The sequence below is a fragment of the Agelaius phoeniceus genome, chromosome 6 (genome assembly GCF_051311805.1).
Source record: "Agelaius phoeniceus isolate bAgePho1 chromosome 6, bAgePho1.hap1, whole genome shotgun sequence".
NCBI classification, from domain to species: domain Eukaryota; kingdom Metazoa; phylum Chordata; class Aves; order Passeriformes; family Icteridae; genus Agelaius; species Agelaius phoeniceus.
Window position 1 is genome coordinate 8,600,193 of NC_135270.1, and position 70,280 is coordinate 8,670,472.

General features: G+C 44.7%; 3 protein-coding genes across 7 annotated transcripts; 1 reads left to right on the plus strand and 2 right to left on the minus strand.

Annotated features, from left to right (window-relative positions):
- Window positions 1-16,966: 16,966 nt before the first annotated feature.
- Window positions 16,967-33,721, plus strand: CCND1 (cyclin D1). Of its 2 annotated transcripts, none has more exons than XM_054634859.2 (5): window positions 16,967-17,358; window positions 19,077-19,292; window positions 19,726-19,885; window positions 24,949-25,097; window positions 30,192-33,721. In XM_054634859.2, the coding sequence occupies exons 1-5, from the start codon at window positions 17,161-17,163 to the stop codon at window positions 30,345-30,347; spliced, it is 879 nt and encodes a 292-aa protein (XP_054490834.1). In that variant the 5' UTR covers window positions 16,967-17,160; the 3' UTR covers window positions 30,348-33,721. The 2 variants fall into 2 exon arrangements, with proteins under 2 accessions (XP_054490834.1, XP_077035695.1); XM_077179580.1 differs by lacking the exon at window positions 16,967-17,358 and adding an exon at window positions 18,756-18,986.
- On the minus strand, window positions 20,692-46,190 carry LTO1 (LTO1 maturation factor of ABCE1). 4 transcript variants are annotated; one of them, XR_013182666.1, is made up of 6 exons: window positions 46,071-46,190; window positions 44,270-44,375; window positions 43,392-43,462; window positions 42,830-42,947; window positions 29,576-29,877; window positions 20,692-21,680 (listed from the first exon to the last, which is right to left on the minus strand). XR_013182666.1 is itself a non-coding variant. In XM_077179582.1 (5 exons), exons 1-5 carry the CDS (start codon window positions 46,163-46,165, stop codon window positions 21,603-21,605), a joined length of 468 nt encoding a protein of 155 aa, XP_077035697.1. In that variant the 5' UTR covers window positions 46,166-46,190; the 3' UTR covers window positions 20,692-21,602. The 4 variants fall into 4 exon arrangements, 3 of the variants coding, with proteins under 3 accessions (XP_077035697.1, XP_077035696.1, XP_054490545.2); XM_077179582.1 differs by lacking the exon at window positions 29,576-29,877; XM_077179581.1 differs by lacking the exon at window positions 20,692-21,680 and having other exon boundaries at window positions 28,982-29,877.
- Window positions 46,191-48,560: 2,370 nt separating this feature from the next.
- Window positions 48,561-54,302, minus strand: FGF19 (fibroblast growth factor 19). Its single transcript, XM_054634495.2, has 3 exons — window positions 53,537-54,302; window positions 53,334-53,437; window positions 48,561-50,415 (listed from the first exon to the last, which is right to left on the minus strand). Exons 1-3 carry the CDS (start codon window positions 53,868-53,870, stop codon window positions 50,083-50,085), a joined length of 771 nt encoding a protein of 256 aa, XP_054490470.2. The 5' UTR covers window positions 53,871-54,302; the 3' UTR covers window positions 48,561-50,082.
- Between the last annotated feature and the right edge of the window lie 15,978 nt (window positions 54,303-70,280).

Consider the following 70,280-nt stretch of genomic DNA (forward strand, 5'->3'; position numbering starts at 1 on the left):
ATCTGGGAAAAAAGATATTGTCTGATGCACTGTTCTGTAATTTGTCATTTGGGCCTTTCCTAGAACTTTCAGGCTGGCAAAGAGGCAGAAAATAATTTTAATGGCCAGGAAGATGGCACGGACATTGACTTGTTGAAGTTCCAGATGGACTCAATGATTCACATGAAGTCATATTTTATAGCTAAACTGTTGGAAACAGAACTCTTCATTACAGAATCACTACAAATACCTCCACAATTAAGATTACAAGAAGAACAGACTATTTATTTCAAGCCAACTTTTCAAACCTCCTCAGACCCGAACGACAATTGATTGACTGCAAAATGAATCTACCAAAGTCTGGAACACAAATCTGAGGTTAAAGAATAGTACTTTTGAAACCTCAGATTTTCAGCTTTCTTCTCATGTTTGTTCTCTGCAGAAAAAGGGGTAAAGAAACTTTGAGAACCATGCACTGCTTTTCTAGAGAAGAAGATGAAATTCTATATTAAATTAAAGCCATCACCATTTTATCATTGATTTTGAAAGAACCAAGGTTGAGAGACAGTAGAGGGAGAAAGGCCAAAGGTGTGTAACACTTGAAGACGCCACTATAAGGTTTACAAGACATATTTGCTACCCTTGCAGTGAAATTTGCCAAGATTTCTCTACAGAGCTGATTTCCAAATGTACACAAAGGAGGCAAAGATGGACCCCTGGGTTTAAGGAAGAATATGCAGGAGCTCTTGAACCAAGTGAAAGCAGTCAGCAGAGATGTGGCAGACCATGGATTTGTGCATTTGTGGCCTTGAAATTTTCATGAAGAAACCTAATTTTAATAGGGACCAGAGGCGTGTTTTGCTCTGGTGAGGTTGACAGGACACAGGCTCATCAAAGACTTCAGAAACCAAAAGCTCCTGTTGTGCTTGAGAAGAGTAGTAATGGAATGTAAAGAAACAAGAGTCCAGAACTGTCTTATGCCTGAGCAGCCTCCTGGATAAAAAATAAAAAAAGAGTTTGTGCCAGAGAAAGGGTGGGCAGACCCGTGAAGTGGATACTGATGTTCCCCATTTGCTTCTCATTCCTGCCAAATAATTCTTATACAGTGTTGGGCAAGACAATTCAATTTTTCTGGGCCAGTTTTTCTGACATGGAGGCAATAAAGAATGATTTCTGTCCCCAGTCCTTTGTTCCTTTTGTCTATATGAGCAGAAAGCTGTTCAGGACCAGGGCTGTATGTGACTGGATGTATTTTCAATGCTTAGCATAGATGTCTCTCAGTCTCAGATGTGACCTCTAGGCACCATGGTACTACAAAATTAATTACCTGAGCTTGTGTGTTTATGTAGCTAATTGAAATAACTTCCATGGGGATACAGGGTCTAATTTTAGCTCAGTGTAAATCAGTTCATATCCATTGATTGGCCTGTCTCTCCAAGCCTATTGCTTGTGAAAATATTGGTTCACAAGCAGGATGTCAACATACTCAGGGACCTTTCTATTGTTTGGGGCTTTTGTTTTTTTTTTTTCCCCCTGTGAAATGAGCAGGTGAGGATGCCTTACTGCCTGAAAGTTAATAGACTTAGGACATATTTCAAATGTACCTGATGCTAGTCAATTTGTGAAGATGCAGAAGGGTACAACACAACTAAACAACTTCAGGAAGAATGCCTGAATTGCTGGAAGGTATGTTGGATGTGTGCTGAATCACCTCCATAGAGGCAGCCTCCTGTGCCTTACCTCACTGTCCCTCTGTCTGCCCTACTGGCACAAAACCACACTTTATTATTCCGGAGAAAATCGGGTCAAAGTGTAAAGCATTCAGCACCCAGTGAGGCCAAGCAGAATTATTTCCTTGATGACAAGAAGCACAAGGATTTTGAAGACCTCTCCTGTGGCTGCTGAGCACTTTCTCTGGAGTCCTGAGCATCATCAGACTCAGTTGTGGTTTTCTGCCTTAATGTGTGCTTAGCACTGCGCAGTTCTCCCTCCTGACGTGCATCGAACGTTTCTGTCTAGTTCATAAGGATCACTGAAATGTTTAATCAGAGACTTCTTGATATCAGCACTGTTGTTATCAGCACTGTTGTCCAGAATGCTGCCTGTGAAGCTGAAAGAATATAGAAGCTCATCATCTTTCAGAGCAAATTATCGCCATGATTAACAGTAGATTTATCACACCGTTGATTCCTCACAGTGTTCCAATTCGATGTTGAATCAGACTTGATCCTTTTTTGGGAAAAAAAACCCAAAATCCAATGGATTTTCCTCTCCAACATTGTTCAGCAACCTACAAGTTCCACAGAGACATCAGAAGTCTTTAATGCAGGGTAAATGAAACCTTTTTTCGGTGTGGTTGCCTTTGTAATAACAGTCTTCTTATTTGTTGGATACTTATGTAACATAAGATGAAAAGACATTTTATAGCCTTCTGGCAAGAGGACTGAAAATTAACAGCATACCTGTGGCTGCCCTAAGCCAGGGAGGGAGTCATTTTCAGGCCATGGGAAAACTGCAGGTTTGCATCCTTCCCTTCTCCTGGCTTACCGGTGTTCAGTGTTTCCGTGGACTCGTTCCCCATGAAAGCATCACTTTTGTCACGCACAAAAAGAGAAATTAAGTAATTTTTTTAGGTTTTGATGCAGGATACCAAGGTGGCAAGAGACAAGTGTCACCCATCAGCGCTCTCCCGAAGAATGTGGTGCTTTAACTCATGTTTTGTCTCCGGGCTGGGCTCTCGGTTAACTCCGATCTCCCCTGGCAGCAAAGCCCAGCAGATGCAGCCCATGCAGAGGGAGGAATCCTCGCCATCCCGGTGCCTTTATGGGCCATATCCTGTAAGCAGGCAGACCCCCCTGCATCCAAGGGATGCTTTACAAAACAATCAATGGCTTTTCGCACCGACTGCCTCTCAGCGTGCGGAAAGGAAAACCACAAAAAGATAATGATCTGGGGTTTGATCTCACCCAAACCGGGCTGACAGTAGGGTAATCCCATTGACTCCAGCTGATTTATTCCAAATGACTTTCACAGGCTTTGGGCTGGGCCTTTAAACAAATGTAAACTTGATCAGAACCAAGCCCAATCAAATCACATTCATGCCCATTCTTGCTTTGAACATTTGTCTTCCATAGCACGTTTTCACCTGGAACCCGAATGGCCTCAGCGCAAAGCTTCCTTATTCAACATTAAGTTGACAACTATTTTCAAACAAGTTAATTACTCTCATTATGAACAGCGAGGCGCTTTTAATCCTCAAAGCAGCGATGCTGGGAGATACACTTTGCTGTACATCCCCATAGATTACCAACACAGAGATCCCAAAGGTGTGGGTGGGGCAGACTGTGGCCAGCAAAACCAGCCAGGCTCCTGGAAAAATCCTTGGGATCCTGGCATGTCCCGAGCTCTGGGGATGCTGCTGTTGAGCCCTGTGCTGGCATTTGGGAGGCCCTCACCTCCGGGCAGATAAAGACAGGGATCAGAAGAGTGGCTGAAGGTGACTTTCGGCTTCATCCCAGGGCTTCCACTGCTCCTGGGGATGGCAGAGCAAGGATTGTGCTCTTCCTGCCCAAAACTCCGGAGGTGAGGGATGCTGCAGCCAGCAGAGCATGGACAGAGCATCAGGAGGAGGCTGTGATCCTGCCTGGAAAACCAGCTCTGCTCCCACCAAAGCCTCGTGAGAGCTGTGAGGACCCCAGGAGGCCAAGCCCCCGGCATTCCCAGCTCGGGGAATGTCGCCTGGCATCTCCTGGGCATGGGGATCGTACTCAGACAGGCCAGCACTGCCGGCTCTGCAGCCCTGGGGCTGCTGGAACTCCTCCTCTGGGCAGCACCATTGCCCAGAGCCCCCGGGATGGCAGCACCATTAGATCAGAAAGTGACTCACTGTGGAGCGAGCCCTGTCAAGCAAGACAAATACAATTTTGGTTGTTAGCTAATCTATTTTTGTTTGTGTTCCCAATGCATCCAAGGCACTGCTTGCATTGCAGTCTGCCATGCTGGCAGTAGGCATGTGCTGCCACAATGCTCTTTGCTCTGTAAGGAGAGCATTTGTGAATACAATTGCTGTATTTGTCTGTCAATATTACATCACTGCTGACGTACCCAGCGCCAGCTCTCTGGGAGGAATCATATTTTTGGGTTTCCAGGAGTTAAGTTATGGAAAGGCAATATTTAAGCTGAGGAGCGTTTAAGTAACTAGAATTCTCATGTAAGAAGCACTTCTACTATCTGTCACCTTCATCTGCCAGCCCTTCCTTCCTGCATCTCTGTGACTAAAGTTTTGTGGCTTGATAAAGTGAAGCTTTGGACTTTGATCTAAGAAAGCAGGCTTGACAGGGGCTGTTTTAAAGAGGCCTTGTAGGATGCTTCTGCACCTCCACTGCTGAACTTTATCAATGCAAGCAGCTCTCAGGGGTGCTCAGCACCTCCTGAAAGAACACAAGCTATGCATTTGGGTTATTTCTGCACATTGCACTTCCTCTCTGTTTGGTTTTTAGTTTTGTAGTTTTGTTTAAGCATTCACTTAGACTTCAGGATGGCTACTTATGGAAATTTAAAATTTTCATGATTTGCAATTAGAATGAGAAGAAACCAGTGGTTTTAAGAACAGACAGGGAAACTTTCTAGCTTGCATGGTTGGCATATCCATTACCAACTGCCAAACTTTGCAAAGGAGTAAACAGGCAAAGGTGTATGGCAAAAAAGAGGTGAAAAGCATCATAAAACCAACATTCTGTCTTTCTCCAGGTGGTCTTAATGCAAAGTAAGTTGGCATACCAGGTAAGGCATTATTTGTCACATTTTATAGAAGTCTTTTCAGACTCAAGTAAAAGACCTCGCTGCAATCACTTCATGATCAAGCCTTTTTCTGAGAATCACAGAGAGATAACTGATTATTTGTGGAAAGAGAAAAAACTGTGGCTTTGCAAAGCTATACACATAATAGGACTTCAATGATCAAGATTTCTGCTGCTTTTCCTAAGCCTGGCTGCAATATATGTGGAAAGGATTGAAACTAAAATGTTAGCAATGAATTTACAGCACTTTGGAACCCAGATAGCTGTGGGTACTTTTCAGGAGAGGCATGAGCATGCACTGAGGGTCCATCCTTGTGTTTGCCCTCCACTGTGGTCCTTCAGGCCTTCTGCTGCATTTTTACTGATTGTGGGAAATTCCTGTAGAGCCTGCTGGTTAATCATGATAGGTTAAACAAGCTGTTAAGTGATGTGGGAAACCATTGCAAAGATCCTCAGCTGAGGCTGCAAGGCTACACCAGGCTGTGTATCACCCCTTTCCATCTGATAGTGCTATCCTGGTGTGGGCTGTGTGGGAGCCTGCAGCTCCTATCAGCCCAGCCCGGTGCTTCATGCCACATTTCTCATGCAGATGGTTCTGTCTCCCGGATTTAAGCCCTAGGCTGGGATGAAAATGAGTGAGGTAACTTGTGTTCTCCCCCCTGAGTACGTAACACTGCATTGTGCTGCTTGTCAGCTGCCTTCTGAGACAATAGCTAATTTTCCTCACATATGGCATAAGATATTATCATCATTATCGTTACTATTATTGTGTGATATCATTTAAACTAGTCCAAAATTGCATACCTGGGTGTAATTGCATCTTTCTCCTGATCAGCTGAGCCAGCCATGAGATAACCACACCATGAATGGAGCCAGGGCCCTGAGCTGGTTGGGCTCCCTCAGCTTGGGAGCAAAGGTGGCAGAGAGGGTTTCTAAACACTGCTCTGTCAGAAGAGCAGGAAAGAAGACCCAGCCTGAGCTGAGAATCTGGTTTTCCTGCTAAGAAGATGCACTGGAGCAGAAGAGAGCTGTTTCTGACCAAGATTCTAGCCAGCTCCACTGGAGTGAGCACTGGAAGTTTGGCAGTGCTGTCTGAAACAGCCCCACAAAATGCTGAGCTCAGAGAGGGTGACAGAGCTGGGCCCTGATCCTTGCCCTCCTCCAACTCCTGCCTTTCCAGTGGGTGAATCTCAGCAGTGACTTTTGCCCAGGGTGACTTGGTGACTTGTAAAAGGGTGAATGTCTCAGGGGCTGCCTGCAAGACAAGCAGTGAAACCAACATCTGTCTTGTCCTCCTTATCTTCAGGCTGATACCATCAAAGGTCTCAGTCTGTCCTGGCTGGGGACTGATTGTCCCTCTAGGCAGTGAATGACTTGTGAGAGTGGGTGAAGTTTGGGTTTTTAGGCGGCTTGAGGCACTGTGATGGCACCCAGTCCCTTTCCATCTCCCTGTCCCATGGCCATTCCCAACTGAGCCCAGCCACCAAATCCTCCCCAGGACAAGAGCAGCTGAGGCTCCCTGCAGCTCTCTGAGGAGCCCTCCTGAAGCACAGCACACACCTTTCCTTTGCTTACCATGTTCAGAGCTAAACTTCTCCCTTTGCCATTCTGTGCATTGATCTTCCAAGGACATGTCTCACCAGAGGTGGAACTGGCTCCTGTGGCTCAGGATGAAACTGTCCTGATCCACCATGCAGCCTGAGGTGGTGTTTTTGGTGAGTTTGTGAGGTGCAGGGGGATCCTGTGTGAGGAAATTTACCATAAACTGCCTGGGCTGTAGCTCCTTAGACTCAGCAGTTTTCTGTGGAAGAAAACCCCAAGATTTCAAACCAACACATTTTTTCACCTACATTTTTGCTTTCCATTGAGGTCATTCCAACTGTGGAAGCATCAGCAGGGAGTAATATGACTTAAATTCCTGGGAAGTCTTACAGTAAGGAGAAATCACTGCAAGACCTTTTTTAACACTTGGACTTGATGATTTTTCCAGCCTAAATGATCCTATGGTTCTATAAAATCACACCAGCAGAGCCACGGTCAGGAGATAGCAAAGTCCCCACTCTTCAACAGTTACAAGCTTAATTAAAGGGTAATGTAATCAAGCCAGTGATGAATCATAAACTTTTTATCAATGCAAAATGAAAGATTTTCCCCACCAGAGACTGCAGCTCTCAATTTGCTATCACTGTAACTTCATCAAGTCCATGCACTGAATAATTTCCCACCTGAGTCAGAAGCAGCTTCGTGGAATTATATCAGGGCAAAACCAGCCCAAGGAGATAATGGCAAGGCAACAGGATCCCTTCTTTAAACCCCAATACCTACAGAGAGCCAAACAGATGGACCTGAATCCATATTCCTAGCGGGTGATAAGGGATTTTTATGGCACAAGCAGTGCATTGCTTTGTAGATAAACTGCATGTTCCTTAAGGACACTGAATTCATAATCCCTGAGGCAAGGCAGTGCATTATCCTTGTTCCCAAAAGCACAGAGAGTGGCATGAAAGACACGGGGAACCTCATTCTGCTGAATAATGCTGTTGCTATAATAGGAGGGAAACAGAGGGGGGATACTTTGCCACAGCCAGCAAGGATGAAATGGCCAGCAGTTTACATATTCAGCTTCCCATGAAAGGAAAATAACGGCCTGCCCAATCCCTTCCTACAGCTCTGCTTGTGCCACTGCAGCAACCCCACTGCCAAGCTAAGCCAGCCCCCGTGTAGGAACATAAACACAGCCAGAAATCAGACTTGGCAGCAAATAAAGCCTGGGGTGGGAAATACCTCTCACTTAAAGTATCTGCTGCTCTAAGAGGGTCTCTTTGTAACAAACTCCCACGCTGTAGCCTTAAAGCTTAATGGTCTGTGAAAGTTATTATGCAACATTTTTAGCATTTGATTCCGTTCTGACGGGACTTTATGATCTGTATTACAGGAGAACACTGTTAAGCCAATCATGCCCATAATGAATCTTTGTAATAGAATAGCTTCTAACATTTTGACTTTTCAGAAACACAGAAACACAAAACTGTCACTGATGTTATTTTCCCCCCTGCTTCCCCAAGTCCATCTGTTAGAGCTGCTAAAGATCAAGGGCCATCATTTCTTCTGCAGACTGAATGGTGGAAAAGGCACTTGGCTTCCAAGGGCCTAATTCTGCACTTTTTTATTCCCAGGCACAGACTCTTCAGGCACTATCAATTTGCCTTTTTCTTTTTAAAGCATGCCTGGTATAAGTCATGTCTGAAATATAATTCCTTATTTCTGCTACTGATGACAGCTTAAATGATTAAAAGGAATTTTTTAAGTTCTTTGTAGGTTTCTCATTTTCATATTATTGTTATTTTCCTTTCTGCATTTCATTCAGTTCTGGTAGCAGAAGGAACCTTACTGGAGTCACTTTTTCCTTCTGTTCATTAAAACTAATTCTATGCCGTTTGCTTTTGATGAGCAGTTAAAAGAAAAGGAAATAAAAATACAGGTACTAAATAGTCTAAAACACTCACCAACTGCATATACTTGCATCCTACAATGCAAGAAGGGCCCTTTAAACTTGAAACAGGAGCAGATTCTTTAAAACTTTCCCAGAGAATAGCAGTGACCTTGCAGATCAGATAACCCATGGTCTCCAAGAGTTCAAACATGTCATCAAGACTTTATTTTACTGCTTGATGTTTCTTGGCCTAGTTGCTTCAACCAGGCTAATTGCACCACTCCCCCACCCAAAAAAACCCCTACAACAGGACTGCACAACCAGAACCAACGTCAGCAGAGCAGAGCTGGGCACATGGCAGGGACAAGGATAAATGGGACACTGTGTGGAAGGCTGGAGCTCTGCTGAGTGACCCTAATCTGATGGGTACAACATATTAAAGCCAATGGAAACATTTGATTAAAAACCTGCTAGATCTTTGCTCGGGGTCTTATCACAAAGCCCTCACAGGCAGGCAGCCAAGTGCTGAGCAGCAGCACAGATGGTCCATGGTGGAAATCCACAGGCCCCCGAGTCCTTCCACAGAAAACCTGCCTGAAGGATACCTGGGCTTCTCAGACCTCTGCTTCCTTTCAGTGTCTGCAGTGAGAGACTGAGATTTGCTCTCACCACCCTTTAGAACACAGACAGCTCTGTGAGCACCATCTGCCCCCATCTACCCATGACCTCTTGGGCTGGGTCCAGGAAGCCTCAGCCTCTCCAAGAGGCCACGTGTCTTTGTGTCAGGCCGACATCCTTCAGCCTCTGTGGTTTTATTCCAGAAAAATTCCAGTCAGGAACTTCAGGAGACAGGGGTGAGCATCCCAAAAGTCCAGCACCTCCTGCATCCCACTGAGAGGAGTGAGCATCCCAAGACTCCAGCATCTCCTGCATCCCACCAAGAGGGGTGAGCATCCCAAAACCCCAGCACCTCCTGCATCCCACCAAGAGGAGTGAGCATCCCAAAACTCCAGCACCTCCTGCATCCCACCAAGAGGAGTGAGCATCCCAAAACCCCAGCACCTCCTGCATCCCACCGAAAGGGGTGAGCATCCCAAAACTCCAGCACCTCCTGCATCCCACCGAGAGGGGTGAGCATCCCAAAACCCCAGCACCTCCTGCATCCCACCGAAAGGGGTGAGCATCCCAAAACTCCAGCACCTCCTGCATCCCACCAAGAGGAGTGAGCATCCCAAAACCCCAGCACCTCCTGCATCCCACTGAGAGAAGTGAGCATCCCAAAACTCCAGCATCTCCTGCATCCCACCAAGAGGGGTGAGCATCCCAAAACTCCAGCACCTCCTGCATCCCACCAAGAGGGGTGAGCATCCCAAAACTCCAGCACCTCCTGCATCCCACCGAGAGGAGTGAGCATCCCAAAACCCCAGCACCTCCTGCATCCCACCGAGAGGAGTGAGCATCCCAAAACCCCAGCACCTCCTGCATCCCACCAAAAGGGGTGAGCATCCCAAAACTCCAGCACCTCCTGCATCCCACTGAGAGAAGTGAGCATCCCAAGACTCCAGCACCTCCTGCATCCCACTGAGAGGGGTGAGGATCCCAAAACTCCAGCACCTCCTCCATCCCACTGAGAGGGGTGAGCATCCCAAAACCCCAGCACCTCCTGCATCCCACCGAAAGGGGTGAGCATCCCAAGACTCCAGCACCTCCTGCATCCCACCGAGAGGAGTGAGCATCCCAAAACTCCAGCACCTCCTGCATCCCACCGAGAGGGGTGAGCATCCCAAAACTCCAGCACCTCCTGCATCCCACTGAGAGAAGTGAGCATCCCAAAACTCCAGCATCTCCTGCATCCCACCGAGAGGAGTGAGCATCCCAAAACTCCAGCATCTCCTGCATCCCACCAAGAGGAGTGAGCATCCCAAAACTCCAGCATCTCCTGCATCCCACCAAGAGGGGTGAGCATCCCAAAACCCCCACACCTCCTGCATCCCACCGAGAGGGGTGAGCATCCCAAAACTCCAGCACCTCCTGCATCCCACCAAGAGGAGTGAGCATCCCAAGACTCCAGCACCTCCTGTATCCCACCGAAAGGGGTGAGCATCCCAAGACTCCAGCATCTCCTGCATCCCACTGAGAGGGGTGAGCATCCCAAAACCCCAGCACCTCCTGCATCCCACCGAGAGGGGTGAGCATCCCAAAACCCCCACACCTCCTGCATCCCACTGAGAGGAGTGAGCATCCCAAAACTCCAGCATCTCCTGCATCCCACTGAGAGGGGTGAGCATCCCAAAACTCCAGCATCCCCTGCATCCTGCTGAGAGGGGTGAGCATCTCAAAGCACCCTGTCTCCTCTCACTTGCTTTGCAGCCACCTTGGTTTCACTGACACATTTTCCCTGCTGTTCTCTTCCCCCTGGATATCCCTGGCAGGACAGAGGAGCCCAGGAGCACAGGAAATAAAAGCATCCCAGTCAGCGTGAGAACTGCTCCCCTCTGTTCTGTCTCCAACAGGCTGGAGCTTGTGAAATCAAACAGGGACTGCATGTTAGCACAAAAGCTGACTCCAGCCCATCTCCATAGATTTTAGCATTAACTGAGACTTTTAGTTTCATTTTAATGAGAAATGGATGCTTTTCAAAGCCATTGAGGAAGTAGCTGTTATTGTCAACAAGCTGTATTGGTTTTACTCCAGGATGGGCATTTCAGAGAAATCAGCCAGGAGAAGAATAATCACTTTCAGCAGCAGCTACTGTCTAGACTAGTTTAGACTTAACTTTAAACCATACCCTTAGGCTTCAGTTTAGCAATGTATTTAAACATCTATTTAATTTTTAGGCACATGTAAATTCCAGTGTACTTACTTATTTAAATTTAGGCACATGTTTCAGTCTTTTCCTGAATTAGCTTCTAAAACATTCACAATTTAGCCTCACTTCCATCAGTGCAAATCATTGTGCTACATCATTTGATTACTGCAGAAGTAGGAAAAAATATTCTCTGTAATTTCTTGAGAAAAATTTCCTGCTTTTATACCAATATTCTGCTGGGGGGTTCAGCTTTTTTAACCAGTTTCCTTCTCCAGCCTGAATTCAAAAGTAAAGCTGGGATTTGATGAAATACTTTGGCTGTGAAGGGAATATGCTCCAACTATACACAGATATTGAAGAGGAGAGATAAAGTGGGGGCATGGCTTTATCAAGCATTTCAAGCAAAAATGCAGCCACTCCCCTTTTCCAGATCCTCCTTTTTCCCAGATCAGCATTCTGGGACATTACCTGTTCATTTCAAGGCATGCTGGTGGTCAGCACTCACACCATGACACCACCAGCTCGTGGCTGGAGAGGACCTCTGTGTGTATTTTGGGTTGATGTAGTTGTTGAACCAAACTGAAATTCATATTTTATTTTGATTTTTTTTTTACTTTAATCTCTCTGAAATGGAATGCACAATCAGAAAGACTATTCTTCTTTTTATTTTTCTTCTCTGAAAAGAGAAGTATTCACAGTCCAAGGTTGCAAATCTGAGCAATTTGGTCAATGATGTAAACACAAATGAAAATTAGCCAACAAAAGAAATTCACTTGAGTTAAATAGGAGGTTATTCTCATACCTTGCATCCTCTTCTGTGACTAAATGGAGAGTGAGTCAGGTTAAGAACCAACCAGAGGGGACAAAGCAGCTACTGCTGACACTGTGTAGTGTTCCAGACACAGCAAAAAGGATATAAAATAAATAGGATACAAAGATATAATTCTAGGATTATGTGTTTCCCCCCAAAATATGCTATTCCATACTCATTTTTAACCAAATCAGACTGCACCTCAAGTAAATAGAAAATACCAGTTGCCACAAACAGCTCAAATTAAGTATAAATATTTCTGAAGGCTTCACTAAGACTATAATCTCATCCCTCAAGGTTCTCTATTCTTCACTTCCTTTACTGATTTCTGGAAACAAGTGGACCAGATTCCCCAAATCTTGTCACCCTGCACCATTATTTGTATTTTCACCAATCTAGCACGGGTGCCACAGATTTGAAATGGCAGCACCCCGAGTCCACTCCTTTGGCACACACAGAAAATGAGGCTAAAGGTGGTAGAAAGCCCAGACAAAGTGAGTTTATTTGATTGTAGTCATTAGTGCTATACATTAAGGGTTCAATCCTGCTCCCTTTGAAGTTGGTGGTATTGCTCTCACTGAATTCATGTGCTCTGAAAAATGCCTGAGTTTTGCAAATTTATCATTTTGTCATCTATGCTTCAGGTCAAAACTATAACCCAGTGTTTTAGACTTGGTTCTGAGCCAAATGCTTTTTACTAAAGGTTCTAAGAACGCATACTTGTCCTTCAGAGAGATGCCAATCCACTTTGCAGCCAAGGAGCAGAGTGGCTGAGGATCTCAGAATGCTCTGAGGGATGCAAACACCTTGCAGTGACCACAGCAACCCCAGCTCCCAGGCTCTGCCCAACAACAGCACCTCACTTTAACTCAGCAGAAAGGATGAGAGACCATCCTTTCTGAGAGAGCACTTCTGCAGTGGATGTGATGATCCATACTGATTTACTGCCATTTATGGGGAATTACACCTAAAATCGCTACACAGCATCTCCCCGTGGTTTTGTTGCTGTTTCTTTTTGTTTGTTTGTTGTTTTTGAAGAAAATAATAACATTATGCTTCGAAACCTTCTAAATAAGCAATTCAACAACAAATTTCCAACGGTATTTATTTATTTATGTGCCTTTGGGATGACAAGGAGCGAGTGCCAGTTTGGGGAATAGAGAAAATGTTTCTTTACATTGCAAATCAAATGTAAATGCTCTGTGTGGTCAAGATGTGCTTTTTCCTACCTCACATATCCATATCAAACCCCAGTGTCTGCACTGGCCATTTTCATGCTGATCTATTACCAAAACATACTGTCAGCTGAGCAAAACAGAAACTGTAGCTGCTGGGTACAAAATCAAAATATTCTTCACTAAAACACTTTCGCTTTAAGGATGCTGGTGCTTAAATACATTGTTTATTTCACCTTGTTACTGTCTGCCAGGCTTCCTCTGGCGCCTCTCCCTCCACTGGCTCACTTCTGGCACGGCCTAACAGGAGGCTTTCCTTGATGAAGAAGAAACAAAACCTTGCTCCCTGCTTCTTTTTTCCCCCCTTTTGCATTTTCTTACCCCCCAGGATAAATCTGCGCTGAATTCCATTAGCTCTGGGTCTGTCCCTGCTTTTTTGGTGCAATCAGTGACAGCTTCTCATCTCAGGACCCCCCCCAGCCATCCCAATCTTCCCTTCCATCCAGACCCATGGTGGTAATGGTTCCCCTACAGAAAACCTCTGTGAGCTTTGCTCCATCAAATTCCTCATTTCACGGGCCCCCCACGGCTGCCCTGGGGGTTTGAGCACCGCAGGTGACACTGAACACCTCCAGGAGGGTTTGGGATGTCTCTAGAGGGACACTGAACACCTCCAGGTGGGTTTGGGATGTCTCTAGGGAGACACTGAACCCCTCCAGGTGGGTTTGGGATGTCTCTAGGGAGACACTGAACCCTTCCAGGTGGGTTTGGGATGTCCCCAGAGTGACACTGAACACCTCCAGGAGGGTTTGGGATGTCTCCAGAGTGACACTGAACGCCTCCAGGTGGGTTTGGGATGTCTCCAGAGAGACACTGAACACCTCCAGGAGGGTTTGGGATGTCTCCAGAGTGACACTGAACGCCTCCAGGTGGGTTTGGGATGTCTCTAGGGAGACACTGAACACCTCCAGGTGGGTTTGGGATGTCTCCAGAGAGACGCTGAACCCTTCCAGGTGGGTTTGGGATGTCCCCAGAGAGGGAGACCCCTGCCCTCCTTGGGCAGCTGTCCCAGAGCTCTGTCACCCTCGCTGTGAAGTTCTTCCTCCCCTTGAGGTGACACTTCTCGTGTTTTGTGCTTAGGGCCATTGCTCCTCATCCTGCTGCTGGGCACCCACTGAAGAGGGTGGCACCTTCCTCCTGGCACCCCTTGGAGGTTTTTATAGTCACCGATGAGATGCCCTCGCATCCTCCCCAGACCGACCCCAGCTCTCAGCCTCCCCTCTCAGGAGAGCTGCTCAGATCCGTCACCATCTGCCGGACCCTGTCCATCCGCTCCTTCTCTTTCTTGTCCAGAGGAGTCCGGAGCAGGAGCGGGTATTTTTGGGGGGAAGGTGTTCCCTGTGGCGGCCGCCCTCCCTCCGCGGCGTTCCGGGGGCAGCGGCGGCACGCCAGGAATGCGCGCTCCCGCGGCGGGGCGCGGCGGCGCGCAGCGGCGGGGGCGGGATGACATCATGAGAAAGTGGCGGCCGGGCCCAGCGCCGCGGGGAGGGGAGCGCCGGGCAGGGAGGGCGAGAGCCGGGGAGGGAGAGCGGGCAGGAAGGAAGCGCCGTCGGAAGCCCCCGGGGGCGAGAGCGGCGGAAGCGCCCGCATCGTCCCGCATCCAAGGATGGGCGGCAGGGAGCGCGCCCCGGGGCTCCGGGCACGCAGCACCGGGCGGTGCCGGCGGCTCGGGGACCGCCCGGTGCTGCCCGCACCGGGGCGAGCGGGGGCGGCCCGGCGGCGGCTCTGGCTCTGGCTCTGGCGCTGCCGCCCGGCCCGTCCCCTTTGTGTCGGCGGGAGCGGGCGAGATCTGCCCGTCCCGCCCGGTAACAGCCCCGCGCCTCCATTGGCTCCCGCGCCGCCGCTTCCTGCGGCCGCGCCGCCCCCCGGGGGCTCCCCGGGCCCCGCGCCAGCCCCGCCCGCCGCCGCCGCCGGCACCGCCCGCCCGCCGCGCTGCCCCGCGCCCCGCCGCGCCGCTTTTATGAATGGAGCGGCGGCCGCGTGCTCCGAGCGGCGAAAGGCTCCTCGGAGAGCCCGCTCCGAGCGGCACGCACCGGGAGCATGGGACCCGTGTGCCTGCGCAGCGTGGCCGGGAAGAAGTGCTCAGGAGGAAAGAGCTGGCGCGGTCCAGGGGAGTGCAGCCCTGCTTCCCCTAAAGGTGTTGGGGGTGCAGGGTTGGTAATTAAACGGGGTCACCCTGGATGCGCATGGAGGCACGTCCCATTCCGACCCAAGAGCGCGGGGTCGTGCGAGCTTCTTCATTTAATATTAAAACCTTCCCGGCCAACTAAAGTTGTGGAGACAGAAGTGGAGGTCCTGTGCGTGAGGCACAATAGACAGGCAGAGGGACAGGGGACAGCTTCCTTGTTAGGGACCCTCTGGAGTCGCCCCATGGGCTGTGGCGTGCAAGGGGAACTGAGAGCACGGGGCCTCCAACATCCTCCTCCTCCTCCTCCTGACAGACGGACACAAAATGGAGACAAATGGTCAAGCAAACGAGTAAATGAGAAAAGATGGGCAGACAGTCCGTGCAAAGAGATTACATAAACACACAACTGTGCAACAACATGCCCTGTGATCTTTGGCACTGCTCTCCCTGCGGGTCATGGAGGAGAGATGCTGTGTCCTCCATGGCCAGCAGCTCCTGCCACCCGCTGGAGTTTCTGCCATCAGTGTGGTATCCTGGCAGGTATTCAGCACCCAGGTGATGCTAAAGCACCGAGGCTGAGGTTAATCCCTGCACCCCAATTTACAGCCTTCCTGCTTCTCCCTAGGCCACTTTGGGGCAGGACAAGTCACTTCTCCCAGGCATCAGCCTCACCTCCAGTGTTCCCCAGCAGGCCTCAAGCTGTGCTGGCAGCCCCTGGCAAAGTGAGGCTTTCAGAAATGCCCTTTTTTAACAGAAACAGCACCGAGCAGAGCACGCTCAGGTACAGGAGGCTTGGCCGGGCAGCGGGAGTTATTTACAGCAGGGCCCCATCACGCATGGACAGAATGTCCTGGAGACGCGGATGAGGCCCCTGCAGGCTCCAGCACCTCCCTCCCTCCCTCCCTCCCTCCCCACCAGCTCGTGTCCCCAGAGGTGCTGGAGGGAGCCCTGGCCTCCATTGTGCTGCTCCACAGGGATATTTTCCCTGGGTGGGGTGCCGAGTGTGGCCTTCCCCGGTGCGCAGGATTAGCTCTTCCTCCTGTCCCCTGCCACCTCCGTGCCCCTCTAGGAAGGTGAAACCTTTAAAGTGAAAGGAAAGATCTTAAAGGAAAAAAAAAAAAAAAAAAAAGAAAGGTTGGAAAAATAACCATCTTGGGAGAGGGGTGGGCACCCCAATTGTTTAAAAAATTTGGTGTGCGGTAAAACCATCCTGGCTGGGAAAAAAACAGGACTGAGGAAATGGGAGAAAGGTTTTCCCTTGGGATCAGCTACAAAGAGGAGTAGGTGTTCAGGTTGGGAGTGTGCCTTTTTAAAGGACAGCATGGCAGCTTCGTGCCAGTGACAGCACTAATAATAATAATAATAATAATAATAATAATAATAATAATGATAGCAAACAGCGAGGCACTGCTGCTGCTCCACTCCGCTCCCCTCCCTGGCGCCCCCGTAAAATAATACAAAGTCTCCTTGCATTTCTCTCCCTGGTGTCTGTGTGTGGCCTTAGCCCCATTCATCGTTTGGCTCCCAGTGCAGAACTTGCTCCATTTTTAAAATTATGCATGATCCACTGAAGAGACAATTTGGGTTTCCCCCACTTCTGCCTTGCCCTTGAAGAAAGCGAGCCCTTGTCTCATTTGCATTAAAACCCTGCTCTCTATAAGCTAAGCAAAGGGGAAGGACTTGAAGCCTATGGGATGGCTTTAGGGCTCTGCCCCTTGCTTTTGGCTCTCTCTCTCTTTCTCATTCTCTCTCGTGCTTTGATCTCTGCTTAACAACAGTAACGTCACAGAGACTACACCAGGAGAGTTTTGTTGGAAGTTAGAAAGTTTTTCAGCCTCCAGAGGGCTGTAGCGGCAGTAGCAGAAGCAGCATCCAAGGGACTCCTGGAAGGGGAAGAGAGAGAGAGCGAGCGAGCGACTGACTCAGTCCTGCTGCAGAGAACTGACTCGAGGCGACGAAGGCAGACATGGAACATCAGCTGCTGTGCTGCGAGGTGGAGACCATCCGACGAGCCTACCTGGATGCCAACCTCCTCAATGACAGGGTGCTGCAGACAATGCTCAAGGCGGAGGAGACCTGCTCGCCCTCCGTCTCCTACTTCAAGTGCGTGCAGAAAGAAATCTTGCCATATATGAGGAAAATAGTTGCCACTTGGATGCTGGAGGTTTGTATCTTTCGGCGACTTTTTTTCCCTGCAAGCTCCGGCCACCGAAACGAATTAATGCGGGGGAGCCGCTGCCCCATCTCCCGCCCCCCCTGCCTTTCCCCCGGGATCGCTTCCCCGGCTCGGCACACGTTGCCTGCCCTCGGAGACGCCCGCGTGGAGCGAGGGGACGCGGCCCGAGGTGGCGGCGGCCGCCGGCTCCGTGTCCCCGCTGCCGCCGCCGGGTCCCGGCGCCGAGGGGCGGCGGACGAGACCCCCCCCCAGCCCCATCCCCGCCCGGTGCCCCCGGGGCTCGGGGGGTGCCCGGCACCTTTTCCGGCCGTCGGGGCTCGGCGGTGCCGGGGCAGAGCCGGCTCGGGGCTCCCCCGGCCCGGCGGGGAGCGGCTCCGGCCCGGCCGCCGAGCCCTCGGCCGCGCCGCCAGCCCCTGCTGCCAGCCCGTGTTTTCTGGGGGATTTTTTATTTTAAATTAATATCCTTGTACACGTATGCAAGCGGCTGCCCGTGCCAGTATTATGCGCCATCTTTGTTCTTTTATTTGCAAAGCAAAAGTGTTTATTAATCGGGAGAAAAACGAAGAAAGTCCCGGGGAGCAAAGCCAAGGGTGTGTGTGTGTGTGTGTGTGTGTGCGTGTGTGTGTGGCGGGGGGGAGCGGGGGAAGGGGCCGGGGGAGGAAGGTCGGGGGCCGGGGGACCCCGCTGGGGCTGCGGGCAGGGGGACCGGCCCGAGGGGCTCCGGCGTTTCTGGGGGGAGCTGCAGGGTGAAAGTTTCTTTGTTCAGCGTGAAGAGAGGCTGGAGCTGCGGTCACCCCTCAAAGGCACGCTTGTGCTGCGGCAGCGAGCGGCAAGGTCGCTGGGAAAAACCAGTTGGAAAGGGCCTGGTCCCTGGCGAGACACGTCTGGGGGGGATCCCAGAGGGAGCCCCAGGAGCTGGGCTACATTTTCATGCCTTTTCGGAAGCCCTGGGTGCCCGCGATGTATTTTTAATTAATTTTTGAAACCGCAGCGCCCTGCCTTGCTGTGGGAAATGTCGCGCCCGGCTGTGCTGCAGGGCGAGAGAGGGAGGCGGTGGATTTCACTTCGGGGGATCCTCCTGGAGCCCCCCAGCAGCACCAGAGGCACGGGGCTCGGTAAAGGACCCCCGCCGCTTCATTTTCAGCCTTTTTTGAGAGCTCCAATTATTTTTTAAATATTTTTAAATATTTTTTGAAAAGATGACGTCTGGGGAAATGAGGCTGGACGCCACCTTTGTGTCTCGACCGGAGGGGAATCGGCAGCACAACGGCGAATTAGATGAAAAAATAAAAGCGAAATAAATAAATCCGGGGCCGAGCCCGGCTCTGCACCCCGTTACCGACCACGGGGGTTAGCATTTTCCTCCGCTTTCTGTCTTCTTCCCTTTTTAAAAATTTGTTCTTAGGGGCTGAAAAACTGGGCACAGACCTCTTCTTCGATTACCCTCCTCCCCTTTTGCCATGAATCGCCTGCGGGTTTCTAACGCAATATTTCCCCCCACTTTGTCACTCGTGACTTTCATTTTCTTTGATGCCGCTGCTTTTCCCATATTTATCCATTTTCCCCAACTGCGTTTCCTCCTCGTCTCCTTCAACCTTGCCCTTCAAAGCCTGGGGGTGAGGGAGGAGGGAGGGCGAGAGCAGCGGGACAAGCCTGGCTTTCGCCTCAATTAAATTATTCTTCAACGATCTCTCTCCTTCTTGCAGGTTTGCGAGGAGCAGAAGTGCGAAGAGGAAGTTTTCCCCTTGGCTATGAATTATTTGGACAGATTTTTGTCGTTCGAACCCCTCAAGAAAAGCCGATTGCAATTGCTCGGAGCTACCTGCATGTTTGTGGCTTCAAAAATGAAGGAAACTATTCCTCTGACCGCAGAAAAACTGTGCATTTATACAGATAACTCCATTAGACCCGACGAATTACTGGTAATTTCACGTTCAGTCACTTCAAGAATAAAAAAAAAAAAAATCGATGCAAAAATATTAAAAAAAAAAATAGGGGAAAATGACGGCAACGCCGCACGTTGGGAAGCGGCGGGCGGGAGCTGCGGATGCGGCGGCGGGCCGGGATGGGGCCGGGATGGGATCGGGATCGGGAGCGGCACCGGCTCCCCCCGCGCGGCCGGCCCGGCGCTGGGCGGCCCGCGGGCTCCCCCTGGCGGCCGCGGCGGGCGCTACCCCGGCGCGGGGGGACCCCCGCGGGCCGCCCCGAGCCCGGCCCGGCGCTGCCGCTGCCGCTGCTGCCGAGCCCCGGCACCACCGTGTGCGAGCGGCTCTAACCACGCTCCCCCCCACCCCACCCCCTTCTCCTTCCTCTTCTCTCCTTCCCCCTTCCCGTCCCTCTCTGTTCTCTTTGCAGCAAATGGAGCTGCTGCTGGTGAATAAGCTGAAATGGAATCTGGCCGCAATGACCCCCCACGATTTCATTGAACATTTCCTCACTAAAATGCCTCTGGCAGAGGACACCAAGCAGATCATCCGTAAACATGCTCAGACTTTTGTGGCTCTGTGCGCTACAGGTATGAGCCCTGCACGTTGCGCAAAGCGCGTTGCTCCCCGACACCATGCGCCCACCCCCTGGCTTGTAAAGCTTCCCGTAGCTGTCGGTCTCAGAGCTGCGGGGAGGTAGTTTAAGCCCCGATTATTGCCCCTTGTTTGCAGAAGGTGGATTACTTTGCCAGAGGTAAGTTTTTTTATTTTCAGAAGATATTTCGCTTCTGAGTCGGAGTTTCGTGTGGATGTCAGGGAGGGAGAGGGACGCCCCCCCATCACTCTCTGTAGCTCAGCGTGGTGTGATTTCACGATTTCCTCGCCTCCCCACACCGGGTTCGTGTGGGGGCTGCAAAAGGCTCACCGCCCGTGCAGGGAATCCTTCCTTCCCTGTGTGGATTCATTCTTTAGGATGAGGCAGAGGGAGATTTTCCCTGTGAATGGCACTGCGTGGGGGTTTTAAACCTTCCCTCTTCAAGCTGCCTCTTACCCCCCCCTCCCCTCGCCCCGTTCCTCCTCGGTGGCCGGTGGATTGGAGGAGGGCCACGCGGCACGGAGGCTTTTCCTGGCACAGGACCGAGCCGCTGCCATCTGCACCCTCGTGACCACGTGCTGTGCTGGAGCCATGAGCAGGGCCAGCCTCCAAAGACGCCAAGGAGCCGTGGCATCCACGCTCCAAAACCTCGGCGGGACGGACGCGCGCGGCCGGTGGCACCCGCTGGTGCCGTCTAGCCTTGTTCTCCAGAGGCTGGATTTGGTGTGAAAAGGTGGAAGGAAGATGGCAGGAGCTCAGAAGGAACAAAAAAAAAAAAAAAAACAACCCAAAAAGTTTAAAAAAAAAAAAAAGTTTTATTTCACAGAACCAACCCCTCTGCAAGGCCTTAAAGGTAGAACGACCAAGCCATAAAAGAGAAGTTTATAAACACTGGCGTTGCTCTTCATCTTGGGCCTAAAATCAGCGTGAGGGGCAGCTCATAGGTGAGGTTGCCTGGAGCAATGCTTGGTGCTGGGAGCGCCACAACCTTCAAACACCGCCAGGAACATTTTGGGAAAGTCCAGTGTGTCCCTCCATGCCAGGTTCTGCCAGATACGAGGCTGCTGCGACTCTGGAGGCATGATTTGCTAAGTTTGGAGCTAAAAAGAACGGCCACCCGGGCTCCCCTTTGGATGTGGGGATGTTTAACCTAGGTTGTCGTGTTGGCAATGACAGGGATGAAAGCAAGAGTAGTTCAAAGGTTGGAGACTTGCTAAGAGTCCAGTACTTTGATCTACTGTCGGTGTTGTTATGTTTCTTTTAGGAAGCACATCCAGAGCCTTTATTTAACACTGCTACACACCACAGCTGCAGAATGGATCAGTAAATGAGAACCATGTTCTGGGAGTTGTACTGAGCTTTTAACAAAACCGGTGCTGAGCTCACCAGTTGGGGCCCTCTTGAGCTCCCTACTGGAGCTGGGAATATTGCCTGGGGAAGGAGCGCTCAGGAAGGCTGCCACTAGGCTCTGTGTTTTTATTGTTATTTTTGGATGTCAGGGGTCTCTCTACCTTTTTGCTTTTCTCATGACTTCTTTGTTGGCTAGTGAAGATCACATGTGGCTTAAGCAGCATCTGGACTTTGCTTTGCTGTTGCTGGGTTGTGCTGCATTTCCCCTTGCCAAAACGAACCTAGATGGACTGCAAATGCCTTGTGCTGCCTGGATGCTGTGGGGCCCGATCCAAAGTCCACTGGAAACACTGACAGCTCGCTTAAGTGGCCTCAGGGGCAAGTGCAGTCTCTCCTCTGCCTGTATCCTCTTCTGTAAAGGAGGTTCTCCTGTGAAGAGACTGCAAAATAATGCTTGCTTAGAAAACAAACCCTTGGCCAGTTGGCTTACCAAGGTGAAGCCTGTGGAAGTGTTTGTAGATGAGTGTGTATGTGTTTGCTCCAGAAAAAGAAGGTTACACTGCAAGGTGGAGTTCGGGGGAATTCCTCCTAGGCTCCCCTCTCCAGTTGTCTGGTTAGTAGAAGTAGAAGTGGATTTGTTTGATTTGGTTTGGTTTTGAAAAATCCATTTTCACCAAAGGATGCCTTTGTGCTGTGGTAGGTTTGGGAGAAAAAGCAAAAAAGAAAAAAAAAAGAAAAGAGAAAAGAAAAAAAAATTACCAGGGCTTGTTTGAAGTTAACACATAATTGAGCTTAATGAATGGGACTTTGGCATGGCAGGGCAAGGCAGGGAGAGCTCAAAAGGAAGCAGGCCTCTTTTGGCCCAAGTTAAGACTGGTGTTGAGGGAGAACTGCAGCTCTATACAAGCATAACAATGAATAGCAACAAATATTGGAGCTTCAGCATTTCATTATGTTCCTCTGGTTATCAAAACATACCAGGCTCATTATTATTATTATTATTGTTATTATTATTATTGCTGTTATTATTGTTACTGCTTTGGTCCTCTCCAAAGGAGAAAGAAAGATCTCCCTTTGAAATGAGCACGTTACAATTCTCCCATTCTCCGGCCTTTATAAAATTGGAAGTCTCAAGGTATGTGACCAGTTGGAACCTGTTGCATCTTGCAGCAAGTGATTTATGTTCACAGTTTTGATTTGCCTCAATGAAAAGATTTTCATTCATAGCCCCCAGCTCTCCAGACGGATGGAATTGCTGCTCCATTTAAAAAGGAAAAGGGGTGACTCGCCTTGTTAGGAATTTTTTTAAAGCGCTGCAGCGCCTATATGCCTGCTTTGTCCTCCCTTCAGGGTGGCTGGCATTCTTCTCTCTCCTCCCCCTCCTCTCTCTCTCCCTCTCTCTCTTTTTAACAACGCTGAAGTTGTTTATTCTTTTTGGATGAAGTCTCAGATAGGCTACTGGGGATGTGTGCTTCAATTGATGGGGCCCCCTACCCCATTGTGGCTGTGTCAGGTCTAATTCATCTCACCGAAGCCCCCTTGTTCCTGAGTGCTCAATAGCGCAAGATGAGGCGATGGAGGCTGACAATGATGCCACACTCTTCACTTGGGGGCATCCAATTACAGGCGAGAGGGGCCCCCTGATTAATATGCTGAAATTAGTGGCCTCTGCCACAAATAATTCCTTGTTGAGTTGCAACAAAAAGGCAGTCCATGCTGCTTGTCTGGAGTGGTTATAGGGACAGACACAAACTGGTCATTTAAACTTCATTATCACTTTTCCACCTTGGAAAGAATGAGGGTGTGACTATGAATTCATGTTCTTGTTTACTGCTCCATTTAAAAGAAGAACACAAATATTAATCCCAAACGTGATCCTGTCAGGACGGGCTCATTAAAGTGACACATTTTGGTCATGTCCCGTTTGTGGAGCATCGTAAACAGTGTCGGGAAGGCACTGCCACTCTACCCCTCTGAGCAGCCCCATCCTGGTGGGATCCCTGCTGGGAATCCCCCATTTCCAAAGTCCACCTGCAGTTCTGTGTCGCTATTTCAGTTCAGGATTGGCTTTGGAATGGCAGAGTTTTGGGGGTTTTTTTGGGAATGACAGCAGCTTGCTAGAAGGTGGGTGTGTTTATATCTGCCTGGAAACAAGCAGGTTAGGAAAAGGGGGCAAGCCAAATTTATTTTGATGTGTTTATTTTAAGATAAACGAGATGACTTTAGCTCAGGCTTGCCTTTTTGCTGGCAGTGCATCCTCAAAGCTTGGCCAGAGTTTCGTGTATCAGTTTAGTTTTGGAGGTTTGCAGGATGCTGGGCCAAGTGCCCCTTTGAAGGTGGATATTGGTCAAGGCCACAGTGGAGTGTCAGAGGTGTCTGAATAAACAGATTCAGAGCCAGGACTTCCATGGAGTCCTGAAGGCTTTAGTTCCACTGGTAAAACATTTACACAAAAGTTATTTTATCATAATAAAGGAGATGCATGATTTAATACTTAAACAGTTCCACTGAGCCCTCTAAGCTGTCCATTCCTTTGATTTCATTCAGGGGTTTGACAGATGGTTTATATTTTTCCAACCCAGAGGAAGTTGTATTCTGATAAAAGCTGAAGGAATGTATCTCAGGTTCTGGTGTACATTGCGGTGTTTCCCTTTCTCCCTCACAAAACTGGACCTTGACCTGTGCCACTTGCTTCCTTTGTTCCTGATTCTCCTCCAAGGTGTGCACTGCCACAGATCAAATGCATTCCTGCTCAGCAGAAAAGAGTCTTATCATTAAAATGTAGACTATTATTATTATTTAAAAAAAACCTAGAAAAACTCAAACCAAACCAAACAAACCCAAAGGAGAAACATGCTAAATGGCAGAGATAGCCCCTTAAGGGATCCTGGGAGTGGCTTTGTGGAGAGACCTACAGCAATGCAGTCTGGAAGGGGGCCCAGCCTCTTGTCAGCATGGTGTCACATCAGAATGTAACTGATTGTCCGCCAATTCTTGGGACCCCCGTCACTTAGTTATGCCACATTTACATTAAATCCCTGTTGCCAGGATGGATGGCAGCCACTGACAAGAGACTAGGTTGAGACAAAGCATTTTTAAGATGAAACCTTAATTTAAATATGGATTATCTGCCTCCTGACAGGGTTAAGCAGTCTTTCTCTTTTCTTTCTTTTTGTTGATGTTGTTGTTCATTAAAGCAATATTCCTTTGAGTGTCAGAGCAAAGGTTTCTGCTTTAAAGGGGCCCAGGACTCGTTGTTAGAGTGCACCTTGGATCTGACCGTGCAAAACACTGCAGGATGTGAACAGGTTTTCTCAGATGTGCAGTGCCATTGGCCCCCCCTGGCATTACTCACAGGAGCAAAGCATTTAAACCTGGACAAACGGGGGCCCTGCTTATGATAAAAGTACCTCTGAGTGATGAATGGCCTCCCAGGCCCAGTGCTAGGAAGGGCCACTCTCTGCAGAGCAGTTGCTCATGTGGATAAGTGTTTGCAGGTTTGGACCTGTAAGAGTTTTACAGCAGGAGGCACCTTTCTGCTCACCATTTTCACTGCCTTTTTGGATGCAATAGTTGGCAGCTGAAAACCATGCTGGTACAAAGAGTGTATGTGTATGGACAGGCTTCTCCTAAAGCAATCATTTCAGTCTTCTTTTTTTTTCTTTTTTTTTTTTCTTTTTTTTTTTTTTCTCTCCTTTCTTCATACAGATATTAAATTTATTTCAAACCCACCCTCCATGATCGCAGCTGGCAGCGTGGTAGCAGCTGTGCAAGGCCTGCATCTGGGGAACACTAACACTTTCCTCTCCTATCAATGCCTCACACATTTCCTATCACAAGTTATCAAATGTGATCCGGTAAGTGACTCTTCCTCTCGGTTGATCTCCTGCATTAAGGGTTTTTTTAAGAATGAATGCCTGCTTGCTGCATGGGAGCTGATCTGACAGTAAATCTTGGGGAAGGTCAAGCCTCAGAGTGGGGGTTCTCAATGTGTTCTCTTGTGCCCAGCCTGCTCGTTTGGCTGTTGTGATGCCCACTGTGATAATCTGCGGTGCCTGGTTGGGAATGGCACATCCAGCTCTGGTGTTTGGGACAGGAGGAAGCCCTGCCCCTCCTTAGGATGTGGCAGAGGCCGTTTTACAGGGGCTCCTGGTTTAATTACCCCCGTTTGGCTGGGGGTAATTAAACCAGGAGCCCCTGTAAAACAAAACTTGGGGAATAAGACCAGGAAACAGTTGCTGAGACCTTGTGGTAACTCTGACCTTATCTTTGACCATTCTTGAGGCCTTTTATTGTGCCAAGTGGTGTGAAAAAGCTCTTCTTAAAAGAGTTCTAATGATCTAATTTGGTTTATTACGTGCTGGACCTTCACAGTAGCTGGTATTGAATTCCTTTTTGGAACGAGTGCTTGTCCCACGACTTTCTGACAAGGTAGATGGTCCTCACAGGACCCTTCATTTTGCCCTGCAGCTTCCAGGAGATGCACATCAGTAACTAGTGAGCAATAAACCTTTCATGAGTGAATGGGCCAGGAAGGGAGCCTACAAGGAAGACCTAAAGTCAATGATCCATGTCATAATGGTGTGTGAAGTTGGGGCAGAGTTGAGCTTTGTTTTGTAACAATGTGGAAGACCAATAAATGGATGCTTTAAAAAGGTTCTTGTGAGGTCTCCAAGAGCTGGACAATGAGTCAAATAAAGACAACTCTGTGGTTAGGAGCAGAATCTTGGAGATGCTGTTCAATTATTTTACATGTTAATAATTTAAATGCATAGAAAACTGTCCCAGTCCAGCCACTGCAAAACTGGGTTTGTGTAATTGGGCTTTGTTGATGGGATCGAGCAATTTCATTGCAATTAATTATTCTCAAATGAATATTTTACCTTTGATAGACTGTGTGAAACAATTGCTGAAAAATGCAGTATCTCAGCTTGTTATTTTATGTTATCACCTGAACAGTGCCTCAGTATTGAGCACGTTCTTCTTGCCACTTATCTCACTGCAGCTGAAGTAATACAGTGTGGAAGTGTTAAATGCTCTAAGCACCCCAAATGCTGAATGCTCTTAAGAAATGCTGAACTAATGGGTTGCTCCGTTTGGTATGCACGTGTGATGCTTTCAGTCAGTTTGTGAGCAATGCAAATAATTCCAGTGTGTGGTTGGCCACTGTCCAGGGTGAGATGTTTGAAGCAGGTACTGAGGGAAAATGCTTGCTATCTGTCCAGGCAGCATCTTGATTCAAGCAAGATGATTTAACCATTCCTGATACTGGGCACTGAAGTGGATTCTCTCACATCATGCAGAACAACAGCCTGTCCTTATGTGACTTGACTTAGTTGATGGCACAGCTCTTGAAAAAGAAAACAAAGTTGCTTTAGCAAGAAAAGAGGATATTTTTTTAATGATTTCATTTTAATTGTCCTGTGTCATTGCAAGGCCACAATCTGTCTGACCTGGGCTTGGTTAACAGCTTGAAAAGGGAGTAACACCCCTCCAGCTTCCAGTGTTAAATATATTCTCGTGTTAGGCAGAAATAAGGATTTTGTATGGATTCCTACAGAAAATTAGCATCACAAAGCTCTGTGTATGCACAGGTATATTGCTGTGTTTGGAGTGGAATAAGGGAACAGCAGCTTCCACTGCAGTTGTTCTGGGAGAGGAATCAGCTTGGTTTCATACAGAGCATGATTCCCCTGCAGGGAGACTTTCCCAAAATACCTGTCTGTGTGACCCATGGTATCAAATGCCATTCCTGCTATCCCATTTCACTAGGATTTGTATGGGACCAGTGATGGTTCCCCTTGTCAGGAACAGGTTTTATGTTGGATAGGCTTGGAATGTTAAGAGCAGGGCTGGTGTTCCCCCTGATGATCTGTTAGCTGGAGCACAGGTCTGTTGGATTTCAGGTTACATAATTACACTTTTTTACCTTTAGTCTCAAAGAGAGCTGAATCTAAAGCAAAATGAATATCACCTGATTGGAATTCCTTTATGGTTCATGTTTATGTGTTGGTAGGAGTCCAATTTCCCATTTTGCCTTTGATCAGGGGTAATTAGAAGTCAGATAATCACAATTAGAAGTCTTGGGCTGTCTTCCATCATTCTATTCTTGACCCCATCATCCAAACAGATGGAATTTTACCTGACATTCATTTCCAGGCCAGAAATTTGCTGAACTAGATTAGATTGGGTCTCCATGCTGTCTGTTAGTGCACTGGAATTCGCCTCCTGCCTGCCCCTTCTCAGAGGCACCTTCAAACATGTGCTTGTTATCCAGAACGGGTCAGGCAGGAACAAAGGATTTCCAAGCAGTTCCTTTTTTGTTGTTGTTTGTTTCCTTTCCTGTGTGACCCTGGAGCCTGATCATGTCCACTGTGTCTTAAAGGTATTTGACCACATCAGTTAAGCTAGCAAGTCTTTTTTTTTTTTTTTTTTTTTTTTTTTTTCCTTTTTCTTTTTTTTTTCACTGAGGAGCTTAATTAATCCAGGAAGGGTTTATGACCTTGAACAAACTGTGGGCATTGAAAATTTGGGTAGTGAAGCAGAAAAGTTGTTGGGAGAAGTTATCAGAGTAATGCACAAGTTTTGTATTTGCTTTTCAGTGTTGGGAAGTACTGGGAACGAAAACAGCTTTGGTGAGGTTGTTCACAGTGAATTTTATGTTTTGCAGTTGTTTTTTGCTAGCTCTAATGCATTCCTACAGGCAAACCATTTATCTAATAGCCATGTGAATAAGACATGGACAAAATGCCTTAAAGAGTAAAAAAAACGTTTTCATTCAACTGTAGCTTAAGACAGTCTGTTCATAATATATTGTAAAGATTTTTTAAAAAACAGTTACAGCATGCTGCACTCTGAGAATTTTAAATGAAAAAAAAATTCTCTGGGCAAAAAGTACCTTTAAATTACATAGTCCTATGTAATTATTCATAACTGGACTCCAGAGGGAGAAGAATAGGTATTTATAGAAATTCTTTTGAATGGTTTTAGTTTTCAGAGCTCAAACACCATATATGCAAATAGGACTAAAAAAACCCCCTGGAGTTCCCATCAAAACTCACCATAAAATCTACTCCCACCTGAAAAAAAAACCCCTAAAACAAAACCCAAGAAGATTCATTCTGCTCTGAAAAACTAAAATGCTTTCAGTTTGGGCCACTGAATATGCTAAAAGAGAATTATCCCCAGAGGTGGCTTTGTAAAGCCAGGATCACCTAAAGCTGTGCTGGTGTGGACTCTCTACTGTGTCTGTGGTCCAAGGGGGAGCCTTACAGTCAGGATTGATCCATCATATCTGGAGGAGGGCTGGGTGCAGGGACTTCATAGAGACCTTATTGTGGAGGCCAGAGGTATGCAGGAGCCAAAGGCATGATGACTTTAGGATATGAGGCGTTTCTTTTTGTCATTTAAAACGCTGTGTGTCTCTGTCAGGAGGAAATATTACACTAGGCTTTAAACCAGGAAAGGTCATAGGTTATGTGTTTTCAGTGAGCTGTAACTGATGGTCTGATCTGCTTAGAGGTAGGATTAACCTCCCTCTCTCTCAGAAAGGACTTGCAGAGAATTGTTTGCTTGGGTTTCTAATCTTATTTTACCCCAAATGCCATGTGCCCTTATTGGTGGCAGAGGAGATTCTTGTGGTAGTGGAATCAGTGAAAAGCTGGTAGATCACACAAGAAGCCTCTGAATGAAGGCAGAATTGAAACTGGGAAATAAAGAAAACAGCAGGCAGGTCACCCTCTCAGGAAAACAACATTCATTCTCAGTCATGCACATCCTAACACTTTTGACGGCAATTTATCATGGAAGACTGGGTTCACCGCAAGGGCTAACACATGTCATAGGTTAAATCAGAAAAGGCAATGCTGAAAGGAAACTTCAAAGTCCTTCATGCACAGAGTTAAAGATGTTGGGGGGAAAAGCTTACAGTGTTTGTTATAAAGATAAGGGTAAACAGCACGCTGGATGGGTTTTGGCAAAATGCTGCGGGATTGTTTGGGCTGTTTAGGGCATCATTTCTGTGCCACTGCAGTGGGTGTACAGACCTCCACAGCCTGCAGGAAGCTGTGCAGGTTGAGCTAAAAGGCCTTCTCCAATTCTGGTTGCTGGGAATCTGATATCTCTCCTCATGGTGTGGCATAATGCCCTGGGGAAGTTGCCTTTCCCCACCACAGACAGGATATTCCTTAGTTCTTTATGTTTTTTTAATTTCCAGCAAGGCCTGTGCAGCCTCCTGAACACTCAGGAGGAGTGTGTGCACATCCAGCTTGGAGAAAGCACTTTGGAAGTGAGAGGGAAATGTCTCACAAGTGGAAGTGAGAGGAAAATGTCTCACCCTGACTGAGATTTCCAGGTGGATGTGGTGGTAGCTTGGATGGGCATGGTAGTGCATGGTTAGGGAGGTGCTTTGTGGTGCTTCTGAGAGACCTCTCCCCTTTGGGGTCTGGCAGTCCAGTCCATCTCTGGAGATGCTTTCAGGGTTAGGAATTTATCAGCTGCCCACAGCTGGACATTGCAGCAGCTGGCAGGCAATCTCAACATATAAATGGCATTTCTGTCATTGGAATTTAGCCTTGGGAGGAAGGTCAGTGTGGGTGAGCATAGCTTCCAGCAGACTCTGCTGCTGCTGAAGGGTACCTGGGGTAAAAGCAGAAATCACAGTTGTGAGCAGTGGGCTTGTAGAGAGCTGTAAAGAGCACAGGCAGAGAAGCAGCAGTGCAAGGTACAATCTGCAAAAAACCAGGCTTGCTCAGCCAGTCCTTTCACTGTCGGGTGCTTCTGCTCTTCCCACCCTCCTTTCCAGCCTGCTGCTCTCCCAGATAACCTGGTGACATTTCTCTTGCTTTGTCAAGAAACCGGTATTTTAGCCTGTGATCTTTCTAAAGGACTCTTGGGTCTCTCTCTCTCTCTCTCTCTCTCTCCCCCCACCCTTCCATTGCACCCTCCTGCAGGATTGTTTACGAGCCTGCCAAGAACAGATCGAGTCCCTCCTGGAGTCCAGTCTACGCCAGGCACAGCAGCACAACGTATCCTCAGAAACAAAGACTGTAGAGGACGAAGCAGACCTCTCCTGCACACCTACTGATGTGCGAGACGTGAACATTTAAAGAGGACTTCCTAAATGGATTTGCTTGGCAAGAAAAGCAGACAAAGAAAGGGCATCTGAGAAGGAATCGGCGTCAGGATCTCCCCCCCAGAAACCCTTTTCTCCAGGACATTTTTATACCAGAAGGGAAAACCAGTCTTGTTATATTTTTTTTCTTGCTCTGTCTCCCTTCCATCTGTGACTTCAAACAAACAAATAAACAAAAAATACCCCAAAAACTGTCTTAAAAAAAGAAAAAATAGTATTTGCATTACCCCCAGGGGTTTGTGCTACAAAAATAGAGGATTTTATACAATAATAATCAACTAGTTTTTATATTAAAGTGTTCTTGTCTGTATGTTGTAAAAATAGGCATTAACACACGAAATGTCTCCAGGGGAGGTATTAGATTTGATTTCTTACATATAAAACAAACCAACCAACCATTTTTAAAGTAGAAGAGGGTGTTTTTTTTTTAGATAGTAAATGAAATATTCTTTTTCTTTAAAAAGCATAGCTTTAACGCAGTTCTAGGCTTTTCTGTATCTTGCTTGCTTATGCATTTAGTCACTTTATAATTCATCTGTAAATGTTTATTTTATTTCCTTAGGTTTTTTTTTTATCCTCTTCACCTTATAAATGGTTAACGTAACCCATAAGTTAGTGTATATTAGTATGCAGCATTATTATATGTTAATCTTTTTTTTTTTTTTTTGTGCCTGTGGATTGCCTGTGCATTGAGGCATTTGTAGGGTTCCAGCTTAGCATGGTTGGGAAAAGCCAATGTACTACTCATACAGGACCCTATTATAAAGAGAAACCGAAATAGTGACATAATATATTATATTTTTGTAATCTTCCTATTTTTGTAGTTACCTGTGTAAAAATGCTGTTCTGACCCCACAGATATTCAGCCTAATTATGGTCAGGTTCAATCCACAGTTCAGTCTTTTTTTTTTTTTTTTTTGTTCGTTTGTAATATTCTAAAACCATTCCATTCAAAGCACTTTCAGTCCATTAGATATAGGAAATACATTCTTTTATTGTGTGGGAATTTTTTTTTGTTTGTTTGTTTTTTTAATGGAATGGTTTGGAAATATATAAAGTGCTTGTTGGCAAACTTGGAATTGCAAAGCAAGTGCATTTAACTATGGTGTTAGAGGAGAGGTGATTCTTTTTTTCCGAAGGTTGTGTTCCAGTGAGAGAAAATTGCATTCACAAATTGCCAGGATATCTTCCTTTCCTTTTCTATAGAAAAGTTTGGAGTTTAGAATCCTTTGGTGCCAACTCATCTTTATAAATTAGGGGCCTTAAAGGTTCACATATAGGACACATAGTTTTAAGGATTATCGCTAGATGTTTTTACAACTGAAGGTTTTTAAACACTAAAATATATAATTTATAGTTAAGGCTAAAAAGAATATTTATTGCAGAGGATGTTCGTAAGGCCAGTATGATTTGTAAATTAATGCAATCGCCCCTTTTGAAAAAGAAAATCTTTCTACCCTTGATGTTGCAGTTTTAACCCAGCTTATTAAAGCAAAAAAAAGGACACGCTTCAAAGAACAAACCCAAAACCAGGCAGTCTATTTGGCCCCTTCCTATACATTTTCAAAAGCAGTCTAACCATGAAAAAACGCCATAGTTAATAGATATGAAAATTGGAGTACTTGAAAGAAGTTTTTATTCCAGAATATGCCCCGTTTGGTTTTTTTTTTTAATTTAGCTACAAATAGAAAATTTGCACATCTTGGCTATGTATCTTTTTATTATTATTTTAGAAAGTAGCTGAAGGGACGTGGACATAGCTGTTGAAGTTGATGCTCGAGGAGAATGTGATGGTGAAATGTATGTGAGAAAACTGCCGCTAAGGTGTTGATTGTAAAAAAAAAAAAAACACAACAACAACAACAAAAAAAAGAACAAAAAAAGGAAAAAAGATAAAAAATTCAAAAGATAAAAAAAAAAAGAGAAAAAGACAAAAGAAAAGGAGTGGATGCTCCGTTTTTATTGAGCTGCTATGGATAAATTCCCAGCATGGTTTGAAAAAAAAATTAACATTGCTTTTCTGTATCTTTGTCATTGTGTTTTGCTGCTATTTTGTGGATCAGTTTGTTTTTTTTTTTTTTTGTTATACAATGTCATATACTGCCATGTAATAGGTTTTAATTTTCTCATAGAAAATTATATTATTGACATCATTTTTTTTTGTAGATTTTTTTATGTGATCAATTTTTACTTAATGTGATTACTGCTCTATTCCAAAAAAGGTTCCTGTTTCACAATACCTCATACTTCAGTTACCCGTGTCTAGACCAGGTTTTGATGTTCTTACAGTGCCTCATAGTTCTACTGCAAACGGAAATGCATCGAACGTTGCTCTGAATGGGTCTCTGCATTAATTTAAAAACTAGCAGACATTTCAGAAGATCAATTTATGTCAAGGGTTGGTTGTTTTTTGGTTTTGGTTTTTTTTTTTTGGTTTTTTTTTGGTTTTTGTTATGCATTTTATAAAGCTGGATACTTTGTCTGATCTGGGGTTTATTATCATAGTAGTTTTAAGTTGTGTTACTAGCCACATTGATATATGAAAGGTGCATTATAATATAACTCTTGTGTGCCACCTGATGTGGTTCTCCCTCAGCTAGGACACATCATTTGGTATGATAGGTTATCTTCTGGAACTCTAAGTATTTTGTGTGTTTAATCTGTTATGATATACTAGGTTTTTTTGGTTTTTTGGTTTTTTTTGTTTTTTTTTTTTTTATAATTATAGCATAATGCTAATTTAAAAAAAGCCTGTAAATCTCATAAATAAGCCAGCTAACAGAGTTGTATGCTGAAGAATAATCTAGCTGTTGCCTGTATGCTGCTAAACCAAAACAGAATTAGAATTCCTTTTGAGGCAAATGCAGTTAAGATCCTACATAGTGCATAAATAAGCATTGCAATGCTACTAGCAGTCGCAGGACCCAGGAGGACTGGATACATTCTGTCCAAATTTCAGGAACATTTCTTACTGCTTACCTCATAAAACACTTCTGTTTGTGGCATCTCTGTGTCTCTGAACCAAACATGATTATTGAGTTTAGTGCTTGTTGGTTTTATTATGTGTTACACTGAGTGGTAGTGTGTACTGCAAATTTTTTTTGAAATATTGTATGTACTGAAAAAGGCCAAATCCAGATAAGTGGGTTCACGTGCCAACAGAGATGCTTTATTTGTCACATTATTATAACAATCTGTAGTAAGCAAAAGCAATTCAGATTTGTACATTTTTATATTGTACTTATTGGCATCACTGGTCTGAAATGCACATTTTCACCAACAGACCTGTAACAGACAAGTTTCCAGCAAAAAAATCTAAAGTCTAGAAATAAAATTGGTAAAACCCAACTGTTGTCGTTTTTTAATTTACATTTATCTTTAATTGCCTTGAAAATGCTGAATGGTTGTAACTCCCTGGTGCTGTGAGTAAAGCACGTGACATTTTCTAGGTTTGACACATTTGAAAGGCTGAAGGCCTTTTGTGGTTATTTTAGGAAACCGTGGGTGTTTCGAGCCATGGGTAGGTAACTGCCTGCCTGTCACACTAACGTGTCTTTTTAAAGAAGCAAAATATTTTTTTTCCCTGCCTTAAGACTTTATTTTTTCACATTAAAGGAAATTAGTCATATTAAAATGCCCTTTGGTGGTTCATTTGAATAAAGAGTAAAAGAAAGTAGGTGTTGGATGGCACAGAATGCTTGCTGGTATTTTCTCAGTGGAAGGTTTTGTGTCCCACAAGACCTTTACAGAAGACAGTTGGTTTTAAAAGCCAGTTGGTTAAGCTGTCTTCTTCTCTGTGCTTTCCCTCAGACAGCTTTTACAGCTAAGAGAATATGGAATAAACCTGAAAAACACTAAAGCCAACTAAAAAAATGTAAAAAAAGAACTGGACCTAGGACAGGAATTAGATACTATTACAAAATAAAACAAGAAAAAAAATCTAAAACCTGTGTTCCAATACACAATCCAAAATATCTCTCAAAATAGGGGTTGCCTATTAATTAATAGGCAAATATTAATTGATAATAGGTAATTATCAATTACTATTATTATTATTATTATTACTATTATTATTATTTTCAGAGCTGAACACAGCAGAAGAAGCTTATTTTCAGTGGAGATGGTCAAGCTTATAACCTATGTATTTGATTATTTATCCTGTGAATTTTTATCCTGTAAAATATATCCTGTATTTCCTTTAAAAAATGATGCAAAAGGCCAAGTGCTTGTCTCCTCCCTGACACAAATTAGAAATTTGGTATTTGCCTTCTGAGTTTCCCACTGACTAAACTTCACGTTACAACTGATTCTGTGCAGCAAGTTCAGCACAGGAAATGAAAAATGAAACTGCAGAGCTAACTTCTAACGTGTTAATCGTTGTCTGGTGCAGAATAAGCTCCTTTCAGGGCAGTTACCACTAGATGGGAAACCACCTGCATCAGAAGAATCCCAGATGAGTCTGTGTGAGCTTGGTGGTTTCCCACTCATTTCAGCCAGAAACCTGAAGCCTGTGTGGCGTGCTGCAAAATCCCAGGTCAGGTAGGGGAAGTAAAACCAGTATAAATGGGGTCTGGTTTGTTCCTTTTGAAATGGGCAGCTCCTCTGTACGGTGAGTTACACTGGGAGGTGTGAAGCACTGAAAGATGACCTGAAGTAAACTCTCAGGGACTTCAAAAACACATCAAGCCGAAGCTTAAATTGGTCTGGGCCAAAAATGATTCATTTATCCCAGCATAAAAAACCCCAAAAGCCCAGAAAGAACAAATAGCTTTCTTTTGTATGGCTGATAGCTCATCCCTCTGACCTTAAGTATTTGAAAACCAAGTGAGGACACACTTAGGGGATCTTGACTTCTGACAAAAATCTTGTGCTGATAAAAACATTACAGTGATTCAGTGAGAAATGTAAACCTGTGTTTGGTTGAATGTGTTAAGTAGGTTTTGCCATTCCCATCTCTTTTATAAATGCTGTTAAACTGACTTAAGTGTTTGTGACTTAAGTAGATTTAAGCCCACATAGTCAGCTCTGTTATTTACATTTTCCTTCTCCTGAACATCATCTCTAAATGCAGACTCCTAAACTTGAATGCTGGGTGAACTATGCCAGTATTACTCACATTGCAAAGGGCAGAAAGACAAGAATGTAGCAAGAAAAACAATTTACTATAGGCTGTAAAAAATATGCATGTTCAGCTAGACTATGTTGTAGCTTATTAAAGGGAAAACTACTGTATGTTTTTGTATCAAATTGAGACATGTACGAAGAAAAACCTCCAACAAACCTCCCAAAAACTTTCCCAGTTCCATTGCTGAATTCAGGCTATTTGACAATCTTGGACCTTTTATGGACACTTAAATTCAAATGCTCTTTATAAAACAATAAACAAGAACTAGCAAATGAAAAAACCTCCTAATCCACTTGCATTCAAGCACAGCTGGCATTTTAAGTGATAGAAAACTCCAGAAGATAGAGGAGAAAGAGAAGGTTGGAGCTGTTGTTTCTAAAAGAGTCACAGGAATGACCCATGCACGTGGGCTACATATACTGAGATTCCTGCAATGGGACAATGGCAGTAAAAGCTGTAAATGATGGCATTTTTATGAATTTTAATGAATTCCTGTTGGCATCATTTTATGAGAAATGTATCTCTTCAGACAAACAAGGTATTTTTATGATCCCACAAATACAATTGGTCATAGTAATTGCATTGGCCTGGCCAGCATAGATTCCCATGTGTCTTCTGACTGAGTCCCACACCATATTCCAATCAAGTGATGAGAAAGGGAATGCAAATTAGTCAATGGGATTGCACTGATAATGGGATATTTGCCAGACTTCTGATTTTGTTCTTTATGGCCAAGCAGGACCAAATGTAGGAGGAAGGCAAATGTTACCCATTTGCTTTTTGATTGTCATAAACATTTAAGAGTGAAACCAGAAATCGTTCCTTACTGATCCTATAGCACCTGCAGAGCCCTAGCTAGACCTGTTCTCCTTTCTGCCTGTGTGAAGACCAGGTATTAAAAAGTCTCATATTTCAGGGAATTCACAGGTATGGATCTCTACCAGCACCAGGAACGCTGAACCAAAGGAGGAATTGTGACATGCTGGGGCCAAGCTCCAAGGCAGGACCTGACACATGGACTGGCCAGAGAAGGAATCCTCCTCTGGATCCCTGTGGGGAACAGAGGTCTAGAGCTCTGAGTCGTGCTTGTAGTGTGTGCATCACAGAATGGAAATTGCCATCCACTCACCCTTCCCTGCTAAGTAAATTTTAGATTCTACGTTGCCACATGGTTTTGTCTCATCCATCCCACCTGGCAGCAGCCCTGTGACATGGCTTAATTCCCTCACAAGCCATATTCCACAGATGCCTGGTCTCCTGTGACAGCCACCATGTTTGTGGCTGGGCTGAGAGGGGCAGATCCTCACCCAAGGCCCACGAAAGCACCAGCAGGGCATTGTGACAGCGCCCCTGAGCCAGCCCGAGGCAGTGACCTGGTGTCCTGAGCCACCCTCTGATGGCAAACTGTCTGCAACGGGCAATTGAGCTTTTTGATGTTTCATTTCTCCCCTTTTATTAGATTGTATCACTCCAGATTGTTCAAATACAGGGTATTCTTTTTGAACGGCTTTCTTTCCTCCCTGAACATCCACAGACCAAAGTTCTTTACATTTGGCTGTTTTAAACATGAAGAGCAAAGCTTCAGCCAATGGATGCTGTTAAATTTCCAGAAGACATAATAAATTATTTACTCATAAGTAAACATTATTTCTTCTAAACATAATACATTTATTTTGTGGGTTTGACTTAATATTTCTGTAGCCATTTCAGTCACTCACTCTGACCATTTAATTCCTTTTAGACAACACATCTGTTAGCCACATATTTTTTAGGTTTCTCTTTCCATGGAGACCCTTGGACTGCAAAGGATCAGAAGGGTTCTTCCCTTATGGATATGACTTTCCAATGTCAGTGAAAGAAGTTTCATCTGCCTTCACTTCTGCATGACAGAAGTGTTGCAGAGCCAGACAACGCAAAGCCTCATGTTTGTGGAACATCGTTTCTCTCCTTCACAAACAGATCTCCAACCACCAAAATTCAGCCCTCCCATGGTTTTAAATCCCTCTGTAAACCTGCTCAACATGTCTTCAGGAATCTCTTTCCTCCATGTTTCTGCTGAAGAAGTATTTCAGGCAAATCACAAGGCAAGGCTCCTTGAAAAAGTGTCTCCATGCTTGCTAACACCATTTCTTTCTTTCTCATTAGTTTGAGGAATAATGCTGCTACCGGAATTTTCTGAAATTTGTCAGAGAACTTAAAAAGAAGACCGAGACATAAAACTGCAATAAGCCAGGTTCTCAAAATGAATTTCTAACAATGCAGTTATGGTGAAGCAGGTTAATGCAGTCCCAAACTGTGCTCCAATCATTCTCTACCCTACTCAGGTGTTCTGGCTGTGACACATAAAATGATGCCATAATCCATGTGGGTTTAGATTTCCAGTGTATTCCACTACCTGCCCCACAGCTAAGGTCTCCTCAGGAAGGAAATACACTGCAGATATAACTCCTAGCTCTGCTAAGAAATGACATTCTGTTCTGTCTGTTCTTAGTCTCAGAGTAATTTGCTTTTTAACTTGTATTTCAGAAACTGTCAAGTACTTACTAACAATAACTTCTGTATGTGTGTGTGTTTTTAACAGAGGTAAACGGGGTCTCAAAAATTCAATGTCTGCACATACATTGCAAAAAAAAAAAGCAGGCCAGTTTAGAGAACAATGTAGGCATGTGTTTTTAAACTACTGTTCGTGCAGTCTGGTCAGGGCTGTGTGACACAGTATACAGTGTTTTGTCATCCAAGGAATGTCTTTGATCAAGAGTTTATGCAAGAAGAAAAAAAAAAGCCATGAAACCCTAATCCGTTCCCACAGTCCAGTAAACGTGAGCTGGACAAACAGTGGACAATAGCAGCAAAGCTTGCTGCTGGAACAATGGCTGCAACTAAAAAAATTAAAGGGTTGCTGACTCACAGTTCCTACTATCAAGAAAGATTCCACATAGTGTCAATTATTCTCCAGAATCCTGAAGATGCTGAAAGTTAAAAAGTGTTGAGCTAAAGCAGCAAAACAGGGAGTTAAAATCAGAAATGGAACAGTGACAAATGCTGAGTTGATTCTGTCTGATGCACAGTCAGGATGCAGGGACTGAATAATCAACCTCCTTTCTGCTGAACATTTTGCTAAAATAAAACTCCATGATTTTATTAGGAACAAGCATCAGTTAAATTCTATCAGACAAGAGGCCACTATTTCAGATGTCACCCTAACAAATTCTGCACAACTAGAATTGTGTAGCTAATTTTTCCAAGACAAAAGTTTTATGCATTTTCTTATTCCTATTCAGAAATCTCCCCAAAACCAGATACACAGAATGCTGCACTAGTGCGCAATTAGTTATGGTTATAGAATAGGATAAAATAATTTAAAACATTGTGCAGCAAGCTGCTTTGCAATCAAGTGAAACAATGCCTGAAATTTTTTCACTTTTCATATATTCCATGGATTTAGGAAGTGTCCCACGTTTCAGATGAGTTTAGTGACCGTGTCTCCTTCCACACAGTGGTGCAGCATTTGATAAGTAGTACTACAGAATTCCAGCACCAAAAATGCTGAAAAAATTTAATTACCACACTTAGGGAGTAAACACTCCAGTGATTAAGGTGGGAGCATTCCCAGTGCAATGTCAAAGAGATATTCAGGTTAGCTACAAATGAACTGACTGTGCAAGCTTACAAAACAGCACACAGAGCTTTTATTATTATTTTTATTATCACCCCAGGCTAGGCTGGTCCTGCAGTTCCAAACCCTGGGACACACTGAAGTGCTTCAGCAGGGCTTTCCTCCAGTTGGCCTTTACACATCAGTCCCAGACACCACAACTTGCAACTGGGAACCTGCTGAACTCCTCTCACACCTCCCAAATCCCCTTTTTCCTTGGTGATACATCCACTTCTGTGGGAATGTGTACTGTCACAACTTTATCCATTAAAAAAACAACTCTGGCAGACTGTAAAATGAGAATCTTCATGGTTACTTGCCAAACTATGAAAGCTGAAGTTTTAAGCTGCAATTAGACCAGAAGCCATGGTTGTAAGAAGTTGCAAAGAGCACTATTCAAAAGGCACCAAGAATAGAAAGAATTAGAAAACAATACCAGAAATATTAAGTTCTTACTCTAAAGCACTGTGGGATATTAGGGTGCAGGCAGACTTTTGACAGATGGATTTCCCTTTATTCCAGTGCAGGAAGTTGCATTTCCAGCCAAAGTGTAAATAAGCATTCATAAATACAGGGCAGGCTCAAAGTCTCTCTTGCATCTCTTCAAAAACAAAAACCTATATAAAACCTTGAAACTGATTTACTGGAAAATTAAAACTCCAAATTTAATCTCACGTGGAAATTATCACAACCTTGTTTCAGAAAAACAGATCAGGATTCAAATGAGCCAGAGTACCTCTACAGGGTTGGTTTTGAAGCAAACAATTGCACACCCAGGTTCCTTTTTTTCTGATTTATTTCACTCATTTCTGTCCATTATAGATATTCACTCAAAGCTGGAATTTATCATTTTTAGTATAGCTGACAAGAAAGGGAAAGGAAGTTCCTTAATGAAGACAGAACAAGAATTGTGCTTGAGAACTTTACCAAATGGTATTCAAAGTTTATCTCCGATGCCTCAAAATTCACTATTTCTTGTACTCATCACACGTTGCAGAAAGGAAAATTACAACTCTTCTGGATTGCCATGACTTCAGCAGCCTAGCAGTAATGAGCTGTGTATCCACCTTTTAACAGAATTCCATATTCCACAGGCTCAGCTGAGAGATGATCACAAAGAGACAAAACAAGCTAGAACGCAGTCCGGGCAAGTCAGAAATTGGAGAGTGAAATGTTTCAAACATTCCTCCCTAACTCCTGAGCTGTAAGCAGGAGTGGTGAATGAGTACAGAGATATATTCTGAAGTCTTCTGCAAAATTTCAAACTTCTTGGACAATCAGCACCAAGCCACAATCTCAATGTCCTGCTTTATAAATAACCAGTATCATAATGTACAAGGCTGCATATTTTTCTATATCTTTGTGACCCTAAGACAAAGACAAATGAATATTCTTGATGTAACCTGGGCTATAAATCAAGCATACCCAAAACCTCAGCTGTGAATCAGGCATAAAACCACCTCTACAGAATGCTGGGAATGTTCCACTGCCACGGCACTGAACGTGACACAAACTCCCACAAATCAGAAAACAAAAAAAATGGCACTGAAGAAAGCACAAACTGCACATCCAACAGAATTTTGAACTGTACGTCGTTTAATAAACGCAATCAGGCCCACACAAGGTGTGAAAAAGCAGATATTCAGAAAAATACAGACTCATGGAAGAAGAGACTCCATCAGTGTGTCCACACAAATGAAACTTAATTAAAGACCTAATTTAAAAAAATAAAGACCTAATAGATAACCCTAAACTTGGTATATCCCAGCTGGAAATCCTGGTTGATATAATACTTACAGTTCAGTATATACACATGTATTTATAAAAATACATGTATAAATACACATGTATTTATAAAAATAATTTACTATTTTTTTAAATAGAACTAAAGCAATGCAAGAAAATTAGGCATCAAACCAATTTTCCAAATAACAGTCACCACCTGACTGCCAAAGACCCTTTCTCTCCTGAGCTGAACAAAAATAATTGTGTTTGATCCAATCTCTGGAGCAGCACCTTGGCTTGTCACCCACATATCACACACTTCTATTAAACAAATGCTCCACCTGGAGCTCTCACAACCCTGCCCTTGCTTTTACAGACATTTTAGCAAATGAGGAAACAAGTAAAAATTAATTCCTACCTCAGTGTTACATCATTGCAAAGATATTCTCCACATAATTAGAATTATCACGAGTGTGTACATTCTGTACTGTCTATTTTAACCACTTCACCTACACAAGTATTTGTGAGCTCCTACAATCCCACACATCCACTAGATGGCTCTGACACTGCCTGTGGGTATCAAAATTCACATCTAAGACAGTTAAAGAAACCAAAAACCTCAAATCTGTCTTTGATTTTCATATTTCATATCAAATTCACAAGGCTGAACTGTGCCATGCAGGCAGAGCCGGACACACACAGGGTACAGGTGGTAAAAGGAATTCTGGAATTCCTCACTGGAATGCAAAGACATCCAGCAGCCCAAGGCAAAGCCTGTTCCAGGCACTCCTCTCAGCTAACACAGCTGGCAGCATCCAGTGGTTTGGAATGACACTGAAGTGGTCACTTTTCAAGGCTGGCACATAAAAAGCTGGTCTGTGTGAGAGGTACTGACAAATACAACTCTCCTGGCAGTCATGTTCATCTCACCCACCATTTAAACTGCTAACTTTTGGGAGAGGTTAGATTTTGTGCAGTTTGCTCCCTTCCCCCCATCAGCCTGCAAAAAGAAAATCCAGGTGCAAATTACATGTTCTGAGCAGGTATCTTCATCCTTCTCCTCTGCATTCTGACCTCCTTTGTCATTCCATCTTCTCCCCACAAAAATGTTTCCTGCTGGAAAGTCTGCAGGGAATTGATTTTATTTTCCTTCACCCACAGCATGTATACATTGTGTAAACTGAATGATCTGCATACACAGATTTTTAAGTAACAGACATCCTTTAAACAAGGAAACTGTGCAAATGCTTGTTTTCCTTTTGAGGAATTATCAGTAAAAGACTAGCAAAGAATTAAAACAAATATTTCTATTTAACAGATTTACACACTAGTGTGTGTAATATCCTAAATAAAACTTGGAGATAATAAATGTTAAATAATACTGCAAGTCCAGTGACTTTTCACTTCCCCTTTAACATCTCTTCTCTATTTTGATTTTTTTTTTTAATATAAAAGTAGATAGACACTTTTCCAGCTCTGTTCTTTCAATTTTTTTTTCTTTGGTCATCCACGATTATCTTCATCTGTTGCATTCAAAATGTCAGTGAAGATCTCTCATTACCAAGTCTAAAATCAGACTGAATATTTAGCATTGAACAAACCTAAAAAGGAATACACAGAAGTGTTTCAAAGGGTCTGTTTTTCAAGAACAAAACTCCCAATTGATCCATTTATCTTTTTCTGATCCCACTTATAATTCAAATTGTCAAAGATTATTTCCAACTTGCTTTTTAAATAATTTTTTTCCTTTGTTTTGCATTTGTTATTGCTTGGGAAATTTTCAACTATCAAGGATTTTCACTTGTATCTCACATGTATCTCACTTTAAGTATTTTCCTATGATTGCAGAATGGGAATAATAACTGCTCCACAAATTTTTGGAGTGGCTTTAGAAACAAAGTATCTTCAAAAACTAATTTATGTGCTAAAATTACAACTTAATCCTACAAACCTGTTTAAATTTTCCTCTGATTTTTTCCAGATCTTCTTGCAGCTTATCATAAGTTGGGTCTTCATATGGGAATTTCTGAATCATCGCTATTAATGAATCCAGAGCCCTTAGCTTTTTGCTAGAAAAAACAAAATGAACCTAATTAAAAGAAAACCCAATGATCCTCACACGGGAATTTTTTCAATCCATCACTATGAAAATTATACTGATATATAATAATCCAGAGCACAAAACCCAGCCCTCCATCCTTCCTTAATTCAACTTCTCCCATTCATCCCACTGTCAGTTGTGTTCCATATTCTGAAAAAAAGAAATTATCCAAACTGGGAATTATTCCAAATTGGGAATCAAGATTTAAGGCTTCCATTTCAACTTACCAGTCCAAAAGTTGAAAATATTCAAGAATCAACAATAGTACTGATTAGATGACTGGGCAAAATAAAGAAATGCAACCAAAAAGGCAATTCTGACAGACAGATTAATCAGAATGGGACAGAACAAAAACATGTGAAGAGAAGAATGGAAGTCACAGTGAAATGACTTTAAGCCTTTTTAACCTCACCTGCTCTTTGGATCTGTGCATTTCTGGAGCAGACAGTGCCACGTCAGTGCAAACCCAAGGTAGCAGCCAATCTAAAATTAATTTTAAAGAGTCATGAGGGAAAGAAAACAACCCAGAGGACACAGAGCATAGACAGTGGAACAAAAATAAAGCACTACACTGTATCTCACTCTTTGGGAAAATAAACCCTGGGTACACAAACTGTACCCCTTTCCAAGCTGGAAAGGCAGACAAGGTTACCCAAGCCACTCTCTCACTTGATGTGTCTAATCCTGCCTCCCTCTGGAGCTGTCCCAGTATGAGGAGATTACAGCAGTTCTCTCTTATGGTCTGTCCAGGACCATTTTGTACAAACCATCCAGCTCTGGAGGCTGCTACTTGGCATTCTCATCCTGTAGCTGTGACAAACTGGAGTGGACACATGGGACAAGCTGAGGTGCCTCCCCACCAGTGTCCAGCCCCTGAATTCCAAGGAATGGTTATTGATCCAGGTGTGCAGAAGAGGAGCAGTGCCACAAACCCTCACAGCTTCACAATTAACAATGAGTGCAGGAGACACACAGAACCGCCTCTTTATGACTCCAGATTCCATGCTTTCCCCTATGCTGGGCCACAGGAGATGGCATTAGGGGGCAGGGGGACCTTTAGCCATAATTTTGGGAAAAAAGATTGCCAAACTTCCATGCAGCAAATAAGCTGAGAAAACACAAGTGCCTCTACTGAACCCTCCAGCTCAAACCAGCACCTTTAAAGCAGCTTTATGGCCCCTCCTGGACACAGAGCAGTGAAACACAGCAGGCCTCAGCCTGGAAATTTCTGTGCTGCTGTCATTTTCTCATTACAAGAAGACTGGAGTGCTGAAGAGTTTCCCTGCTTACCTCTGAGCCCATCCTGGCTCCGTGCAGTGCCCCGTGCCTCCTGCCCTCAGCCATGCCAGCGTGGCTGCCCTCTGCAAGCCCCTCCTGGTAGCCCTCCCCGTGGAACCTGGCAGTGCAGAACCACAGCTTGGTTAATCTCCCTGTGGAACCTGGCAGTGCAGAACCACAGCTTGGTTAATCTCCCCGTGGAACCTGGCAGTGCACAATCACAGCTTGGTTAATCTCCCCGTGGAACCTGGCAGTGCAGAACCACAGCTTGGTTAATCTCCCTGTGGAACCTGGCAGTGCAGAACCACAGCTTGGTGAATCTCCCTGTGGAACCCAGGAGTGCACAATCACAGCTTGGTGAATCTCCCTGTGGAACCTGGCACTGCAGAACCACAGCTTGGTTAATCTCCCCATGGAACCTGGCACTGCAGAACCACAGCTTGGTTAATCTCCCTGTGGAACCTGGCAGTGCAGAACCACAGCTAGGTTAATCTCCCTGTGGAACCTGGCACTGCAGAACCACAGCTTGGTGAATCTCCCTGTGGAACCTGGCAGTGCACAATCACAGCTTGGTTAATCTCCCTGTGGAACCCAGGAGTGCAGAACCACAGCTTGGTGAATCTCCCTGTGGAACCTGGCAGTGCAGAACCACAGCTTGGTTAATCTCCTGTCCAGTCACACTGCACACGAGTGGCCCCGGGCAACAGAAATACCACATAAAATCAATTTAAATCCCAGAATCACAGGCTTGTTTTTGTTGGGGAAGACCTCTGAGTGGACTGGATGATTCCAGTCAAACATTTGAATGATCATCACTGTGTCAACCAGCCCAGAGCCCTAAGTGTCACATCCAGCTGTTCCTTGGGCACCTCCAGAAGTGGTGACTCCAGCAGCTCCCTGGGCAGCCCCTTCCAAGGCCTGGCAGCCTTTTCCATGAAGAAATTCCTCCTTATGTCCAACTTAAACCTCCTCTGGTGCAGCTCAAATACACTTCTTTTTGTCCTGTCACTTGTTACCAGGGAGTAAAGTCTGGCCCCACATGGGGAGCTCCTGTCAGGGAGCTGTAGAGAGAGAGAGAGAAGGTTCTCTCTGAGCCTCCTTTTCTCCAGGCTGAGCCCCCCCAGCTCCCTCAGCCGCTTCTCATCCAACCTGTGCTCCAGAGCACCTCAAAGTCTTTTCTTGTAGTGTAGGACCCAAAACTGACCCCACAATTCAAGGTGGGGCCTCAGCGGTGCCCAGAACAGGGGCATGGTCGCTGCCCTGGTCCTGCTGGCCGCACTACCGCTGACAATGCCAGGATGCCATTGTCCTTCTTGGCTCCCTGGGCACACCTGGGCTCGTGTTCAGAGCTCTCGGCCAGCACCCCCAGGCCCTTTCCCTCTGGGATGCTTTGCAGGAACTCTCCGGCTATCCTGGAAAGCTAAAGAAGGTTGAGGCGACCCATGTACTCGGCACTCGGCCTTGCTGACCCTCACCCCGCTGGTCTCAGCCCATCAACCCGGCCTGCCGGCGTGGGCCCCACTCTGTGCAGACATCAATTCCCCTGGCAGCCCGTCCCAGCGTCCGACCATGCCCTGGATGAAGAACCCTTCCCTGGTATCCTGCCCAAACCTCCCCGCCTCAGCCCCAGGCCGTTCGCGCCGCTCGCTCCCTCAGAACGCGCAGAGAGGCGAATTTTCCCCGCCCTCCTCCTCGGGCTCAGCGCTCGCCCTTCTTTCCCTGGCAGCTCCCAGAGGGAAGCGGAGGCCCGGGGAAGCTTTGTGCTGTAGAGAAGCCCCTGTGGGGCCGCTCCAGGCTCGCTCTGTGCCCTCACCTCTGCTCGGCCATCACGATCCCATCAAACAGGTCAGCCATGGCGGCGCAAGGCACGCCGGGAGCGGACGGTGCGCGGGAGGGGGCGTGCCTCATAACCACAGGCCACGCCCCCTCTCGGGCTAAGCCACGCCCACATAGCCGCTGATGTTCGTGCGGCCACCAGGGGGCGCCCGAGCGCCGCCACAGATCCCGGCCCCGGCCGTCCAGGGGGAAACCTCGGTGTCCCAAAAATCCCACCCAGGGTGCCAAAAATCCCACCCAGGGTGCCAAAAATCCCACCCCGCCTCTCAGAAATCCCACCCTGGGCCTCAAAGCGGTGTCCAGACGCCCCCTGAGGTCCGCCCTGCCGTGCGGAGCCGGGTCCAGCGCCCGGGCTCGCTCTGGGTGAGGAGCCTTGTCCCAACCTGAGCCTGAGGCAGCTCCCGGCCGTTCTCCCGGCTCCTGTCGCTGGTCATGGAATGACAGAGTTTTATCACGTAATATTGGTGTCTGTGGCTTTCCAAAAGTGTATTTTTCGTGTGTCCCCACAACTGTTCCCTGTGAGGGCGGTGCGGCCCTGGCACAGGCCGCCCAGAGAAGCTGTGGATGCACCATCCCTGGAAAGTGTCCAAGGCCAGGTTGGATGGGGCTCTGAGCAACCTGGAAAGGTGTCCCTGCCCCTGGAATTAAATGATCTTTAAAGTCCCTTCCGACCCAAACCAGTCTATGATTCTAAGACATAAATATTTTTGGTGTTAATACCCACCCAAATTGTAGTGTGCCCTTCTAGGCTGCTTTGTTTAAAATACTGACAGATCAACACTAGTCAAAGGAAACATTTATATTCATTTACAAGCACGTGTTTTAAAGTTAACTTACACTATTTTCCAGATACTTAATAAAATGTGGCTCTGGGTCACACTATCCTTCCACTCTGATATTGGAATATGTATATTTTTGAGGGAAAAAAGGGAAATTTTATTTAATTTATCAAGTTGTTACCCATTCGTATGAAAAGTACACTGGCAGAATAGAAAGAGTGGCCCCCAAATTTTCCTCCACCAGGGTTTCAGTGATTGGAGCAGAGGTAAAGTGCACACTATGACTTTGAATTGATTTATAGGTTTTCACACTTCCCCCCAGTGGAAATGAAGAGGCTCAGTATCCCCTTTCCTGCAGCCTCCCCGCTCCTCTAGCAACTCGTATTTGCACATCACAGCTTCCAGCTGAGACTTCCCAAGGAGACATTTGACACCTGAGCTTTAAAAGCGTTTCAGGGCTGTAAAATGTTCTGTTGCAAATGAATGCACCTCCATTGTCCTCCTGCCTTTGAGGAGCTCTGATGGGCAGGGGATGGGGTGTGCTGGTGGTGTTTACATTCCCACAGCACCAAAGGTGCTTTTTGGAGGTTTTGCACACCCGGTTCCTGACCGAGTCAGGTGTCGCAGGGCAGGGGAAGCGTTTCCCAGCAATCCTCCCACCTCAAGCCGAGATCTTGTCAGATTTTATAAGCAAAACAGCCAGGTTTGGTCAGAGCTGGGATGGGAAAACTCCAACGAAAACTGACGCTCTCCAGGAAGTGGTATGGGTTAATTTAGCTCCTGGCATTCTTCCCTCTGTCTGAATAAATATTGAACCAAGCTCTAACCATGCTGTTGCAGGAAAAATCGTCGTGCTGCCTGCCGCTGGAAGAATGTAAGCTAAAGGTGTCAGCAAATAGGGTCACGAGAAAGATCAAGATGATGTTCCCAAAATGTAAGGTTGCCTGTCTTTGCACCCTTGAGAAATATTCACAATGTTACACCCACTTAAAAAATATCTCACTGGGTCATTTAAACAGTGTACCCTCCAAACTCCATTATGTGCCATGTTTCCTGTCAAATCTGTGCAATCTTTTAGCAGAAGAATAAAAGTGATTTTTCTTTTCTTGCCCAAACTTTAAAAGTTCATTCTTATATTACTTTGTTTTCTGGTTTTTGTGGGTTTTTTGTTTGTTTGTATGTTTGTTTGTTTGTTTTTAAGAAAGGTTTTGAAAGGTGTTCAAAGAAAATATAGTGACTGATCAAAACTGGAAATGAAACCCCCTGAAAGTTTTGGAATAAAACAACCTGGAAATCAGAACTACCTCTTCCAGCAAACGAGGAGTAGGAACCCTCCGGATGTGTGGCAGTGGCTCAGCACAAAAGAGAATGGGAAAACACCATGGGAGATGTTTGCCAGCCAAGAAATCTGCTGTTCCTGTGTCTCACAGCATTTCCAAATGGAAACATGTGGGCTCTTTTCCTGCCAGAAACTGACATCTTTTTCAGGCAAAACTCACACTTTTCTCTCGGGCAGCACTGGTTAGAATGGTTCCCCTTTTTAAATGGGAGCAGCCTTCTACCCACAGGATTTTTTTGTCAAGGGAAGTGGCTGAGTCACCATCTCTGGAGGTATTTAAAAGATGTGTGGATATGGCACTTAGGGAGAGACAGAAGAGTCAAGCAGATTTCAGTGTTGAAGATGATTTTCTCTTTTATTGCAAATGTACACATTACACTAATGACAATGCACAGAAATTTAAAAATTAGCTAAAATTACAGCTATTTAAAAATTGGCTATTGTTGGCTAAAATTCTGTTGATTACAAAACTGCACAAGATTTGTTACAACTAAAAAACCCACATTCAGAAGTATATAAATAGAATTTTGAGCATAAATAACAGTAACAAAATAAACAGGTGTACGTATTCAATAAATTAATTATAAATATTGCATTGGCAATGAAGTGCTAGGTCAGAAGAACGCCGGTATTTCCAGTAAAGTTTTTTTTACTTTTTCTTTTCTTTCTTTTTCCTTTCTTTTTTTTTTTTTTTTTTTTTTTTGTACAGAAATATCTCTTATAAATGAACCTTTTGAAACAAGTAGAATCCCTGAACCATCCTTTTTTTTTTTCCCCCCCTTTGGCTTCACCTTGGCTATTCCTTCATTGAATCTTTTCAGAGGGAGAGCAGAACTTGAAGACATTTGGGTGCCTTGGCCAGAGGTCTTCACAGTCCCTTCTTGCAAGGAGAATCCTGACCCAGTTCTGCAGCTTTTCACTCACTAAACCATCTCTCCACTGATTCTCATGGATGCTGAATCAAGGCTGGAAGTGACTTGAAAGAATTCCTGGTGCTTAAAGGCTGAACACAAAACCCTATTTTACAACTGATTTGACCTATACATCCGTTCTCAGTGTTTTTCTCTGTTTGCTAATGACATACATGTACTTATATACAACACAATCTTCATTTAAACATTCATTTGAGCTGCTCATTCCCTACCTGATGAACATCAATTCTAGCCCTGGGCACTCTTCCAACCACACACTGAATCCTCACTGATTTTGATGAGAACTCTGCTGGGTGATTCTGATGCCACAGAGAACATAATTTAGCCTACAAAATAAATCAATGATCAAGTTTCCCAAAGTACCTCTTAGCAGTAAGGGAAGGGAGAAATTTTTCCCTTTCTCTTATTTTCTAAGGGGAGAAAAAGCACAATGTACAAGCAGATTTGTTTTTTTCAGTAGTATGCTTTCCATAGAGAGTTTTCCCCAGAATGTTGTTAGCAGCCTTTTAAGAAGCAGCATTAACTCAAGTTACATCTGATAGGATGTTTTCCTTCATCTAGTTTTGGTCCAAGTGTTTGAGTTTAGATCTCTGAAGAGGAAAAGGTTTTCTGCATTTGCTCATATGAGCAGCTATAACAGGTGAATATATGTGGAAGTGAAGCTGGTGTAGAAAAATTACAGTTATTTTATCACCACCTATGGAGGAATTCTGGTAAGGCTGCTAAACTTTTCACATTTAATCCTCCTTTTCCGAACAAAACTATGTGCAGGCAATTCTTTAGACTATAGAACAGGCACTCATCTCTTACAGGTACAACAAGGACGAGGCTGGCTCCATGCTCAAACACGCAAAAAAGTTCCCAAAAATCACTACACAGAAAGCTACAAATCCTACAGTCCTCTTCAATATTTCTGTGAAAACATGTGTGGGAGCACAGTCAGTTCTGGAAGCTGGGGCTCTTCACTGGGGACAGTTTGGAGGCAATGCCAAAGGGATCCATGCTGTCCGTCTCCAGGGGCGAGGAGAACGCCTCTGGCTCGAAGGCTTGGCTGTAATCGCCATATTCACCAAAGTCTGCTGACTCCATGGGCACCGTGTTGATCATGGGCAAGAAGTGAGACAGGGGAAGGAAATCTTTCCCCTTGAACTGCTGTCTCTGTTTGGCACTGCTCAAAGACACTGATATTCCATGCTTTTTGGATCTATACACGTTGTAGCCGTCTGGGCGAATCTCCTCCTCAAAGGAGCAGTCTTCAGTGGAATACCTGAGCTGAAAAGCAAGGAATAGTGAGAATGACAAATATGCCCACCAGGCTGGGTGTATTCAACCACAAAACAAACCTTGGATGGGAAAAGTCCTAGTCCCTCAGTGGTGGTACCCTGGCTTTCCCAATCCCTATCCTATTCTCTTCTATTCCTATTCCTATTCTATTCTATTCTATTCTATTCTATTCTATTCTATTCTATTCTATTCTATTCTATTCCGTTCTGTTCCATTCCAGAACACCTGAAGTTCTTTCCATGTCCATCCCATTAAAATAAGCTTTGAATCCTGGGATGTGCTTCTCCACAGCCACCACTGAGCCCTGGGAAAAAAGTCTCAGAGCACTGGGAAAAAAGTCTCAGATGCCAGAGCAGATTTAGATGAATTTGTCCTTAACTGCAGTCATAAATCCTAATCCAAGTATATAACTCCTGCTCCGTTAGAGATTTGCCTGTGCAAGGGCTTCAGGATCAGGTCTGTAGAAAAGCAGTGTGGCCACTCAGGAAAACAATGCTAAAAGGTAATTTCCACCTTTTTCCACTCAGAATTTGCTGAAATTTTTCATGTTAACATGAGAACTATTGAATTGATACCAGCACAAGTTAGGACTTTGTACAGAAGAATGTATTTTCTTATGCATGAATTTGTAGGATTACATTTGTAATGGCCTGTACAGATATTATATACCTGTAACATCTTATGTTATAAATATGAATATATATATATAATAAAATAATATATTATATTTGTATCTTGAACCCATATCAGCAGGTCAGACCTCTCTAGATCTTTACACCAGCACTTGAGTAGTGCTTCTTACAACTCTGTTGCTATTTCAGTCTCAGCTACTGCAGGTGATTGAACCTTGGTCAATAAAAGAGAATTGCTGATTATGTCTCAGTCGGCAGAGACAGAGGTGTCCTTACATGAATGTTCTGCCTGTCTGAACAGAGAGCATATTTAATACTTTTGGGCCTTTCTCAGACACCCTCAGTAACATGGAGTAAAATTAAGGGTGTGCATTTGGTTATCTTTCAAAAGCGTGTTTTAAATTAATATAGTAATTTAAAAAAAAAGTTTTCTTCAAATAAAATGGTGCAATATTTATCCTTCCACACACATATTATATCTCAGAAAAATATGTGTATATGACAAAAATTGGGGCTGGATAGTTGGCTATCTTTATGAATGCTCAGCCTCACTAAAAAGGATGATGAAATAAAAAAGCTTCTTGCTCAAGAAGTGCACACTACAAACAACAAGATATTGATTGAGTCCCTGTGTCTCAGCTATACCTTTCCCTCTTCACTACATTGGGATGGTCTCTAGTCTGTTTTTTTAAACAAGTATCAAACAGACTTTTTAAGTATTTTCAGATTTTTTTTCCCCCACAGGAAGGATTTTTTTCACAGGAGGAATCACAGTATGTCAGTAGATTCAGCATTTCCCCTTAACTACTGACTACAGCACACAGCACATTCAAGAACTAACCCCAGTCATCATTTTTCCAGTGTCAAAACAGGCCAAGTTGCAGGAGCACAGGTTCAGCCCTCAGACACCGTGTCTGCCCTTTTGTTCTCCCAGTCCTGAGCGTGGTGCTGATAAGGCTGAGATTTACCTGCAGAGCTGCCTGCCTGGGCTGTGAGCACAGAGGTGACAGCAGGTGTCCCCAGCACGGAGATGGGACAGCACAGCTGCTGTGTTTTCAGAATAAAACTCCAGCCTGAATCTAATACACTACACCAATAAATGCTGTTCCAGTCACCGTGTATGCCTCCAAAATGGTTCTACAGGAAAGCCATTTTAAAATTCTGCGATTGCTCAAGTTCAGCTGGTAGCTCCAATGGGAGCAGAATCAGGGCTCTGATTTGTTTTGGATATACATTAAAGAATTAAGCTAATAATTGACCTACCATATCATCTGAACCTATGCACCTCATCTCAGACTCAATTGATTTGAGCCCAGAAAAGCAACGAAATTCAGAAAGGAAGCTTAATTCTGTGTTCCGCATTCTTAATTTTATCCACATGGAGAAACATCAGTGTTGCTGTTATTAAGGATACTGGGAGTTTTGAGAATGGGCCAAATCCCTTCCTGATTAAAATCAGCAGAAATTTTGCTGGAGTAATCAAAAAAGAATCAAGCTGTATCTTTACTGTGGCATCATGAAAAGCCATCGCTGTGTGAAACTCAGGCTTCTGTACAGACTAAATCTGAACTGCACCTGTCAAATTGTAGAGTCAAGAATGTATTCACATGCCTTAAAAATCAGAGTTTATGTCAAAGTCTAGTTGCTAAGCCTAGTGAAAAAGCTGATCTGGTGGCATCAGAGGGGCATGGAACTCCCCAAGCCCTCAGAGTCCCGCAGCTGTGCTGTTATAGCAGGGCAGAAGTGAGGCAGTGGAGAAGCATCCTTTCCCCCTCCAAATCCTTTTCCTGTCTGCAACTTCCTAAGAGATAGCAACCCATGTTCCTGGGAGTTGTATACCCGGCAGCCAGCTGGCTGCAACTCTTCTCCAAAGGACCAATCTCTTTTTCATTTTTTTTTTCCAGAATACCTGACCTGAACAGTGAGGAATTACTCATATTCTACGGCAGAGCTTAATCTATTCCTGCAGCAGAATCACAGTCTCCCACCGATGAGAATTTTAAACCTAAATGCAACTTTTCCCTGGGCTTTTCTTTCGGTATATTTTGGCAGGGGACAAGCAAAACATCATTTACTCTCTAAAGGACGTTTCCTTTCTGCCTTCTAACAATCCCCACAGTGACGGTGACGAGAACCGCAGCTCCGGGGGAAAGCAGGCGGGGGAGGTGGGGGAGGGACTGTGGCGGACACCTGGAAGCTTTGTTACCCCATTATTAGAGCACGCCGCTGTTGCAGAGTGTAAAACCCCCCCGGGGACAGCATCGCGGGTCTCACCTGCCCGTGCAGCCGCCCCGCCTCGTCCATGCACAGGTACCGGGAGCTCTGCACGCCCTTGATGGCCACGGTGCGCACGGCCACGGCGCGGATCTCCAGCAGACCTGCGGGCAGACAGAGAGAGGCGACAGCACTGTCACTCCCGGAGCCCCGTCCCCATCCCCATCCCCACGCCCGTCCCCATCCCCGCCGCCGCCACTCACTCTGCGGGCTCTGGCTGCCGGCCGCGTCCACCCGGCCGTCGGCGCCGATGCGCAGGAAGCAGCTGAAGAGGCCGTGCTTGCTGGCGGTGTAGAGGTGCCGCAGCCGGATGGGCTCTCCCCAGCCGTAGTTGAGGTGCGGGCCGGCGTCGGGCAGCGGCAGCGGCAGCGCGGAGGCGGCGGCGGCCGCCAGAGCGAGCAGCGCCAGCGCGGCGGGGCGCAGCCCCATCCCGGCGCGGCGCCTCGGGGCTGTAGCGCGGCCGCAGCCGCCCCCCAGCCTTTTATAGCTCGCCCTTATCAGCTCCATCGATCCGGCCGCATCCCATATAGAGCCCATTTCATAGCCGCATTCGGTCACTCCCCCCGAAAATATTAAGCGGGTGACACCCTAAAGTCGTTTCCTTCTCATCTGCATCTCCGAGCTCTCTGCTCCTGCCACGCTCCGGCCGCGCTCCCGGGGCACTGCGCGTCCCGCAGCCCCGATGTGGGACGGGGAGCGCGGGTGGGCGTGTGTGTACCCAGCCCACCCAGTGGCAGGAGGCTGCCCCGCTCCCCGCCGCGGCTCAGCCCCTGCCTTCGGCCCGGCCCGGCCCGTGTTTCATTTCCCTTTGCAGAAATCAAAAGAGTTGCTGCCTAAACCTGGGCTCGCCTCTCCGGTAGGAGCCGAACGCTGGAGGAGCGGGACAGCCGCTCCCGGTTCCAGGCACTGGTCCAGCCCGGTCCGGCCAGGTACCGGCGGCTGCGGGTGTCACGGCGCAGCTCCCGGCTGGATCCCCGCCCGGCCATCCCCGCCCGGGTCACTAGATGGAGCCTGGCCCCTGGGATGCGGCTGCCTCGCCTCGGGGGAGCCGCTCTGGGGGCGCTCTCCAGCTCCTGTTTGTCCCCATTTCTTACAAAGAGACTGGGGGGAAAAAATCCTGGGTGAAGTAAAACTTCATTTAAGCTTCAAACAGAAATTTGCTTCTGGTCTGCGCATGGAATTTTTTCCCCGTGGCTTTCTCCCAGGGAGCTCGCTCAGCGAGTGCCCCTGGAAAGAAGAAGACACACAAATTTTGGGGTTTTCCACTGTATTTGTATCTCAGACATATTTAAAGGGATCGCTGCCGACTCTTCTGCTGTACATCCAAAGTGATCATTGAAGGAATTTTCTCAGATTCACAAAAAGAAAACTGGTAATTTCATAAAGAAATTCCTCCCCCAAGACAAATGACAATTCAACAAGACATAACCCCACCTCCCGACCATCTTCTCTGAAACACAAAGCTTCAGTCAGTTTTCACATATTATTTTTATATTTTGCTTCTTGTTCGCTTTCATCCTTCGGTCCCTGCACTTGCATCTCCCTCCTGCAAACACTCCCACAAAGATCTTTTCATAAGAAATCTTAGCTCAGTGAGGATGAGCACACAGACAAACCAGACAAAAATACAGAGGCTTGTAGGATGATATCTTGCTCTTATTTTCATGTGCAACTTCAGGTGTATTTAACTGGAGTTAATGGCATCAATCAGTCCGTGTTTGGATGATCAAGGTCTTGCATAACAAACTCAGTGGGAGCAAGGGATTGAATCTCATCAGTCCCTTCAAAAGCAGCTACAGCTTTTGATTAGCTTTGGGCATTTTTTGGTGATCAGCTTGAAACACCCAGAAAAGACCCTAGTTTTTCCCTGCATGATTGCTGAATAATTAATAAGGATACAACCACTTTTCATTCAGGTGTCTCCTGCTACATCCTCCAAATCATGTGTGGGCTTTCCTACCAATTCTGGTCTTCCTTACATCACGGAAGTTCACAGTATTATAAGCCCAGTAAATAATACTAAGGCATGCAAGTCCCTAATTCTTTTTTTCCTCTGCAATGTTATTACATGGCTGCTACAAAGGCAGTTCCTGCCCTGCAACCCTGGGCCCCACAGCAGTTGTGCATGTAACTCATCCTGGCATTCTTCAAGGTACTGAGCACCCACCACACACGCAGAGGTTATGGTCTGAAATTAATCTGAAGGGCTCCTTTAGCTCAATTTTTCTGTGCATCTCAGTGAATAGAAGCTGGTTTATGACCACTGCTTCTGCTATACTGTAGTGGGAACAGTAATCATAATTGCAAGTTTTATTTTCTTCATCAAGAAGTGCAGGCTTCTTTCAAGCTGTAAGGAATTGATGCTTGGAACTTGTTCATTCACCTCTGTGAGGATCAAAAATTGAGGCAGAAAGGACAAATCACTTGCACTAAAGGATATTTCAAATGAAAAAGCTGGCTGTAAAGGAGAATTTCCCAAGAATTGATGGAGAGCCTTGAAAAATTATTTTCATTGTTGCTGTTGCTGGTGTTGCACAGGCTGATGTTAAAGGGTTCATGTCTAATAAAACTAAAACATAAATTAAGCACTTAACTAATTTTTTGGAATGGCCTCCCTTGTTAGGGGAAGGTTCCAACCTAAATAATTTGTCCAAGTTCCCCTGTAGTCCCTGACAGAGGTGTCTGCAAACACTTAACTAGACTGAATGGTGCCAATCCTATCCCAAAACAGCTGCTGAAGAAATATGGGTTGAATATACCCTGGAAGTATTCATTTCTTATTGCCTCTGTAAAGAAAAAAAAAAAAAAAAAAAAAAAAGCCTAGATGATTAGTTCAGATTCAGGTAACTTATTTTTATTTAGAAACTAAAGATAACTTATTTTTAGCTAGAGATAAATGAGCTAGTGAATGTCACTGAATTCAAAATACAAGAGTTGCGACACATTATTTTAATTTCAGTTCCTGTCTGTGTCACTGGACTTTATCATTTATTGGCATGTTTTATCAAAGTTCAATAAAAAAGGCACATGCCTTTGCATGTTCCTACAAATGCATTTGCTGGAAAAAGTGTATGTTTGCAGAACAAATGTATTGTAGGGTAAATCCCACATTCACTTCCAGTGCTGGACCTGCTTCCTGCAACAGGGAAACCTGGTAGTGTCAGATTTTCTGCTTTTATGAGGATAAGAAAAACAACCGAAAAAACCCAGGCAGAAAGTCTTATAGAACAAAAATACCTCCTAACCAAACAGAACACAATTGCAAAAGCATTTTCACCTGTTGCAATGGATCATTTATTTCCACTGCACTTTTCAATGCCCCAGTGCAATTTCTGCAGAACGAGAAGTCCAGATTTTGGCAATAATGAAGTGAATGTGTTTTGGAAGAATAAAATTAGCCATAATTAAAAGTCAAACATCCAGAGATCCTGGAACACACAAAAAAGGTAACAGAGGGCTTGTACCCTACTGGATAGTGACATCATTGAAACCAACTGAAAAGAAACTGAGGAAGGTGGCCAGAAAAAATGGTGAGGAAATAGGGCAAGAACCATCCATGAGTCAAAGCTAGTCACAGCAGGCTACTTGGTGGTGGAGATCAAAGGAAGAATTGTATAGGTGAGTCACTCAAGGCTGAGTGAGGGTCAAAATGTGATAAACTGGAGGTGTTTAGGATGAAGAGATATTTTCTCAATTATGGAATATCTTTGGAATATGATGGTGAAAGCTCTGGTTGTACGAGTCACTGAAGGAAGAGGGAAATACCACAGAAACATTGAAGACTTTCTGCTTCCTTTGGGCTGTCTTTGGGTCCTCCTGCAGATTTTGGAGTTGGGATTACACGAGTGTGATCTAATATTACTTTTGTGAAGAGATCTGTCAGTCTTCCACTCTTTTCTCTGAAGTCAGAGGTGGGAGAATTACAGAGGCTGCAAATACTCTGAGGGCAGTGAGGTTCCAGGCAGGGCTGGAGATGTCAGTGCTAATGCCGCCGGTTTCTGGTTTCTGCTGTGGCTCCTGCCAGTCATCCCAGAAGTGACAGAGAAAAGAAAATTATTTTACCCATGGCAGAGAGCCAGCAGAGCAGTCCAGCCTTTTCTCTGGCTTCTGGTGGAGAAGAATATGTCAGGAGAATGAGGGAAGGCAGAAGTGAAGACACAGGACACTGCGATACGCAGCTACTCGAGCACGAGCTTGTTCTATAAAGAGCCTTATCAGCACAGCACAAGTTAAAAACCTGCCTAAGAAGGAGAGGTTACTCCACCATATGTCAGGGACTGCTCTGCTTCCCAGCTGCTTCTGCAATCCAAGAGGCATGGAGGTGACAATATTTCTCCCTGGGCTGTGAATGAGTGCAGAATTGAGATTCCACAGCTCCCGCTGCGCGCACCCACTGACAGGATGTCATAGGATGGGATGAGCACTCACTGAGCCTCTTCCCTGATACCACAGTTCTCGGTGAATTCGTAGGATTCAAGTGCATCAGAGACTCATAAATTTTCCAAATGATCCACTTCCAGAGGGGTTCTGCTTCTAAAACTGCTCTGCTAAGAAAGGTCAACACACTGGGGAGATTTTTGCTACTGTAATTGGTGAGTGTTATTGCTGGTTCTTTCCAAGGAGCACAGCCAGACAACCAATTTCAAATATCTCTCACCATTCTGTTATCTAATGCTTCCTCAGCTATTGCTATCAGTCAATGCATTCCAGAGAGCAATACTGAGCCTGGAATTGACTTGGAGCTTGCACAGTCAAATGATACCTTCTGGTTAGGTCTGCTTTAAAGCTCACAAAATTCCCACCAGCTTCAAATAGCCTAAATGCCTTTTTTGTTCATCACAGCAGGCCATTATTTCATGTTTTAGAGGTATTTCATCCACCCCATCTTTTCTGTGTGCTATGAAATCCTTCATAATTCTGCTATAGAAAAACTTTACTGATTTTATGGGATCATGTTTGGTACTGTGCTTCTCCAGCACTAAACCAACAAAAGCTGTGTTTTTCTTATGTTTTTTTTTTTCCTTATGTTTTGAGCAGATCTTCATCCTGCCACAGAAATGAATAATTGCAGGTTTCTTTGCCAACAAATTATATTTTGATTTCCAGCTTGACCTAGAGAGTAATGCCCCTGGACTTTGTTTACACAACGTGTTCCTGGAAACAACAAGGGAAGATTTTCTAGAAGAGGTTGACTCTAGATCATCAGCTTCTCAGTGAAATGTGGTATCCTTAGAGCATTTACCTGTATTCTTTTCCTGACAGTGACTGAATAATGCTGTCTTTATGACAATACTTCCAGCTTCACTGGAAATATTTTTCCTTTAATAGGCAGAGAACAGTAGAAGAAGATATACCAGAAATGCTTCAGACTTGCAAGAGTGCATACTTGGACCTGTGGTCCTGTACAAATACATCTGGACAGAATTAATCAGGTGGACTTATTCAGCCTGATGTAGTGACAATTCCCACAAAATCACCCCTGAAGAGCATAATAGGAAGCCAGGATTTGCAAAGACTTTGGCAATATGACCAATACAGGCCTGTTAAAACAAACCTGACCCCAGAACAATTTCACTGAGTGAAATCTCGGATGAATTTGTCCCACAGAGGTCTAACTTCCACTGGAGGTGCATTGTTAAGAGGGAGACTGATCCAGGGGTGCTCAGGTGATGATTTTTTGGGAGTTAGAGGTAAGAAGGAGAGGTATGAAAGGGGTTTAGCTCTGCCTGTCTGTTTGGTGGGACACTGAATCCCTCCTTTCCCTTGAAGTTGAACTCATAAATGTGATTGTACCTTTGCTTAAAGGCAGATGTTTTCTCAAAAACACCTATGATAATAATCCTGTTTTGTTGTAAAATTGATAATCCAAAGTCTTCTAGTCATGAGGATGACAATAAATTACATCACTAATATTTATTATGCTTATGACCATCTAAGTGGTGTTTTTGTTAACTAGAACCAGTTAGGCTTGACTGAGAAACTGTGGGAGAGTTGTTATGGTTTATGTGATGCCAATAATCAGAGCAGCCTACGGGGACAGATTGTCCCTACACAGGTTAGCTCTGGGTGGCTCAGCCCTGTTAAGACTGAAGGATGTGATAGGTAAGAATCCCTGTCTGGGGAATTCCCACTTTGGATAGTTGTGGCTTTTTTTTTTTTTTTTTTTTTTTTTTTTTTTTTTTTTTTTAATTTGGGCTTCAAATACTTGATGAAGATCAGAGAAAAATGAGTGTGTGCTGAGCACACTACAACAATTTCCCATATTGTGAAGTAAGAGAGGTAGAAAGGGAGTTAAGGAAGCCAGCTAAGACTCATGGTTTTCTTACTGTCATATATTTCATGCTACACTGCTGCTTATCACTACTAGGAACTCCAAGGCACCAACAGAACTGTATAAATTGTTAAGACATGTAAATGATTATCAAATTCAGCCCATGAGTGCTTATTGACCTGCTGTCATCACCTTTGATTATGATGATACTGCAGGAAGGACTGAAACCGTGAAGCCCTTTATGAAACAGTCTGAACAAATGTAAACCTGAAAACTAGTACAAAGTTTCCTGATCATTTAAGACTGTTAACATTTTGCACACAGGCATATCCTCAGCTTCTGGAAAGCAAAACCATTCATCTGAGTCAACAGATATCTAACCTTTCACTCCAGCTCATACCATAGGCCTACAACTCTGGAGAAATATCTTAGAAAAAACAAAACTCTCATGCAACTCCTCCAAAATCTGTTTAGTACATGGAATTACATCACCTAGGTTTTAAAAAGTGCAATGATATCTTGCCTCCCTTTTCAGAAGAGCCCCAGACTCACTCCTTAACATTGGTGACAACCATGTAGGAAGTTTTACAATGTCTTTGCTCAAGAGAGAGGAAGATTATTAATGAACTGCTCTTCCTCTTGGAGGCCATTGGAAGTAATTTTCATCTGAAATGAAGCCTAAAGCGTAGCCTGAGTGTAGCTGCACAATTTGCTAGGAATTGGGAAACCGAGAAACTTTCTCTGATGTTCCTTGTTGCAACTGGTCCCCTTTGCTGCCACCAAACATGGCTGTGGCACTTTTTTGGTCAAGAACTGAAGGGCAAAGGTTACTGAAGCATCCTGCCAATGCAGCTAAAAGTGACCTTTAGCTGACAAAGCAGAAGTGACTTCGGGATCTAAAAGAATGGTATTCAAATAGCCAGTCCATCCAAAACTTTGCATTTGGATTGATCCTAATCAGCCATAATTTCCTACTTTAATGGCCAATTAAAAGGCCATTTGAAAGTAAGAGAAGCAGAACAAATCAGCATGGAAAGAGCCTGCATGGTCTTTAGAAAGTAATTCAAGTTTACTTAGGTTTTACACATCTGACTAGTGAGGAAATGAGCGAGTAATGGATGTTTTACTCCAAAAGTAGTTCAGCTTCATTAAATAACTTGTTTCAGCAAGAGATAAAAATCTGAAACACCACTGGAAAGTAAAATGAAATATCTGCATTACCACAAGGTATTTAAACCTAAACATCCCAAATATTAGAAGGAATGTAGAATCCTCCACTACCTGGTTATTGTGTGTTATGTACATTGACTTGCTATAAGAAGCAGAATTAAACTAAATGTTTTTTGTGTGTACTTACAACTGTGATCAGACATATAAAGGCCAGAACAATTCTATTTTACCATTTTTAAACACCAAATATTTTTATGTCAAACACATCTTTGATTTGTTTTCCTTTTTCTGGAAACAAAGCTCCTTGAACACTTCAAGCTGAAAGTGAGAGCCCCATTGCCTCTGGTTCTTTCATGTCTGGAGGCAGCAGGAAGATCCTTGCACGACCAGAGGCAGAGAGGCCTCAGTTGCTGAAGTGAGCAAAGCAGACAGATGTGCTGAGGATGGAAAGGTGGAGTGGCTCTTTCACATGGTTCAGTGTGCAGTTCACACACTCTGGTTGTGGATCTGTGGATTTGGGCATACCTTTTGCCAAGGGGGCTGTAAAGACAGTCACACACCACACACACACACACACACACTTCCCCCAGTTAATTCAGAATTTAAGCTGGTTCAGAACATTTACAGAGCAGGGCGGGAATCCTCTCTCCCTGTGGGGCACCAAGGTTTCAATCAATAGCAAAGGCTCCCTGAGACCTGTCTATTGCTCTTTATCAGAGGCCTCCAGCAGATAAAGCCTGTCACAAAACAGCTACTGATCGCTGCCACTGCAGCCTCGCTGCAAGGAAGAGCTGCTGCTGCAAGGAAGGAGATGCCCCTTTTCCCATTGCCTGGACTAACAGGACACAGATTGCCACCAGTGTGGTTTGGACTTAGCCAGGCAGATGTTCCATCAGCTGGATAACAGAAGGAAGGAAGGAAGGAAGGAAGGAAGCAGCCAATGCTAATGACATTGAGAGCAGCAGAACTGTGACTGAGCCCTGCACAAACCCTTTCAATTCATGGCTCCAGCACCTTTCTCAAGAGACAGTGATCCCCAAATTTATGAGTTTTTCTCACACGCACAGGCAGCAGTGACAACCCTTTGCACAGCAAGTAGCAGATATAAAACCCCACTGATTAATCATTCAACCCTCACTCCAAATGCCTGACTTAGGTTCCCTGTAGAGCTGCAATTTAAATTAATATTTGTAGTTTAGTCCTGTTGAGGCTTCATGAGAATGAAACCTCCATTTTGCCTCATATCTTTATGGGCATGAAAAAAAGCAACGATATCATGTTTTCTTTCCTCACATAACAAGATGCACAAGGAATGGATTTTGTAGCCCCCCCAGGCTGCATATTTATTCCTCTGGAGAGTCTTGCTCCCATTACAGCTGTGGACACACACGGCTCCAGCTTTTCCAATTTCAGATCAATGAGCAAAGAGCACAGAGTTGGCAGGTCCTCGACATTCATCTGAATGAAATGAAAGGGAGCTCAGTTCTTGGCTCCAGTTTTCTGTCACTCCATTGTCATTCAACAAAACGGACCAAAGAGAAAAGCGATCAATCCATAAACTCATGAAGCCTCAGTCTCCAGCTGTCATCAGCTTTGAGCCCCCTCCACTGATCTTATCTGTTGCAGAGTGATTGAAAGTAATTTGTTTTGGTTAAAAGTAATTTGTTTTGGAGAGTAATTAGATTATCTCTTGGGGGGCTTCCTACCTGGTGACCCAGTGTTTCTCCTTTGCTGGCTGCTCATTAACATCAATTACCATAGAGACTCTCTTCAAAGGAAGGCTTGCACTGCCCAGGGTGGGGAACCTATTAAGAAATATGCTTCTCATTCCTGCTAGGAGATAATAAACCTTCTGGTGTCACACAATTATTTGTGGGTCAGACACATATGATCCCACTGGGGCTTAAACATTCCGTTTGCCATTCCGTGTGAAATGTTTAGCAATTAGGAAATGAGCTGGATCTCTCTCTAAGGGTGTATATTGATTGAAACAGGCTCGAGCATAATATCTGGGAACATTTCCTGACACTGGATGAATATCCCACTCTTGCAGAGGTACTGGGACAGCAAATAAAGTTCACATCTGTAGGGGAAATTGCATAGAGGCTCAAAAGTTCATATTCTGATTCTTGTTCCCAGAATCACCTCTTTTTAATTGAGACAATTTGTACGGTTATGTAAATCACACAGCACTGATAAGCATCATCAAACCAGTATCTGGCTTTTTTTCCTGCAAAAATGTGGGTGCCAAATGAGTCCTTGCCTGACTGGGACATTTACTGGTAGTGATTGCATCATTGCTACTGTTCCATTCTACAGAACAACACAAAATAAAGAACCATTGTGATCCACCTTTTGGACTGGGTCTCTTTTCAGGCACAGCAAGTCTGAGTAATAAATGGTCTTGGTTGTGCCTTCATTTACCAATATTCAATCCAAAATTTTCTCTTGTTGCATCTGATTTCTGTGCTGCTCAGGAAATAGAAAAACACATAGAGGGAGCAGAAATTATCTCTAAAGGTAACGTTGGCTCATGTATATGTTGTGCAGAGGTCACAGAGTCACTCAAAACCCCGGGTTGGCCCTGGGCATGGAGGATGATCTGGTATTGACCACAAAGAAACTGGGGGAGAAAGGTGGGGAGAACATCCTTGTTGTGCAGCTCATGGTTACCTGGTCCATAGGGAGAGGAGTTTAAGCTGGGACAGCCTGAGTCACAATGGCTGGAAATCATCACCAGTGCCTGTAGTCATCAAACCCCACCCTTTGAGATGATCCTGGTTCTCGAGGTTTAACTCCCCACCACGAGTCCTTTAAATGGCTTTTCTGAAAAGCTGCTAAATGCTAACGTCTGAAGTAAATAACTGCCCTCCTTTTTTTTTTTTTTTCATTTGTCTTGTTTGAGTAATTAGGTCATTATATCTGAGAGTGATTGTTTCATGCGTGCTGAGAGCGAATAATGAAGACCTTTGATGAATCCAGAGAGCAGCATGTAAATGTGGGGGAGGAATGCAGAGGCAAAGGAATGACCTTTCTGGAACAGAATTTCTCCCCGTGCCACCATTTTTATCCACATTAAGGTCAGTTACTGCGTTTACTTTTTCCTGCTGTGTGTATTCTTCAGTGTTTCCTTTTCCTAATAAAATGCACATTGTCCAAAGGGTTAGCAATGTTCTTTAAATGGCTACTGCTGGCTTGTTTGTGAGCCAGCCAGTGGCTGCTTGTACTGAGCTAAATGTTTCCTCTTTCCACAGCTTTCAAGGAATGCTTAGAACTTAAATATTTCATCAGATTGCATTTATATAATGTTGATATTAATGCTGAGCAATAAGTGATCTGTAGCCACCTCTCCAGATCGTAGCCATGGAGATGAATGGAGGTAAAAAGTAAACTGATTGTATCACTCATTCAAGTGGTAGTTAACAAATAAAACACAAGGACCAAATATGGAAAATAGATAACCTTTTGCTTCTCAGGAGTGATCCTCACAGGTAAGGGTGGATTGAGTTATTCCAGTTAGCAGCTGATGTGAGTGACTGTGGGGAGTCTCTCTACAGCCCAGTGAAACTTGACTTTTGTTTCTGTGCAGCAGAAAACAAAAAGTCTGTTTTGGCATCATTTAAGCTGGAGTCAAAATAAGTGGTTTGAAGGAAAAGACTTCCCTCCTTGCTGAGTTTCAGTTTGCTTTTAGGAGCAAGTGGCATTGGAGCACGGGGGCTGAATTCTCTTTGGGATAAGCCAGGCCTGGGTTTGTGCTCACTGAGGTCCCCTGACATGGTGTTAGCCCCAGTGGCCACTGAGTGACTCCATGGGATCAGGTTAGACCTTACCTGAAGCAACTCCCTCCAGCCATGTCCAGTGTGGATGCTGGGTCCTCATGGGATAATTCAAGATACCCACACCATCCTCTGTCTTCTTAAAGAAATACTTTTTATTTTTTTCCTACGACATACAGCAGGTGCAATAATTCCAAATCTAGATCCATGTGGCTCTGATTCTGACGAGTAGGTCTAAGGAATGATGGGGGTGAATATCACTGACTTGAGATTATTTACTTGTGGGAAAGCTGGCAAAGTAACAATGCAAAGCAGGCTGTTAGGTAAAATCAAAACCAAAACGTGGATCAAAGGAGATGAAATCTATGGCAAAACTCCTGAATTCCCTATGGGGAAAATTACAGTTTTCCCAACCAGAAAACTGAAAATTGCTCTAAGTCATAACAGAGGCATGGGGCAGGTCACATATCTCAGAAATACTGTGGACAGATACCCTGTTTACAGCTGACTTACAGTTTTGAGTTACTTGAGGGACTACAGAAGAGAGAAACAGAGTTTAAAGAGTGAACCTCGCTTCTGCAACACTATGCAGCAAGTAGGAGCTAATTCTGAAATTAATTTCTCAACCACAGAACCACAGGACAAGATACTTTCTCAACAGTTTTGTTAGACCTCATGTGGGTTTTGTTAAGGCTCCTCTGGGCCTTAAGTCTCCTGTCTACAGAAACACTCTGCCCCTTCTTGATTCTCTGCTACTGTAGTGTAAGAAAGGAAAAGATTAAGTGACACAGAGCCACTCATTCACATATTTCTACCCACTGCATTACTGAGCATTACAAATGTAATGGCCAAACTATTTTCTCTGCACACCCTGGAGAAAAAATATTGTTTGTGTGGGTGGTTGATCAGAAACTCTTTAGAAGTACATCACAGAGCCTTTTTTAAATGTGGAGATTATTCACCCCAGGCAGAAACGCCTGGGTATAATTTAGGCATCCACTTGTCCAGAAGGGGAGGAAATACCATGTATGTGCACATCCTAAATAGAGAAATTTCAGCAGTTTTTCTCTTTCAGACAGGTACCAGTCACAGACCTGGGTTCCTATTGGAAAGTCTCCACTGACTACTGTTTGAACAAGCAATCACATGTTTATTAATTAGTCAAAGTAATCAAATCTCTGTGGGCAATTTACTAAATCCTATTTGTTGCTGTCATGGCACATTCAATCACCCTGAGCGAAGAGGTGACTTCTTAAACTCCAGAAAGCAACACAACCATATTACAAAATGCCAAATGTACTCCTTGCACTTGCATGGAGTTTGTCAGCTCATGCTTCCCCTTATCCTGAGATTTCAGCCTGGCCTTCTTCCAACATTTCCAATTCATGACCACAGCTTTGCCCACCATACCCTGTGGTGGCTTTGTTGGCTCTGCCTTTTCCCTCTTGATGTTGCAGGATAACCTGGGTGAATTCCCCACAGGAAGAACAGGGCTGGGAGGGACCCTAGCAGAGGAAAATAAAATGCCAGCACCCTCTTTATGTGGCTGACATGAAGGTCCTGTACAATCTGGTTCATTAAAGGGATGCCACAAGGTGGTGATTACAGAGAAAGTTCAGCTGGTTTCCCTTTGAAGTACAGAAGGGTGGTGCTCAGGTAATGGAGGTGGACATCAGTGCTTTTGATGTCTGCAGGCTTTGCACCTGCACATCTGGCAGCCTGGACACCTTGCTGCCACCTCACAGGCCTCGCAGCTGGCTCTACAAAAGGCCAGCAGGATGCACATCACTCTCAAAGGCCACTCTCCTTCCTCAGCTTGCCTCAAATTGTACCTTGTTTCCTTGCTTTGGTGATGGCTTCATTCATTTCCTCCTTACCTTCAAAGAACCAGCAATCTGGCCCCACAGGTTCTGCTGTATTGCTGTAGGGATGGTCCCAGATTTGTCCTTGGAAGCCCATTCCAGCCCCACTGAGGAGCACAGGAAGGCTTGGCTGTGGTGCCCAGTGCCCACAGTCCACCATGAAAGAGCTGAGGAAATCAAAGGAGATGGGCTGGGATCAGTGTGGAAGCAAACCTTACAAATTTCAGTCTCTCTACCCCTGTATTTAATTACCTTTTACTTCTAGACTCCACTTCAGTGTATAGAAAGAATGACCAAACATCATTATCATTCAAAAACTCCATTATAGAAGCAAATCTCTTTGTGTCACAGCTCAAAAGCAAAATGCATGTTCTCACCAGAAGTGGGAATGACCATCACTGCTTTTTTAAATCTTGGGGGAAAAATGCTGTTGAATTTGAGACACTGTTTGATTTAGAGAGTTGGCCACCTCTTGCCTGGTAAATGCTGTTTTGGTCATGCTGCCTGGTGCCAGGTCCCCGCCTCAAGAGGTTTGAGGCTTTAAGATTGCTGTGTTAAACATTAGCACTTACTCTACAGGACATCATTTTCCAGACTGACAGTTTTCCTGATTTCCAGTTGGGTTTTATGTAGCATCATCTGATTTAGGGATTGGTTAAACACAGAACCCTGGTGTTCAACATACTTCAGATGGTTTGCTGTAACTGGAAGAGTCTGTCTGGGGAGATTTGCAAGGACCTAAGCTTGGCTGGAATGAGCCAGGTTGAAGATGAGTTTAGTCCAGGATCATGTCAATTTGGTTGTAGTTGGTTACAAATAACTACAGGACAAGACAAAAAGGAATGTACAGAGTAATTCTTCAACCTTGGTCAATATTTATTAGTGGGACTTTTTGAAACAAAGGTTACAATTTTTTTTTTTTGATCAGGGTTTCAAACAAGGTATTCAGTGCTAATTATTTCCTGATTTCTATTTTTTTAATAGCGTTCTCTTAACCCCTTTTGAAAACAGGCATCACATTTGCTCTCTTTCCCTCCTCAGATACTAAGGCTGGTAAAGAAGTGAGTGTCGTATCCCAGACATCAGTTCAGTGAGTCCACATCTGAGCTCATCTCAACTCTGCTATCCTTTGGTCAAGAGCACTGTGGTTAATTACTCCATTGGATTTGCCCCAGGATGGAATGAAAATACAGTGGATGGACACTTAGACAATTAAAACATTATTTATATGGCAGAATGTGCAACAGCACTTCGTCAGCTCATCTCTCTGTGGTACTCAGGGTGGTCTAAAATCTCCATCTAAATAAGACCTTTAATACCTTATTTTTACATTGCTCACCCATTGCAACTTTTTTTTTTTTAAACAAACACATAAATGAAAGAATCTCACATTTTCTCTTCTGATTTTTGAAACATAAAGAACAGGAAAGTGCCATATGTTTGTTTAGACAGGTTTTCAAACTGCCGGTTCCCATCTGAGTGCGCCCGTCCTCCCTCCCCCTTTTCCTTTTCCTTCCAGGGAGCACATTCCTGCAGGAGCTCAGCTGAAGGGGCTTTGTTGTTTTCTGGTGCCCTGGCAGCTTGCAGCCCATGCCATGATACAGCATTCCTCCCTCTTTCTCTGGGCTGTGCCACTCGGAGCTGACAGTTTGCAGAGTGGCATTAATGCCTCCCCAGACCAGGGCCCTTGTTGAGGGCAGCCAGCTGAGGCTGCACGTTTGAGAGTGGGCTGTGGAGCCATGAACCCCAAAAGGAGCTTCCCCCCTCCTTTTGGGGGTGTAGGGCTCGTTTTGCCATTTTGTCTGAAATGGATGTAATCCCAGCAAGATGAACAGCAGGACACCCATGGGATGGGGCACATGCTGGATATATTTCCTTTCCAGCATCTCATTTAGGGCTTGACTTCAGTGAAGGCAGCAGAAGGATCCCTACTCGCTCCAGTAAACCTGAATCAGGGCTGCCATATAAACTGTTCTGCCACTTAAAAGGTATAAAAGCATAAGAGTATGTTTGTTAATTAATCAGTGCCGTCACATCTTCGAATTAGCAGCAAATGCTCCTTTAAAGCCATCACAGGGAAAAATTTTCGCAACAAACCATCCTCTCAAAAGGAGGCTTTTGCTAATAGAGGCTTGTAGGTGTTAGCTGCAAAGGAGAACTAAATAGTAAATGTTTGCTTTCTACTTAGCGAATGTCTGTCATAGCCCTGCTAAGTAGCCAGAAACAAATTATGTGTGAAACTCAGCATCCCTCTCTCTCTTTCTCTCCTGTGATTGATATTTGCTTATGCAGCCCAAGTCCTTAATTTAATTAACAGGAATATGCTTATTTTACAAATTATAACCTTGTAATCTCCTTAGCAGGAAAAAAAGGAGTGTTCTTACCACTGACTATTCTTTGTTGCACATCATCTTATTACCAACATTGTTGTGGCTATCTCTTAAAAAAACCCAACAACTGTATTAGACTTTCTTTTTATTTCCACTAACTTCCAAGTGGATTTTATTTACAGAAATTTTATGGAAAAGACACAAAAATCTCCTGGCTGTGTGTCCCTATACAGACTTCTAGAACAGCTCGATTTTTTGAGTGCTTGTGTCAAATATAAAATGAATAAGCACTGACTTGGTTTTAACATTTTGTTTAACAGAAATATTGAGCGGATTTGCCACCATTTTGGAAAAAATTGTGAACTGTAAACTTCAGTTTTCATAGATACTCAGGTGAAAAAGGAATAGGTGTTGATGGGTAGCAGAGGTGTTTTTAAGTGGGTGTGTGTATATTTACATCTACAGACACAGGGATGTAGATGTTGTATTTTTGTGACCCTCTTTAAAGAACCCATGCTGCATCTGCCTTAAACATGGATTCATGGTTGCCAGTTCGTTCACTCTTCCCTTTTATCAAGGAATACATCCTCCAGTGCACTCCCACCACCAAGACAAAGAAATATTTTTATTGATGGTCACGTGCAAAGGTAATTCTGTTAGCGCAGCACCCTGTGCACTGAGTGCCCAACTGTCCCTGCCAAACCTGCAAAGGGCTCTGCCCAATCGAGGGGACAGCATGTTTGGTGCTCCTATGAACAGAATCAGAACAAATTGGCAAGGCAAATGCGTGTTTGCTTCTTTATTTTTCTTAATTAACTTCTGGAGAGTGCAAACAATGAATAAATGCAAATTTGTACTGCGTCATCTTCCAGAAATCTGATGGAAAGGAACCTCAGATTTATGTCACGAGGGGAAGGGAATGTGGTGATTTTCAATCTGCAACTCTGACACCCACATGAGCACCCACAGCTTTTTAGTAAATGTATATCTGGCCCTTATTTCTGCATCTGCTTGCCTTTCTGTAAGAGTTAGAAGGCAATTACAGCAGAATGTTTCCATGACTATTAAACTCTAATTCACTGTGGGCCATTCAGTGCCTGCACTGGTAGCCCTATTTATTTTCTGTCATCGTTAAGCAGAAGAGCATAACTTATTTAGAAATGGAGGTTTAAACTAACAATTTAATAAACCAATAATGCTTCCAAGCAGATGCCTTCCCTCATTCTGTGAAGTCACTACCTCAGTCTCACCTGACTTGCAAGCACAGAATACCAGGAATTCTTTTTTACACCAGATCTACCTGAATGGGTATTCAGTGATTTTTTCAGCCTTTATTTCCAAAGTGCTTTAAATATATTTTTCCTGTTGTTCATTTTGCTGCACACTTGTGACTAAGAGTAAGCTGAGGCTTCCAGGGTCCTGATTAAATCCAAATTTATATGATATGTGATATGTGATAATTATTTTATTAGAGTCACCCATGTTGCAGAGGAGGACTTTGTTTAGAAGTGTGGTAATTACAGTCTTATTTCTAATGT

Excerpts from the sequence above, each read along its gene's own strand:
- LTO1 (XM_077179581.1), bottom strand. The coding sequence starts at position 46,165 with ATGAGGCACGCCCCCTCCCGCGCACCGTCCGCTCCCGGCGTGCCTTGC. Across the intron at positions 43,463-44,269 it reads GAGCCAGGATGGGCTCAGAG|ATTGGCTGCTACCTTGGGTT; the intron begins GTAAGCAGGGAA and ends AATTAATTTTAG. Across the intron at positions 29,878-42,829 it reads TCAGAGGAAAATTTAAACAG|GTACCCTTCAGCAGCAGCAG; the intron begins GTTTGTAGGATT and ends CTTTTACCCCAG.
- CCND1 (XM_054634859.2), top strand. The coding sequence starts at position 17,161 with ATGGAACATCAGCTGCTGTGCTGCGAGGTGGAGACCATCCGACGAGCC. Across the intron at positions 19,293-19,725 it reads TTAGACCCGACGAATTACTG|CAAATGGAGCTGCTGCTGGT; the intron begins GTAATTTCACGT and ends TTCTCTTTGCAG. Across the intron at positions 19,886-24,948 it reads TGTGGCTCTGTGCGCTACAG|ATATTAAATTTATTTCAAAC; the intron begins GTATGAGCCCTG and ends TTCTTCATACAG.
- FGF19 (XM_054634495.2), bottom strand. The coding sequence starts at position 53,870 with ATGGGCTCTATATGGGATGCGGCCGGATCGATGGAGCTGATAAGGGCG. Across the intron at positions 53,438-53,536 it reads CGGCAGCCAGAGCCCGCAGA|GTCTGCTGGAGATCCGCGCC; the intron begins GTGAGTGGCGGC and ends GTCTGCCCGCAG. Across the intron at positions 50,416-53,333 it reads CGGGGCGGCTGCACGGGCAG|CTCAGGTATTCCACTGAAGA; the intron begins GTGAGACCCGCG and ends CTTGCTTTTCAG.